General features: G+C 44.7%; 1 protein-coding gene across 2 annotated transcripts; it reads left to right on the top strand.

Annotated features, from left to right (window-relative positions):
* The first annotated feature begins 39386 nt into the window (after nt 1-39386).
* On the top strand, nt 39387-69765 carry LOC138245571 (dual specificity protein kinase CLK4-like). Of its 2 annotated transcripts, XM_069199280.1 has the most exons (13): nt 39387-39523; nt 40208-40371; nt 41945-42158; nt 42968-43058; nt 43413-43479; nt 48008-48124; nt 48213-48379; nt 48474-48568; nt 50994-51123; nt 51375-51457; nt 52090-52169; nt 54139-54229; nt 69449-69765. In XM_069199280.1, the coding sequence occupies exons 2-13, from the start codon at nt 40208-40210 to the stop codon at nt 69587-69589; spliced, it is 1440 nt and encodes a 479-aa protein (XP_069055381.1). In that variant the 5' UTR covers nt 39387-39523; the 3' UTR covers nt 69590-69765. The 2 variants fall into 2 exon arrangements, with proteins under 2 accessions (XP_069055381.1, XP_069055382.1); XM_069199281.1 differs by lacking the exon at nt 42968-43058 and having other exon boundaries at nt 39412-39523.
* Nucleotides 69766-72089: the final 2324 nt, after the last annotated feature.

Raw genomic sequence — 72089 nt, 5'->3', positions numbered from 1 at the left:
AAATATGCTACTGGTCGGTTTACACCTCCATGGACCCTTGTCAGGACAGACAAGGAACATGCATCACATTCCTGACAAAACAGAACAAAAGGCTTCATGTAATCAGGCATACCTAGAGATGGAGCCCTGCACATACTCTCCCTTAACTCAGTAAACGCCTTCATTTCCTTCTCTGTCAGCACTATGACATCTGGCCCTTCTTAACCGTCAGTCTCACAATTGGCTTGGAGATGACTGAGAAATTTGGGATCCACTGACGACAGTAGCCCACCGTTCCCAGAAACATTCTAACATCTCTCTGTGTCGTTGGGGGATTCATCTGCAACAGTGCAGTCACTCTTTCCCTGTATAACTTCCTCAACCCTTTCTCAATTTGATGACCCAAATACTTCACCTCTTTCTAGCAATATTGCAACTTCTTTGGGGACACCTTGTGCCCGTTGTTTCCCAGATGATTCAGTAAGGCAATCGAATCATACTTGCACTCATCCCTCGTTTTGGATGCGATAAACAGATCATCAATGTACTTCTCTAGAGTCGATTGAAAAGGCAATTCCAATGACTCCAAATCCTTCTTCAGTATTTGACTGAATATAGAAGGTGATTCCAAAAACCCTTGAGGAATTCGACACCAATTGTAAACCTTGTCCAGGAATTTGAAACTGAAGAGAAATTGGCTATCCTCATGAAGAGGCACAGAAAAGAACGCTTGGGACAGATCAATTACTGTGAACCACTCTGCATCACATGGAACCTGGAACATAATCACAGCTGGATTTGGTACCACTGGGCAACATTTCACCTCTATGTAATTAATCTTTCTCAAGTCTTGGACAATGCAAACTTTCCCACAAGGCTTTCTCAGCCCCATTATTGGTGAGTTACATGGACTGCTCATCACCTTCTTCAAGACCCCCTGTTTCACAAAGTCTGCAATTAATTGCGCCACCTTTAGAAGGACATCTTGCGCCATATGGTACTGCGGTACCTGGGGGAACACAGCATTTGGCTTTACATTGACTTTAACTGGTTCTACTCCTTTTATCAATTCTACTTCTTTCCCTGTCAAATCCCACACCTTCTCTTGGACTGTTCCCTGCAAGTCTGCCGGAAGATCAGCCACTGTGAACATTGGGAAGAAGTTAATCAGAGGATACTCCTCATCTGTGGTCTCCGTTTCAGGCTCTGAAATCTGCTCCTCATCTCCTTCATCGTCACTGTTTGTCTGAACCTCAATTCCCTCATTGGAACAGGTGATCGAACACCTCGTCTTGCCCAGTAAGTCTCTTCCCAGTAGGGACACAGGACTCGAATCGCAAACCACAAATCGATGCAATCTCTGAAAAGTGCCAAGCTCAACTTGCACCGGATCGGGTTTGTCAGGAGTTGATTTGCCACTCCTACCACCTTGACTGTACGTCCCGAAAGAGGCAGTTTCGGAACCTCTGCGCTTCTGACTGTAGAGCGTGTGGCTCCTGTGTCAACCAAGAATGAAACCTTGGGACCCATTACCTTCCCCTGAACATAGGGCCCTTTCTGATCTACTTCTAGGGACGCTGCAAGCCTACACTCCTCACTACCCGAACTCTCATCCGACCATTCATCGTTTATTCCATTCTCGCCACGCAATGGGAACTGTTGTACTGTGTTATTTTGACTCATTCTCTGACCTGTGACCTGTTGAGGAAGCATCACCTGTTGCTGTTCCATTGGCGCTAAGGGCAATTGCATTTGCTGTCTAGGTACCATGGGAACCTGCTGTTGCATTTGTTGCATCTGCATCTGTTGTATACGTGGCATTTGCACCTGCTGCATAGGAGGAAAACCCTGCATCTGATTCATGTTGTTTTGAAAGTTCAGATTAGGACCTCTCAGCCTCGGTCCTTTCACATTTTGAAATGCACTGACATCATTGTTTTGTTGAACAACACCCTCCTGCACCATCATCGAGCACTCCCGCTTCCAATGTCCAACAACACCGCAAGCATGGCAAGGTAACATCTTCTTCATCCCCTGTATGTCGTTTTGAACTAATATAGAGTTCAAGTCTGTGCTTCTGTTCACAAAACCTCCTCGACCTCTGCCTCTCACTTGCGCCTGAAACATCCCGTTTCCTTGCGGCTATTGCACCATCTGTTGTAAACAACCTCCCTGCATCTCTGACTGTGCTGCCTAAATTTGCATCACCATCGCCTTCTCCTTCAACTTACTCTGCTTCAACTCAATCTCGTCACTACAGTAGTTTGCATACTGCAACACCTCGTCAATCGGCTTTGCTTGCCAGCAAATCAAGTGTTTCTTAATCATCTGACTAATCTCAGGTCTCAACCCTTCAACAAATCTAAACACAAGGTGATTCATGTCCTTCATTTCAACAACCTGTGTACCGCTGTAGTGCTTGAACGCCTTCAACAACCTCTCATAATAGGCGCGTATCGACTCCTTGGCTTCTTGCGCTGTCCGATCAATCTTTTGCCAATCAATATTTTTCGGTGAAACTCTCTGTTTCAAGAACTCAATCACCTTATAGTAGTACTTCATCACCTCAGGAGATGGTGCTCCTGTGACCCTATCCCTTGCCGGTTCCGTGGCCGGCCAATCCACACTCCTCTTGCACTCAAGCCACAGATCAGCTGGAACTATGATCTCAGAGAGAGTATTCAGGTCTTCCCAGAGACATTTCGCAAGCTTCACAAACCTGTCCGTCTGCTGATACCACTCTATTGGCTTCTCCCTCAGCCTAGGAAAGTCATTTGTAAATGACAAAATATCACCTCTAGTCCACGGCACATGGACAAGAACCCCTCCGGCCGTCTCTCGCATTGGTAACACCTTTACCGTATCAGCATCCTGCGAGGCTTAGCTGGCTGCTCTAAGCAGTCACTCTTCCTCTTTACTCTCTTCTTCGCCCATCTACCTTCCCACTTCTCTAAGGCTCCCCAAACTTGTGCACTCTGCAGTATCTCTTTAAGGTGTGCCTTCATCCCAGTAGACCTCATGTGTTAAAAATCCTTAGGCTCAAAGTCTAACCTGTAACTCCTCTTCAGATGTTTGGTATTTTCAAAGTCTATTCCATATTTATCTGCCAAATTTGCCAACCTCTGATGCACCCTGCTCACTTCTTTAGTTATCTTGGGACACAAGTATCTCAATTCTGCTTCCGTGTATGATTCTAGCCTGTTCACTCCCATGCTCCCTTCAACAAGTTCATTTGCCTCCATGCCTAACCTCACAAAATTCAGGTACTCTTCTCCTTCGGTCCTCCCTGGTACTGCAGGAGCAGTTTGCGGTGAATTTAACTTGTCTAGCAAATCGTTCGGCTGTTGCGCAGTTAAACCTTGCAAGGAGATATTCCCAGCCTGCACTATCGGTGTTTGCGTTATGTTCGTACTTGAGATCTGCGGAGTCAGCAGTCCCAAACCTGATTGTCTCATGGCATCTGGAGGAGCCCCAATCGGACTGAAGTCTAACAGAGACCTAGATCTTTCGAATGTCGGTTCCACTGGAGTCATCCCTTGAGAGCTTCCTATGAACCCTCCTCTTGTCATCTCTTGAGTCATTATCCCTTGATCGCATACAGTAGGCTTCGCCTGCGCATACAATGGTACCGGTGGACCAACTGTAATGGGCAAAGATATTGTAGCTGGCGTCTGCCTGCTTCCCAAAACCTGTGGAGTATTAACTCCCATATTCTGGTTTATTACTGGTGCCATAGTTGACTGCCATCCTGTGACCGCCGAAGTGTAATTTGGAATAATTTGTTGCTGTACCTGGGGCAGTAAAGGTGGAGTTTGATCAGTCGGAATTAGCTTTGTTCTCGAATATGCCGGCCCCGACGGCACCATCAGATTCATGGTAGTCTCTAAGATAGGGACATCAGGGTAAAGTCTCTGAAACCTGTGGTGGCTGTAGCTGAGATTGCACCTCTGGAGCAGTGGACACACTAATACTACTCTGCACCGGAACTGGCGTCGAGACAGGAGTAACCTGTATAGGATTCGCTGTCCCCTTGTTTTGAGTCGAACTTGCAGGACATGTACTAGTACTCGGTCTATTGTCATCTATTGCATATGGCGGTGATCGGTCATTCAGTAACTGATTAAGGAACTCATCATCGTCTGAGTCATCCATCTCTGACCAGGGCTTCTTAGCCTCTTTATCTTTAGAAGAACTTTTGTCAGTCTTACAAGTAGCTTTCCCTCCTTTGTCTTCGCCTTCCTGAGCTATTGCTGGAAACATCCTGATTCCATGTATTGTTTCTCTCCTCCAAACTCTCTGTGCACTATCCCATCTAGCCTCCGCTAGTGTCTTTTCTGCTTTTCTCATTCGCCTCTCAAATTTCTGTTGCTGCTGTCGTATTGCCATCAGTTCCCTGATTGCTAATGCCTCAAACTGTGCTGGCCTCGGAGGTGGCTTTAGCTCATTTAGCGCCCTCCGCAAATTTTCCAAAACCCTTATATTGAACGTTCCGTGCTCCGGAAATGCCAAACACCCTTCTTTCTCTGTTGCTTTGCACCATTGCTTTAGCCAAAGGCATGGTGTGACACCCCTTTCCTCCATTACAGCATACGCTGGTGTATCTTCTGGCAGTGTAACCTCTCCTACACTTGCAGTAATATATGCATCTCCCCTCAAGGCGCTCTTTAAAGCCTTGAAAATTTTAATTTTTGCGTCTTTTATTTTGTTCACAATCGAATCAGGAAGTGACTTTAGTTCCCAGAACTCTCTTCGCCTACCTTCTCAGCCAATTGCCTATCACGGACGACTGCCAATCCGTGCGCGACCCTTCTCACTAACTGACCTATCCCAGCGCGGCTCCAATGATGTCACACTTACACACACTGCGGCTGACAAAGTCTTGCGGCCTGTCTTCCTCACTCTCGATTCACACAAAACTAATGCAATATATTGCGAGCACCAACAAAGCTCAAATTTGCCGGTTACCTACAGGAAAGGGTAACACAATCGCTTCAGAACTTTACAGAGATTTTGCTTAGCCTCGGCCGCTACTCTCTCCTTCTCAGATCCCGCACTCGCAAGCAAAATTGGACCCGCAAATTTTACTCTCGACTTGTCAATGGGTTGTTCTAGTGCACTTTAGAACTCACCAAATCTCCATCGAAGTTTTCATTCACTCACTTTGACTCAAACTCGACTCGTCGATTTCACCATCGACCTATTAAACCGCGCAAATTACAACATAAACCAAGTGTTTCATACACTTATCAATATATTCCGGAGTCTTAGACCACGCAGGGTCCGTACATCACCAACAACCACGTGGACAATTTTTTAGCACAAAGCGCCACACTCACATGAAGTTCCCCGACTTCCCTACTCTCATACTGCGAAGTACGCACACTCCTACTAAAAACATCATAATTTGGCCTAAACTCCTCACAGACTTCACAATTCACCTGCAGTATGCATAAGCTGTGCAAGCGCAAACCTTACTTTATTCACACTATCACTAGAACACCGAGAACATACTCAAACTCCCTTCAGCAGGCTCCGAGATTCCGGGAAAGTCATTTGGGACTTAGGGGCACATCATTTCTCCAATTTGCATCATCGAAAAAGAATAACTTTCCCAAAACCCAATTTTCTGATACACCTTGCTTACTTCCAAACCACGCCCCTCAATTTCTAGAAGACCTTTTGAACCATCAATCCTCTCTAACAGCTGTCCTTCGTCCTGGGGCCCCCACGAGCCAAACCGTTCGCACTACTACCAAAACTGTTCTCAACCCGTAATCTTCCGTACTGGGGCCCCAAAGGGCCAAACCATTACCTCAGCTTCCAAAAACTGTTAGCGCGTCAGAACCTTGATAAGTAAACTTACAAGGAGACACGCCTAGGCCGATAAACTTTTTGACCACGTTCGGGGACTTCCCAGTACGCGATATCTTTTTGGCATCACAATCAATATGACAATAACTCAATCAATATTCACAATAACTAATCATTGAGCTAATCAATAACATTCAATAAGAATCAATAAGTGAACACACCATGACCTTTCAGTCATGAATAACCACACCCATTTAGTTAAGATTTAAGATATTTATTTCCCTATTAGTTACAATCTAAAGTCATTTCCGTTAATCTCATTAGCAATTCATCTCATTAGTAACTCTTCAAACTTTGTAATTAGAACACAATTAATCAATGCATAGAGAATATTTATTACATTTTAATACGTCATTAATATGAAGCAGCTTAGAAAAGTCTCAGTAATGCATGATTCAACAAAGCAAGAACCCAGTCATTTGTCTATTTGTGTCAGATATTAGTGAACACCTTAACTAACCTCGAATTAGCATCAGCATGTTGGGCTTCATGCAAAACAATTTAGCAAACACAAATTTCGAAAACATCTAACTATGGCCTCTATCAAAAGAGCATTTGGTACCTAGAAAGAAAAGGCAAACAGACAATTACAATTTTCATCAGATAGTTACCCCTCCAACGAATCAGCAAACAGCGTCAGTCTTTGTCCTCAGGACATCAGTCGATTCACCATCAGCAAAGATAGGACAAGACAAAGTCTCAGTATGGCATAGCTAAAGAATAAGACACTTCCCTCATATGAAGGAGAAGTAAGTATCAGTAAGGACGTAGGTAGAGGGTGGTTAAAGTATCAGGAAAAATAAACAGCAAAGTCTCATAAGAATAATGGCAAAGTATAGCTTAAAGTAGAATGTCCGAATAATGGCTGATTTCTCCTCGGGTCATGCGGTTAAATCAAAACTGCCTGATTTACTCCTAATTCCTCATTGGATAATATTTGGTGCATCATTATCTCTGTCCAATAATTCTCCACGCACCTCACTAGAATTTTCCACAAAACACAGTTCTCATGTCATTGATTGGCTCACGTTATTGACTTCTTCACCGGTTGGAATGTCAGGTAAGAAAAGTTACACTTTACGCTCCAGTCAGTAGTCCTATTGTTTTCTCCTACTCCAGGCAGCCTTGCACCTGTTACGAATTACACTGTTGAATTCAGAAAGAATGTCTCCTTGAGCAAGTCAGTTCCCATGAGACACACATATCTAGCTTCGGGAAAAGTACAGATTCGTGTCCTTCAGGAAGACAGAACATTGCATGTTAGAAAAACACAGTTTAATATGAGACCAGGCAGCTAGGCCCAGACCCTTGCTAACTAAGGCCTAGTAATCAATTTAGCAAAAACCCAAATACATAACTCTAATTATGATATGCTAATACAAATTCAAACATTAGTACATAATTAGTTCATCATTAATGAGTTTCATTAGTATTCATATACATTGGTGGCCACTCCCCATGGGCACATTTCAAACGTGTGCATTATTTTCTACATTAACCCATTTTCTATGCAGTTTCATTACACAATATATTGCAAGCTTTTCATGTTAATATTGCTTTTAAAAGACACACTCCAACAGTTGCTATTGGTTGTTGGGTAGTAAACTAATTTTTGTTCAATTTCCCTTTACCACCTTTCCTCTCTTGATACACATCCTCCTGACCTCGGACACCATAGGCAAGCACACACTTAGGTAAGCCACGTTCCACCAGGAGTGTGGCATGGTTTGCGTGCCTCCTTGGTCGGCTCCAACATCTCCTGCACTGAGTCCACTGTAGTTGTCTGTCTCCATTCACGGAAGTCAAACCAGCTTCAGTTTTTCTCTCCTCTCTGCCTTAGTCCCATTGTGCTCTTCTTTATCGGTGTCTTGTTTCCCTTCTCTCTCCTCATTCTCCCTTCTAATTTCTGCCTTTCTTCTTCCGGGTCAAACTCCTGCAGAAGAAACGGAAGTATTTCTTTTCAGTCTGTCTTTTTATTTGTTTCATGCTGTGTTTGTCTTTCTATTGTTTTAATACTTCCTCTTTATTCCACAGGCCGCGTCCCCAGAGAGTACTTATAGTGACCCAGGTAAGTCTACATCCCCAGTCCCCTCACAACTCCTTAAACTAAGAGCACAACTTGCAAACTTTTAAAAGGCACCTTTTCTTCAAGTCTTTAGGTGGTGTTTATGATTCACAGTTGAGTAATAAACCAATCCCTGCTATGTTATAATATATCAAGCTAAATGTGTCCCCATTGCTTCTTACAGTGCTGGTATTTGGGGACAGATTAATGCTCTTACTTTGCAAACATAGAACAGATTTTTGGACTCCATCTTGCACTGACTCCAAGTAGTTCTTCATTTATTTGTCATGAAGAATTAGGGCAGGGCTATCGATAGCATGTTATCAACTTTGACCACTAATGTTCTGGATCTCTGTCAGGATTAAAAGAGGAACTGAGCTCATTTGTTCTATTATTAATGACTACCCACGGATTGGATAGGGCAATACAAATCTCCTGGTTAAATTAAATTAAAAAAACACATTTTCATATCTGTGTCGACATGATTTGTTTTTTAGTGGTACAGTTAGAGAAATAATTAAAAACAACGTTCAGATAATTTGCCTTGTGAAATCCGTTCCCACTATTGAACTTTACCTGTCTGTAACGTATGATCTAAGACACTGACTTGAACTGACTCTGTTTAGATCAAAAATAGTCAATTTTTTCTTGAGTTTCCTACAGGTTGGTCGTCCGACACTGAGAAGCCGCTTTATCCCTGTGATTTATCATCTGACCAAAATGCATTTTATTAAGTTATGTAAGTTTTTAAACATCTCCTTCAACTGTATATCAGTCCTTTGTTAAAAAATTTAATTTTAGACAAGTAAAACCCACAACCCACTCCAATTTATTTGCAAGTGTTACTTGCTTCACTGTTGCTAGCTTTCTTAATGGTGACATTCATGTTAGGAATTCCTCAGGTTTAGTTATACTAGCACTGTATACTGGTGCAATAATTTAATTATCTTTTATTTTAATTAATGGATTTTTAAATTTTGTTTTTACAGTTATCTGTAATTTTATGACCAATCATGTATTTAATTCTGAGAAGTTAGAAAAGAGATGAATTGCCGCAATCACAGTCTTTATTAACATGTATGTGCGCATGTATTTTGTAGTGTCTCTGTATCTGGTTAAACTAAAATGTTCCTGATGGGGGATGTTGGATCTAAGATTGATATTTATCGTCTCATTATTTAATTTGGTACTGTTTGAATATGGATCATTTTCTATGGTTTTGTGTGTTTACTGTTCTACCAATCGTTTTACAAAAAATAATAATGTCTGACTAATAGAAATACAATGGAATTTTAGGAAAGCTTCAAAATGAAAATTTCCATTGTTGTATATGTTTCTGTGTGTGAATTTAATAATTTGTTTCATAATGTGTTTATCTGACTGATGTATACATGTTTTTTAAGGCTTAGATGGAAAATAGTACTTAGGCATGGATCCACAGAACTCATAAGGTAAAAAATAAATGCTGTCTTAATACATTCTAGGTGTTGTAGTCTTTGCTTGCTTCCCTAAAAGTAGTTAGACTAATGCACCTGACAGCAATGATTTGTAGGATAGATGTCCAGACACAGTAGCAGTGTTTGTGATAACGTTGAATGGGTAGCCTGTTCCACGTCAGAAGAACAAAGTGAGGAACAACACCTGACATAGATATTGAGTCCTAAATATTGTTTAGAAAAGTATTGTCCTACTGAGTGTAGGTTTTCTATTACTAACCCCAATGGCATTATATTTTATAAACAATATTTAGGGAACAGTATTTATGTCAGACAATCTTCTGTGGCCATCCCAAGGATGACACACCTTCCTCGTCCACCAAACAACTGTTAATCCACTGACTTTAACTGAGTGTCTTCTTGAAAACTGAAAGACATCCTATCTCAGTCCCCCACTGAGCTTAGTCACGTCATGGAACAAGGGTGGACAACTCACCCAATGTCACAGTAGACAATGCTTCTAGTTCTTTCTTTTAATCTACATATGATTGTTTGTAGGTGTGTTACATAGCTATATACTAAAACACTAATCTGCACTCTTCACATGGCCACCCAGTGAATACATTTGTACATAAACACCCAGGTGACTTGGAATGTTTTACAGAAAATTGATTTACAACTCTCGAGTGGAAGTCCTGCAGACCTGCTGACCTTGGAATAATATTTCCCTTCCAGGAGATGGGCTGTTTCCTTCAACGTGGGGTGCATGCAAAGCCCACAGTAGCCTACAACAGTGCAGAACACCTACACATGAGGTGGAAACCTGTTCTGAGTAAGGGTTTCCAATTCACCTTACTGCTCACAGTGTGATATACAGTGTGCTATGTAATAATCTGTGCTGTGTGGACTCCCAGGTCTGGCTCTACATCCATGCTGATAAGTACATAGGGTTTTTTAAACCCCCAGGTTAGAAGTAGCCTCAGATGCACTTCTTTGTGCTATTAAGTAAGATAGGTGTTGCTGCACCCCAGCCCAGGCACTGCTGGGGCTACAAAGCCCTGCCTCCTATTCAGGGCTCTACTCTGTCTCCCTGCAGAATCAGACTCCGGACATTAAACCAAGGTTAGTGGTAGAGTGTTTTATTTATTTTTATTTATTATGAGTGAGAACTAACTACCATATCCGATGACATCATAGGAAGTGATAGCACGCAACACAATAAGTGACATTATTGAGATGATAAAATTAAAATAAATGTAAATCAAGGCCTTCAAAACATTTGTTAAAGTAGCCTTGTGACTTACAATATTAGTGAGACTGCACTTGGAGGTGTTTAAAGTGACTTCTTCCATGAATTGAAGAGGTTTATAGGAGAGCTCTATGTGGTGGCACAGACTGTGTATGCTTAGGCTCAATGGACATGCTGTGAAATGTTGAGTGTGGATGCAGTGATAATGTGATGATGCATGATATGTTGGGTTATCTGTGCTGAGCTAACATTGACAGAGCCCTGTACCAAACAGAAAATGCATTAAGAGGAACTGTAGTGACAGCAGTTCCTGACAATGTTTTATCAATGACCGCCAGTCTGGGCATACCCTTCCCACTTAGGGCAACACAAAAAAGTATACAAAAAGTGATGAATGGAATGGTTAAATTGATCTCAGCCAGTGGTAATTACTTGGAGACGCATCCCAATCCATCATTCTTTTATCCACCATGCTACCTCAGAAACTGGCTTAACTAGCGGACCAAAGACCTTAGATTTACTGTCCACCATGATAATCAGAAGTTAAATTTCCTAAAGGAGTCAGACGGCTATCTGACTGTAGGCCTGTACACTAAACCCATTGACCATAACACCCTTCCCCATTTTTCTAGTGCTCATCCTTGCTCACTTAAAGACCATTTCCCATACAGCTAACTTCTGCATATTCGAAGAAATTGTACAGAAATGGAAAATACCTTGAGAATGCAACATCCTATGTGGTAAATTGATACAATGAGGTTTTCCTAAGAAACTGGTATGAAAATACTTAACTGCACTGTTTAACCCTAAGAGGCTTTACTTACACTGCACAATAAAAAGCAATTAACACCACTTGCATGTGCCTTGACATACAGCCAATGTGCCAATAATCAATAGGCAAACTTAGAAACAGGTACATATACCACTTTTTGTGTTTAAAAACAGCAAAAATATCAAACAACATGTAGTGTATGCAGCTAGATGATCTGCCAAGAATAACACTGACCATCCTATCACTATCACCAGTAAAGGGACAATTCAAATGTAACAACTGCGGTGTGAGTATCCTTACAAATCACACCAAAGAAGTGTCTATCTATGTCAATGTCATTAGAAGACAATAAAGATTCTCTAACTGTAACACAAAAACATTTAATTATATTGAGTACCCCTGTGGTTTACACTATATTGGCCTCACAACACAAGGAATGAAAAAAAGAATAATACAACACAGATCGAGAATGAGATGCAGAACATAAGGCAACCATTGATTGACCATTATATAAAGAAACAGCATAACGAAAATGATGTAGTATGGGCTATACTATCAGTCATTTCCCCAGGGTGAGGGGGGTTCAACTGAATCTAGACTATCACAGTGTGAGGTCACATATATAGAAAAATATGGTACTGCAAAAAATGGGATCAATGACCATGAAGAAATGCTATGCCTCGTAATTAAGTAACCAACAAAGGTGCAAAGGCCCGCTGCCTTCACATACAATGGACTTAACAGATTGTGATTGTCTTATAGATAGCCAACAATGAGAGTGTATGTTAAAGAAATTGTCAATCACTTCTAAATGTAAGACTGAATATGTATGTTGCTTGTATAAGATAATAGACATGTTTTTGCATATCAATCGTATTTATGTTTGATAAAGATGATCAGTCATCATGAGATAATATTGTGCAGAGCCAATAAAGCATGAGATAATGAAGGGTGTCAGTTTTTCACAACAATTATGGTGTCAAATAGTCTTTTTTTACCACCTGCACCATAAGTAAATGAAGACTATGCTGTAAGAGGCACTATTTTGATACTCTGTATGGACATTGACTGGTAATAGCTCCCCATGCACATTCCCCTATATAAATTAAATTCCTTTGTGTTAAGCTTAATCATCTCTGCAAGACCCCCACTTTCATTGTCAGTCATCCAAACAAAGCCTGTCCAAGATGGTGGGCGTTTTCACACGGAAAGGCAGTCTTCTCTCTATGTCGATGCAGGCATACGTGTCACTTGTTTGCGAGGACTGCAATGTTTGACACCTCACCGGCTCAGAAACTCACGGAAGTCCAGCGCTCATCGATCCTGTGACACATGCGCAGTCAGGAGAGACACGCAATAGACCAGTGATACTTAAAGTACGGCCAGGGGGCCGCATGCGGCCCTCTCGACCTTGACAAGTGGCCCCCTGCTGCACAGCACTCTGCTGCTGTTCACACTAATAGGTGCTAACAATAAAAAAAGATGTTAAAGAAACAGGCAAGCATTTATTTAAAGCATTATTAGTGTTAAAAAAAAAGGTAACTGTTAAGTCCTGCAACATTTAACTTTAGGAGCACCTTCATTTTAAAGTAATCTTGCAGCAAAGTGCAAACATATGATAAAATCTCAAAATTCAAACAGTGTATTTAATTAACATGCAGAACCTTTTAACTTCAATACATCAGATTATATCAGCGGATTAAGAAGTATTATTTTATAAGTGATAGTTTTCAAATATGAAGTTAGAAACATCAATTCTTCCCCCTACCCTGACAATGCCAACAGTGAAATGTGGCAAGTTATGTGCACCCTTTGGGTGACCTGGCTTCCTATTATACAAGTAAAACATTATAGTTTTTTAAAATCAAACATAGGAGAAGTTTTTGTACAGCGGACATCATGAAGTCATGTATTTTTTACGTCCTGTTTATGTGATAATAAAGGGAAGAGAAATAAAACTATTGACTAGGATCACACAGTTTGGTAAAGTGGGGAAGCCGGGATTAATCCAAGGTTTTCTGGTTTCACATTGTGCAATTCAGCAACTATATGTATATGCTTTGTTTCATCTACACCCACCTTACACCCAATGCCGCCCCCAACACCCCCACCCCAACCACACCCCGCAGACATCAAAGCGGCCCTCGGACACATACCAGACCACATCTTTTGGCCCCTGGGAAAATGTTTGTGGGTATCCATGCAATAGACGTACAGTAAGTTTTAGCCACTATAGAAGTCCCCCTTCTTGATTAGTGCTCTACATGCTTTTTCTTACTGCAGATGCACCTATTTTTATTCTAAGTGACACTGGGTTGATTCCAGAGATTTGGTGATTTTTAAAGCCTCAAGTACTATGAGGGTCAGAACTATTTTGTTGGTATTTTCCCGGACGAGAGCAATCCGAGCTGAGTTAGATTTCTCAAACTAGTGTCCGTGTATCTACAGACTGATATGGACACTGCTCGATAGATGAAGGATCTCTTGCCCCCTTCCGTCTTTGGTAAGACATCCATACCATAATAGGATGCAGACACATGTTTTGATCTATTATCAGTGTTAACGCAAATGTCTTGATTAGAAATTATTAATGAATGTTTATGTATTTTGAATAATGAAAAATGTAGAAAATGACTAACGTGGAAAAATAATGTGCATGTATGAAATTGTGACCTTGGAGAGCTGTCACCAAGATTCAAGAAATATATTAAAAGAACACCTAACATATGTGAAATATTGAAAATGTGTTAAAATAACGTAGTAGTATGTCATATTGAGAGATATAAATAATGTTTTTCATTATATTGTAGAGCTTAACTTAGCCAAAGTCGTGGCCTAATTTTGCCAGGCCTCATGCAGAAGCTGTATTTCTTCGCATTTAGTGGAAAATACTGACAAACTGAACTAACGGTGAACTGCTCATTGTTTTTTAAAATTTGCTTAGCTGAAACCTTTGCATGAACCAAAGGACAGGACATGATGGAACTAGAATGTAACAAATAGTGTGTAAAGCGCTCTGAGTGTACTTTCCCAGGACTCAAACAATAGAGACACTGACTGGAGAAGAAGATACAACACTTTCGATACCTGACGAGCCAGATGATGATGACATCGCAAAGTGAACCAATCACCTCAATGAGAACTGTACAATATTAAAATTCAGAGATTTGAAGTAAAATTACTATTGGATAGAGTCATAACTGGTGATTAATTGACCAATTAGGATTTGGGGGATAATCTGGGTAACTTCAATATAATAACCTGACAGAGGGAGACAGAGACGGATGGAGAGAGATGTCAGATGCCATACACAGATGCTAGATGTTGCTAAGGCGATTCAAGATTTTATATTTCATACTTGTGAGTCTGATGTGACGCTGACCGACTGATGACCTGAGGACAAAGACTGACTCTGTTGCTGATCCGTACAGAGGATAAGTAGATATGATAATGTGACTCAATATAACGTTATGCCTTTTCTTTCTAGGTACCAACTGCGCTGTTTAAATAAATTTTCTCTTAGCTAGATGTTTTCCAAATTCATGTTCTAAACTGTTTTCGCATGTTCACCTATTTATCTTTGATACAATTGATGACTTATGCTAATGCTTTGGAGAATATTCTAATGCATGCTTTGATTATGTTATGCTTTTGGCTTCTTCTAATTAATTAATGAGAGAATTGCTTGAATTGAATAAAGTTTGAAATAATCTCATGACTTAGTATTGTAACTAATAAGGAATAAAATTACTAAAACGCATAACAAGTTGTGGTTATTCATGACTGGAGGGTCATGGGGTATTATGTTCCTGATTCATTGCTAATGATGACTAATGTTCAGTTGGGTATTAATTACTGGTGTACCAGCCATTAGCCTAGCTAGGATACTTAATGCGAATCAAAAGGTTCATCGACCTATACACGTCCCCTTGTAAGTTTACTTGCTAAGGACCAGGCGTGCTAGCATGGGGATGTGGTTACAGCACTGGCTGGGTGATTAATGACAACCTCTTTCTGACTTAGGTGCAGCTCTAGACTCCTTGTATGAGGCTTTTAGTGGAAGTGACAATCCCTGGGAATGACATAGGGGGTCATTTTGACCTCGGCGGTCTTTTTGAAAGACCGCCGAGGGACCGCCGTGCGGAAGACCGCCAGTGCTGGCGGTTTTCCGCTCGGCCTATTATGACCGTTGGCAGCTCTCCGTCCTTTTTCAGACGGAGGGCCGCCAACAGCCATACTGGCGGGAGGCGGGGAAGTGGAGGTTGCTCCACCTCCACCGCCACGCCAACAGAACACCGCCCAGCGAATCACGTCCTGTGATTCACTGTGGCGGTGTTTTGTTGGCGGTGTGGTGTCGGCAGAGCTGCCCCCATGGCTCCCGTCCCCTCCCGGAGGATCGTCGGACCAGTTAAGTCGATTGTCCGTGAGGGGATGGGGGTGGGGGAATGTTGGGTGTTGTGTGCGTGCATGGGGGTGTGCGTGTGTGTATGTGAAGGGGGGTGTGAGTGCGTGTATGTTGCAAGGGTGTTGTGTGTATGGGAATGAGTGCGTGTCTGTCTGTGGGTATGTCAGTATGGATGTGTGCGTGAATGTGTGAATGTGGGTGTGCGTGTCTGCCTGTGTGTGTGTATGTAGGCATGTATGTTGGGGTGTGTGAGTGTGTAGGTGGTGCCTGCGTGTGTGTCGTGTGGGAATGGGTGATGTGATGTTGGGGGTCGGGGTGGGGAGGGGGACCCTGCCACCTTTGGGGGGTGGCAGGGGTGGTGAGGGGTTAGGGGAGGGAGTCGGGTGGGGGCGGGGGGTGGGGGAGACCCCTATCAGTGCCAGGTAAGGAATTCCCTGGCACTGATAGTGCTTACCGCCATGGATTTCATGGCGGTTCAAACTGCAGGAAATCCAAGGTGGTAAGCCGGGTCAAAATACCGCCGGCGGTATAGTGACGGCCGCCGGGCTGGAGACCCAGGTCTCCAGCCCGGCTGTCGTCTCCGCCTTGGCGGGCGGAACGGAGAACCAGCGGATGACCATGGCAGTTACTCCATGAAGGGAGACCGCCAGCCTGTTGGCGGTCTTACCGCCGGTTCTCCGCCTTCCGCCAGGGTCGTAATGACCCCCCTGGTGCCTCTATATTCATTACCAGACTCTTGCAGGTGAGCACTGGCAGTTATGAGCATTAAGAGTTATATGTCCATCTGTTTTCTGGCATTTCGGGAATGCTACAAAAAATCCAGAGGGGTGTGGCTTTTCGACCATAACGAACGGTCATTTGTGGTAATTGGGTATATATTTTTGTAAAGTCCTGAGGAGGCCGAAATGGAGGCCTGAAATGTGTTGATTACTTCGATTTGTGGACTTTCTCAATTTATATGCAAGAATGTAACCAGTGGATTTTTTCAACCACACACCACTTGGATAAGATTCCATTTCTCAGAGAAGTTGAGATTGGTAGACTGTAGAAACTACAATCAGTAATAGTAAAGAGGTAAATAGTAACATTCCCCAAAGGGTGCATCCTCAATGTTTCTGTAAATTGTGATTGGGAGCATGTAGAAATGTCATGTGTGGTCTCAAAGGAATTGTAATTTGAAATCTATTTTAACTGTAAAGTCGGATTTTAAGTCATAATTCTGAAGATGCCATTTTTTTTTTTTAAACTGGCATTTTCTTCTCCTTGCCATTTGGTACCTGCAGCCTGTGTCCTGGGTCAAACACCATTGAATAGTTGGTAGTTGGCTTTTGCGTATTCCCCCCAAACAGTGAGAAAAACGGGAATTAGGTGTTGACAGGATGGGCCATCCCTGCCAGGATGGGTGGGGTAGAGCTATTCTGTGTCTCACTTACATTTAAAGGGTTGCCTCCAGCACACTTACAAAGGAACACTAACCCATTGTTACCCTAAATCATGTGGAGCCTGGGAAGGAGAAGGAAGGACATTTTCAAAATCAGATGAGGGAGAGCCTAGAGGTTTCTCCCACTTCAAAGATTGCACCGTATAAATATTGGTTCCTCAGACCAACTCTTAATTTCACTCCTGGGCCTGCAGAGGACCCGCAAAAGGAATGCCCTGTGCTTTAGAGTACTGATTGCTGCTTAAGGTCTACTTTATACCTCCGAGGACTGCCCTGCTGCTTGAAGCCTACCTTGTGCCCTTGGATGACTGCCCTACTTTTTGAGGCTTACATTGTTGCTTTATCCTAGGACCTCAGAAACACCAGTAATGTTGTTGTCCTGTTGTCCCATGGTACCAAATCCTTCCCTGATACGTTTTGAATTCCCTGCAATGATGAGTGGTTCACATTGATCAACCTGTGCCAAGCATTCGTTTCTATTACTTTGCATGAGGTTAGTCAGGTCCTCTTGCACTTTGATGTCAAAATAAAGTTCTGGTGTGGTGCAGAGTCCCACAGTGCTGTACAGAAAGCCCCTCGGCCTTCAATTAGATACCGAAAAATAATCTGGAGACCTAGCAGTTACCATGCAATTCAATCCTAGTACAATATATCAACGACATACTGGTAGTGTCAACAACACATGATGCACAGCAGATAAGACACCATTGCCTTGTTGAACCATTTGGCCAAGAATAGGTATAAAGTGTCCCACACCATATTGCAATATCGTCAGAAGGAAGTCCTGTTCCTGGGCCACCATAGTGAGAAAGGAGCTAGGAAGGTGACCAAAGAGAGAATCTTTACCATTTTGATAATGAACCATCCCACAATGCAAAGATAAGTCCGGATATCCCTGGGAATAGTGGCCTACTGTTATCAGTGGATTCCCACCTTTTCTATAGTGGCAAAATCTCTACTGATGCTAATACACAAAGATATGTCTGAGGTGCTACCATGTGGCGATGAATGAATGAGTGCCTTACTTTAGCTGAGAGAAAGTCTCTGTCCCACTCCAGTTCTAAGAATGGCTGACTATAAAAAATAAAAACAATTGTATTGTAGTGAACGTGATGAGTGCTCTCTATCTGTGTTTACACAGACTCATGGAAATTCTAAACATGATGTTGCCTACTTTTCCGCTACTCTTCACCTATTAGCCACAGCATTGCCAGGTTGCCCAAAGCAGTAGCTGCAGTCGGTGTCAGCATTCAGCAGCGTGAAGGCTTATTTATGGGCTATCTCCGTTATACGATTCTTATTAAGATAATAGGACTATGTATTAGGACGACATAATTTCAAAATGCGGGGGACTACATTCGTCCACACCATCAAGAGCTACTGGCACAATTTCTGGCTATCTCACAGTGCCTCACCCAAACCTCTAACCATACCGGGGTGGAAGGTGATTATGGCAACCTGAACATGACACTCTGACTCCCAAAGAAGTAGTGGAAACAGATCTCACCCTCTTGTTGTATTACTCATGCATGCCCAGGTGAAAACATGAGAGATACAAGAGAAGATTTCAATACATTAACTGCAACAATCGTAGTAGTCTTGCATAAAGAGTGCGCTGTGATAATTAGGCCGATGACACAAGGCAAAGTAACCAGCATTACCAAAATGTTAATGGAAATTAACAAACCAACCATGGTAAATGTTTTCTAGTTGTGTCTACATAACCCTAAGTCTATACTGAGAGCATAGTGGGTGTACCCTTTGCCTTTGCTCTATCTAAGGGGTTAGCCTTAGCCCCCATATCTGTAGAACAGCATCAGGAGGTCTGTTGTATGATCGCAATTCTTTCAGGAAGCTGATAGATTAGCCACACTGTGTTAGAGGCACAGCTCTGAAGCAATGATATGTCTAAGTATTAGAAGCTATCTCCGAATGCAAGCAAAGTGTGTAAAATGTCACCGCTAAAAAGCATTGCAGCCAAAAAGTCTAAAATATGAAAAATAAAATTACTCTAAAAATGTGGAACCAAGAGAGCCTCACTACATACCCTTATGGTTATGGCTCCCCATTCTATTGAGATTTTGCTCACCTGCATGCAAATGCAATATATGACCCACAGTAGGTTCACCAATTATGAACTCATTCTTACTGCAGAATGATATTACTCTGCGAAGGTGTAACTGCCTCAACCCTTTCATATTATTGCTTTTGCCTGTTAAGGCTAAAAATGATGATCGAGTTGACCATGATTAGACGTTACGAAATTGTGTACCAAGCCAAGATCCAATTTTCAAGACGTCCCTCTGAAACAGCCCGATTGCATGCCGGTAGTAGATGGCCCGTGTGTAGAAGATAAACAAGGGATTTTGTTTATGCTGTCTGCACCTTAGAAGACGTAGTTAAAGCCTCCTGTTTTAGCCATGTAACTACTGTGCAGGTGGCCCAACTGATTTCTCTGAGTAGAGCCTATTGTATCTGTAAAATCAACACCTACACAGACAGCCAAAAGGGGGTTTAGCATGGCCCATACCTTTGAACAGTTGTAGTCCAAGAGGGGTGTCATGACCTTCTTTTGCTCCACCATCCAAAAAAGGAATTGTAGACCTTTTGAATGCTTTAGATTTACCTTTAGAAATAATGGTTGTGAAATGTGCAGCACGGAAAGTGGATGCTATTCCATGGAAGAGATAGTCAGATACTGGGCTTTTAAAAAAAAAAAAAAAGCCCATTCAAATTATGCTGAAAATGATGTAGCTTCAAGCTTCTTGTCGGCTGTTGCTGATACATAAGAAGAGATCAAGAGTTTGCAGGATAAAATCTCAGAAGGTGAACAGGAGGGGTGGGCCACAGCAGCGTGCACAGAATGTGGATGAGGTCTCGGTTTCGACAGACGACAGTCCTGTCTTGCTGATGTATGTTGTCTGTTATGGCTAGACATTTTCATGGCCTGACCCATATAGGGAGAGATGAGATTGTGTGCCTGTTTAAAACTCACTAGTTCAATTCTTGTTTCTGTGTCACAGCTGGGAATCTGTGTCATCGATCTTTCACCAGCCAGCAGGTAAAGTAGAAGTGGTAACCATGAGTCATATAGCAAGATCAGGTGGTCCCTTGTTTAGTATGCAACTGGATTTTGTTCAGATGCTCGTGTGCAATGGTGTATATCTTTTCCTGTTGAGTAGAAGCGTAGCCCAGTAGGAGGAAAGACAGTCTCACTGTGGCCAAACTGTTGTTGCAGGGATTGATTTCCAGGTTCAGCCTACCAGTTTCATATTATGGAACTCAATTTAAAAATGAAGTGATGAGAATACTCTGTGCAGGTCTGCAGGTGAATCAGAGGTTCCACTGTAGGTACAGGCCCGAATTGTGAGGTATCATCAAACAGATCAATGTGACGCTGAAGCCTTTGCCATGCGCAGTTTTCTCGTCAATAGTTTTACTGCAAATATTGCAGTGATATTATGATGATGTTATGAGTGATGTAATATATGGGGTAGTTAGCAGTGGGTGGAGAAGGCGTAAATTATACTTACATCAGGGCACGAGTTATAGTTACTTGAAATAACTCTAAATATAACTGCTGAATTTCAATGGTTTTGTGCGGATAAATTCAGAACCTAACGATAACGTCCCTGTAACCTTTGTTTTTTTATGTAAACCTCTAAGTTTTTTTAATTATATTTCCTAACTATAATGTCCCTGTAACCTTTGATTTTTTCAGTGAATTTCTATGGTTTTTAATGTTAGGTAATTTTAATTACTTTAACTACTTTACGTTAATCCAACCACCGCCGTTCACGGTCGCCTGTATCCTGACCCCTTATATGTTTTTACATTGTTTTTTCCCACCCCCAAAGCCAATGCGAGAAACAAAATTGTGGCCTCAAATTTTCGGACAGGTTGTGGCCAGCCAATCAGGTATTTGCTTTTTCCCTGGATTCACGAAGAATCCCAGAAGGATCCACTCCTCTACGGATACAATTTATTTTTCCTTTAATATCTCAAAAACGACTGTATGGATTTACACCAAATAACAGTGTTATCTCTTGACCAAAAGCTATCTTTCTGCCAAATTTGGTATAATTCTGTCCAGAGGTTCAGGCTGCAGGCGTGTCTAAAGACTTTATGGGAATTAACATGGGAAGCACACTTTTTTTGACCACCCCCAACTTTTTCTCAGCTCCAGCTTGTCAGATCACCCCAAACCATTCCATGCACAACAGGGCCCTACAGGGCACTTTTTATGGTAACATTTTGTGTAGATTTGTCAAACTGTGCCAAAGAGATAGGCAATTAAAAAAACGCTTTTTCTGTGGAAACTAGATCCTAACTTTAACTACCTACTGGTGACCGCCAGTAGGCTATATATCTGTATATCTATACAAATATATATAAATATATATATATATATATATATGTATACATATATATATATATATATATGTATACATATATATATATATATATATATATATATATATATACACATATATATTAGATATAGATACAGATATACTTGCTTACTGGCAACAACCAGTAGGTAGTTATAGTTAGGACCTAGTTTCCATAGGAAAAAGCATTTTTTGTTTTGCCTATACCTTTAGCATCGTTTGACGTTGCTTCAAAAAAAATTCAAAACTAGTTTCTCACTCACTTTTGCTGCTTGGAAAGTTTTGGGGTGATTGGTTAAGCGGGGGCCGAGAAAAAGGCGGGCCCAAAACACGTTTTCCCCATGCAATTTCCCATAGGGATTTTAGACATGACTACAGCCCAAACCGCTGGAAGGAATTACACCAAATTTGGGAGAAAGCTAGATCTTGGTCCAGAAAGAGTACTTTTTGTAATCTGGTGTAAATCTGTTCAGTACTTTTGGAGTTATTAAAGGAAAAAGAAATATAGCTATAGAGAGACGTGGATCCTTCACGAATCCATTCATGGAGGATCCAAAGATCTGGGGGTAAAGCAAGGGCCTGACTTGCTGGCCGCTTTCTGAGAGAAACATTGTGGCTGCCATTTTCTTTCTCGCATCGGGCTGGGGAGATGGAGGAAGAGACACAATGAAAAAGCGACATAAGAAGTCAGGATAAAGGTATCCTGACTCCACAGGGCAGGTGGAGGGCTCCCTCTTGGTAAAAAAATCCCCCCCTCCCCTTGTTTTTGGCCAATCTGCAGATCCACCAAGGTTCTCAGCGCAACCCCCAGTGTAAATATGCAGATCCAAAAGTCCAATGAAAAAGAACACACCCACTTACACACCAAAACCCACTCTGCACAGCTTTTGTGGGGTTGGGTGGATACAGGGGGGTTGGCAGTAGACTGTTATAGTTAGGTTGACGTTTTACCCATACAAAACCATAGAAATTCAGCAGTTATAGTTATACTCATAGACAGTGCTTGAAATGGAAAAATAAAAGTGCAGGTACTCTGTGTTAGAGTATGTGCTTCTTTCTGAGAAGTGCCAGTTCTCTCCAATTAAAAGTATTACGTTTTTCTTGAGAAAAGTAGGTACTCTCCCTCTCAAAATAAAAAAATGCTGGTACTCAGTACCGGATAGTACTGGCCCATTTAAGGCACTGCTTATAATTATACTTATGTTAAAAAATGATAACTCGGGTAGTGGCTAGAGTGGGCATAGAATGGAACGTGAATCGGAGGAGCTCCGGCCCTCCAGCAACTATCCCGACGCAATCTACCGCACTGGTGCCATGGCAAACCTTAGAATGGCCCCGTGGCTAATCACATGACAACATAGCTGTGTCCCTCCTGGTGCCCAGCTATGGCTAAGGCTATTTAGCGGCAACTAGTCACTGCGACCTTAAGCACACAGCGCCACCATTTTGAACGCTCCGCTCCCCCACTGCGGCCTGCCTCCAGCAAAGAACAGAGCGGGCTGCAGGAACCGGCGCTGCTTCTGGACACCTGCACTGGGGAGCGCGATCCTGATGTTGCATACCACCTTCACCTGCGCTGCCTCTGGATGACAGAGAGACGCTGTTTGGGTCCGTTGTGGTCTGATTGATGACGCTGGCCGCGAGGACGGAGAACTACCAGGGCTTCAGAAGCAGCCAGCAAAGGAGGAGAGCGGGCAGATCCCTGGGCCAGCAGCACCGCGGTCCCCGTGCTCAAGATGCTGAATGGCGGCCCACTGCCTGTGAAGTCATGCTGAGTAGACTTGGGGACCCTGCAAACACACGATTGGCCCCTGGAGGCCCGTGGATGCGAGCGGGGCCCTGGGGACCCACCTTTTCGAAAACAGAGCCTGGAGAGCTGGAGTGATCTGCAGGAGGACTGACTCCAGAATAGCGGTGCATCATTCCTGCACAATACCAGGTGTCAGAATTTTAAAGGCTTAGCACCTGGAAGGACACGCCCTATAAGAGGATCACAACGCACCCCGCTGGTGATTTCTAGGCACTGTAGAGCACCCCATGTGACCTGGCCCACCAACTGCTGCCACTGGGGTCCCGAGTTCAGAGGAGTGTCCCCTAGTTGTTGGTGGCCTTGAGGCACAGCTACTTCCCCTAGAGTGGACTGCACTGGCCCTCACTCCCCGCTTTGCTACATGAATCCGTGCTAACAATTGCTGTAACCATTGAGGGACTTACCTACAGCCCCCTGTGCTGCTGGCAACGGGTTGGCTTGTGCATAGGGTGGGGAACTGTCCTCTAGCTCCCACCTATAGGGCAAGGGGGGGGGCTTTTAATGCTCTGAGGAGATGTGTGACTGACCTATGCACCTTAGAGATGGGCTCCCAGTTACTATGCTATGCTCTAGGGCGGGGAGGAGTGTCAAGCACTAGAGGAACGACTGCTGAATATGTACGACAGAGCGTCACCCATACACCCCAGATGCTGGTGACAGGCCCCAGCTGGCCACCACTTGGGGACTAACCAGGAATAGCAGGGCCGGAGAAACTCTGTTCCCAACACAAGAGCTCTGGGTGGCCTCCTGACGTTCTCTTAGATTATGCCACACACTAAATCTTCTAAGGAGACACCGGTGACCTCCTTGTGGGACAAATCACCCGGAAAGCCAATAGAGCAGAAAGATCAACCCCAAGCGGCAGGCAGAGGCTACTTCGCCCTTCACTCCTATCATGCAGGATTCCATAAATCAATTTCTCCAACAAATTTGCACTGAACATGCCCCACTCAAAACAGATCTCAAGACTTCTATCCGGGACGTCCAGAGAGAAGTGAATGAAATCGGCAAACAAGTCGATGATCTTGGGCACACAATAGACACCAGGTCAGAGGATCAAGAAATGTTAGGATGAAGGGTGGCAGCCCTGGAAGAACAGCATATCGATCTCCCTGCAGAAATAACATTCACATCCAGGGGTGTCCACAAACAGGCAGAAACATTATGACCTTCATGGCCACACTCCTACACTCTGTCAGAGGTGATACCGACAAACCTCCCCAGTCCTTGATAGGGCGCATCGAGTGGCAGCAGCTCGTGGCTGCCCCAGACTTCCTGATGTGTTTCCATTTCTTCACAGAGAAAGCGGCTATCCTCTGGGCGGCGAGAACGAAAACGGACCTGGTCTTCCAAGGGCGCACGATCCAGATGTACCATGACTTCTAAGCTACCACCATAAGACGAAGGAGGGAATGCTAGTCAATCACAGACAAGTTGCATGCAAAGGACATCAAATATCAATAGGGACATCTATTGCGCTACTCTTTGACTGAGAGGGGAGGCGGGCTCTCTGCATTCCCTGACTGAGCTGAAACGGCTGCTGTGCCTCCCCACCTTGGACAAAAATTAGACTTCCCCCACACCCGAAGGCCCCTCTAGAGACACTCTGAAGCCTACCTGGGCCATGGTCTGACACACCCGGCTAGATAAAAGCCTAGCTACAGCACTGATCCAAAAGACAAAGCAGGACATTGTCCAGCACCTCCGCAACATGGATAGACGCACCTCCACGGCGCCATCTAACACTGATTCCATTTGAAAAGGACGACCTATCTTTGAACAATTGCCTATTTTTGTTATGAAACTGTGTATCAACATCGCGCTACCCCCACTGGCAATGGCACCAGTGCCTGAGCGCCAAGTAGAGCACCCTTTGGAACTGTTCAAAAGTGCAGCTACATTCCTGCCTGTAGGAAAGTACCCTCTTTTTGGCATGGTTACCCCACTTTTTGTCCGCTATCAGCATGCTTGGACTGTTTTCACTGGGATCCGTCTAACCAGGACCCCAGTGATTGTGCTCTCTCCCTCAAAATTTGGTTGCCTAGGACTTTGCACACCCCACAATTGGCATACTGGTTCCCCTTTATAAGTCCCAGGGATATGGTACTTAGGTACTCAGGGCACTGGGGCACCAGGGGTTCCCCACGGGGCTGCAGCATTTATTGTGCCAACAATAGGAGCCCATGCAAAATGTGTCTGCAGGCCTACTGTTAGAAATGGGGTCTCTAGTTGGCAGTCAGTCCAATCAGGATAAGGGAGATACCCGCTCAGATAACCCCTGCTCACCCCCTTGATAGCTTGGCACGAGAAGTCAGGCTTATCTCGGAAGCAATGAGTAAAGCATTTGCACGTAACACACAGTAATAAGTGAAAACACTACAAAAGGACACCACACCAGTTTTAGAAAAATAGCCAATATTTATCTATATAAAACAAGACCAAATACAATAAAAATCCAACATACAGTAAGAAAAATATGAATTCTGCAAGATTTACTCAAAACTACAGTTCCTTGAAGTCGATAGCTCCACCTGGGACTATCACGGCATCCTGATCAACAAAACCAATAGTTCAGGCCGGCCACTGCGTTGCGGGCCAGCTACGGTGTCGGGAAGACCAGCAAACAGTACCTTTGATTTGCAGGGCGTCGTGATCCACACGGTGAACTCTGGAGAGCGCCGTCACTGACGTCGTGGTGTTGGTTCCAGAGTCGGTGCAGAAGTCGTCGGGCCCTTGAGGTCACACGCGTTGCAGATCGAACTCCAGGATGATGAAGTAAGGTGCGCCGGCGTGGATGGCGTCGGGGTTGTGGTGCGAAGCGGGACGATGCAATGTGTGGTGTCCACAGGTCACGGTGCAGGCAGCGGCTCGGTGACGGCGTCCAGCGGCGTCGGTGAGACCAGGGCTGCGGTGTGAAGCGGGCAGTGCGACGTGCGGTGTCCACAGGTCACGGCGCAGGCAACGTCGTCGTCGTTGCTGAAGCGCTGTCGTCGGTAGACCCAAGCCAGCAGTGCGGGACGGGGGGACGGTGCTTCGTGACCCTCACAAGCGGTGTCAACAGGCCACAGTGCAAGCAGGATACCTGGTGACAGCACAGGAGTCGATGGTGCTGGCGTCGGTGGGCTGGAGCTGCGGTGCGGGATGGGACGGTGCTTTGTGTACCTCACGAGCGGTGTCCTCAGGCCAAGGTGCAGGCAGCGGCGCCAGTGTCAGCAGGAGCGCCGTCGTCGTGGATGCCCAGGCTGCGGTGTGAGCAGGCGATGCCGAAGTGCAGGGCCCACAGGTCGCGGTGCGAGCAGCGGCTCGGTGAAATAGTCCGATGACGGCGTCGGTGAGACCAGGGTCGCGGTGCGAAGGGGTGCAATGCGACTCCGTGTGGCGTCGGCAGGTCACGGTGCAGGCCAGCGGCGTCGTTGGCGGCGTCGCAGTGGTTTCTCCTCTTAAACAGCACAAAAAACACACAGTTCCCAGTGCTGCAGGTCAAGGAAACTACTGAAGCCTTTGGTGTCCCTGAGCCCTTGGAGAACTTTCTCAAGCAGGACACACAGCAAAGTTCACCCTTTGCACTCTTTTCAGGCAGAAGCAGCAACTGCAAGCCAGTCCAGCAAAGCAACACAGCAAAGGTACAGTACTCCTCCTCCAGCTCTTCAGCTCTTCTCCTGGGCAGAGGTTCATCTTGATTCCAGAAAGATTCTAAAAGTCTGGGGTTTTGGGTCTTCTTCTTATACCCAGTTCTGCCTTTGAAGTTGGCAAACTTCAAAGCAAAGTCTAAAGTGTTTGCAAGATCCTTCCTTGTCCAGGCCAGGCCCCAGACACTCACCAGGGGGTTGGAGACGGCATTGTGTGAGGGCACAGTCCTTTCAGGTGTGAGTGACCACTCCTCCCCTCCCCTCCAGCACAGATGGCTAATCAAGATATGCAGGCTACACCCCAGGTCCCTTTGTGTCACTGTCTAGAGGAGAGGTGTGAACAGCCCAACTGTCAAACTGCCCCATATAGGGAATCCACAAACAGGCAGACTCACAGAATGGATTGAGCAAGAAAATGCCTACTTTCTAAAAGTGGCATTTTCAAACTAACAATCTAAAAAACAACTTCACTAAAAGATGTATTTTTAAATTGTGAGCTAAGAGACCCTTCACTCCAGATTTTTATCTGCTCTCAAAGAGTATCTGCGCTTTAAGGACATTTAAAGGCAGCCCCCGTGTTAACCTATGAGAGAGATAGGCATTGCACAGTGAAAACCAAATTTGGCAGTATTCCACTGTTAGGACATATAAAACGCACTAGTATATGTCCTATCTTAAACATACACTGCACCCTGCCCATGGGGCTACCTAGGGCCTACCTTAGGGGTGCCTTACATGTAGTAAAAGGGAAGGTTGACTTGCCAAGTCGAATTGGCAGTTTAAAACTGCACTCACAGACACTGCAGTGGCAGGTCTGAGTCATGTTTACAGGGCTACTAATGTGGGTGGAACAACCAGTCTGCAGGCCCACTAGTAGCATTTGATTGACAGGCAATGGGCACCTCTAGTGCACTTTACTAGTAAATCAAATATGCCAATCATGGATAAACCAATCAACAGTACAATTTCTATAGGGAGCACTGATTAGCAGTGGTAAAGTGCGCAGAGACAATAAACCAGCAAAAGCAGATCTAAAAAAATAGGAGGAGGAAGGCAAAAGGTTTGGGGATAACCCTGCAAAAAGGGCCATTTCCAACACCTACCATTGCAGCCTGCGTGAAAACGTGCATGCACCCTTTCACCACAGGTCACTGCACAAGGTCATTGTAAGTCACCCCTATGGTAGGCCCCCTAGCCCAGAGGGCAAGGTGCAGGTCTCTGTGTGAGAGGGCACCCTTGCATGACTAGGGGTGCTCCTATGAACTCCAGTTCCATTGCACTGTACTTCGTAAGTTCGGTACACCATTTTACCCATGTTACTACCTGAGTCCAGCTACATAATGGTAACTCCGAACCTGGGCATGTTTGGTATCAAACATGTCGGAATCATACCCCAATATTGTTGCCAGTATTGCTTGTATGATTCCTTGCACTCTGGGGGCTCCTTAGAGGACCCCCAGTATTGCTCCTACCAGTCTTCTGGGGATTTCCGGGCAGCCCGTGCTGCTGCGCCTATCAAGACAGGTTTCTGCCCTCCTGCTGCTTGACCACGGGGAGGCAGAGCAAAGGATTTCCTGTGGGAGAGGAAGGAATCACCCTCTCCCTTGGAAACAGGTGTCACAAGGCTTGGGAGGAGTAGCCTCCCCAAGCCACAAGTTTGCTTTGAATGGTATATTTGGGGCTCTCCCTGCATAAACCAGGTTGCACCATTCCAGGGACCCCTGGTCCCTGCTGTGGCACAAAACTGGACAAAAGAAAGGGGAATGACTTCTCCCCTGTCCATCGCCACCCCAGTGGTGGTGCCCAGAGCTTCTCCTATCTTGAATCCAAGATGTGCAGATGCCCCTGGGAGCATCTGAGTAGCCAGTTCAGGTAAGTGATGTCACAGCCACCTCCTGATAGGTGGTCAACCTGCTGAAAGACCAATTCCCCTTCCTGGGCAATCTAGGGTCTCCCTCTTGGGTGGGTTCTCAGATCTGACCTGCAAGATTAGAGCAGGACTCCTCTGCAGTGTCTCTCCTGCTCCTTCCAGGAACTGCAACATTTCCCCGGCTGTGCATCCTCTGAGGTTGACCAGACTCCATCCTGCACCAAGAAGTAAGAAAGAAACTGCCTTGGAATGAAGGAGTCCCTCCCGTACATCTGCAGGCACCAACTGCAACAACGGCCAGCTGAGTGGATCTTCTCTCCTCCAAACCTGCGTGGATCCTGCATCACAAGTGGTGGTCTGCCAGTTGGCCACTTGGGAGACGGTAAGCCCTTGCCTCTCCTTGCAGGACAGTACCCCTGTGCACCACGACTCTTGCAGCTACCAAAGCTTGATTGCTCTTCCTCCTAGGGATATTCAGGCTTTGTGTAGCCCCAGCCCCCAGTACTTCTACCTGCTAAGCACAGTCTGCTCCAGTGACGTGGGACTCCTCTTCAGGTGTTCTGACTGTGGGTTGCCTGTGGGGGCGCCTCCTCTACTTGTGACTCTCCCAACTGCTGAGGGACACCTTGGACTCTACTCCTTGAGTCGCGTCCCCAGGGCCTTGCTGGTCCTCTTCAGCCTTGCAAATCGTCTTCTTCCTCTCTGCCACTTGCCAAGGCTTGTTGGTGGTTCTTCAGCACCATTGACCCACTGCAACCTGACAGCCAATGTGGGACACCACCTGCAACACCTCAGGGACTCCTTTTCAGCTCCTGTGCTGCACAGCTGGTCTTCTTCGACCACCGTCGACCTGGTCCTGCATTCACAGAAGGTGAGTAGTGGCTCTTGCCACCACGGGATACTCATCACAAACTGGACATGGTCCCCTTCCTTTGCAGGTCCTATTCTGCCAGAATCCACCTTTGGGTTCTTCCAGTCTTGTTTGAGTCTTGCACAATCCTTTTCCTAAGTCCTCCTGTTGGGTTTGGGGAAAACCAGGTATTTATCTCTGCTCTCCTGGTTGCTGGGGGTCACTCTGGTACTCACCTCTTGGGGTTTCTAGTTCCTCCATCTCCCCTTTAACGATTCCACATCCTTGGTGGGGAGCTGTATCTCTCATTACACTTGTTTAGTATATGGTTTGGCCCTGCCCTAGGGCCTACACTCTTTTCTTTTGCTTTTGCCAATGCCTATAGCTTTCTATGCTCTTTACTGATTGCTAACGTGTATATGATGATGTGTTTACTTACCTCCAGTTGGGGGGATTGCCTATTAGTGTTCTAGCATTTGTGTTACTGTAGGAAGCTGACTCTGTATATACTATATCAAAATGATATATGATGTGCACAGAGTCCAGGGGTTCCCCGGAGGCTTAACAGAGGCTAAAGTAGATAATACTAATGCTCTTTTTTGTGGTAGTGTGGTCGAGCAGTTAGTCTTATCAGACGGTAGTATGAAGTGCTTGTTGTACACACACAGACAATAGAAGAAGCATACACTCAATTACTTAATGGTTTTTATATTGCAAAAATATCTTCTTAATTTATTTTTAGACCTACACGATTCAAGTTGCAGGTAAGTACTTAAATAGTTTCGTATTTCACACATATATCAATAGCACTTTGTATGAAATCGATAAGTTATACAGTTTTTGAAATATTGGTAATTATCTGTTTTAAAAGTTGACTGCAATTTTCCGAAACAGTTCCTGGGAGGAAGAAAAGTTTGTTTTGGGGACAAGAAATGTCCTTGGCGTGGTGCCCTGTCTGTCTACAGTTGTGGCACCATGCCTTAGTTGCATCCCAGTTCTTACCCTGGTACCCACTTTTGTTTTGGGGTATGTTTTGAGGTATGTTTTGGGGTATGTCTTGGGGTCCACCCACCTGGACAGGTTTTTGGGGGCCTACTGAGGAATCTTTTTCTTTATTTCCAGGAGTGTCACCCACTTTCTCCTGGGGAGGCTTTGTAACCCCTTTCTTTTGGTCACCCCCAGTGGAAGTCTTGGTTACCCTAGTCTTGACCCAGTGTTCTGCCTTCTTTCCCAATTCTTGGGAAGAAATTGGACCTAGGTCTACCAGATATTGATGCAACTTTTCATTGAAGCAGTTACTTAAAATGTGTTCTTTCATAAACAAATTATAAATTCCATCATAGCAATGCACTTCATTTCCAGTTACCCAACCATCCAGTGTTTTCGCTGAGTAGTCCATAAATTCAACCCAGGCCTGGCTCGAGGTTCTGTGAGCCCCCCAGAACCTAATTCTATACTCCTCAGTGGTGAATCCAAAGCCCTCAATCAGCGTAGCCTTCATGTGGTCATAGGATTCAGCATCTGCACCAGTGAGTGTGAGGAGCCTATCCTTACACTTAAAAGTAAACAGTTCCCAAAGGAGAGCTCCCCACTGAGACTTTTTTAATCTTCTGGTCCCACAGGCCCTCTCAAAGGCTGTGAACCACTTGGTGATGTCATCACCATCCTCATATTTGGGGACAATCCCTTTGGGTATTTTAGGGGTGTCAGAATACTCTCTGTCTCTAGTTCTTATGTTGCTGCCACCGTTAATGGGTGCTAAACCCATTTCTGTTCTCACCCTTTCTTTAGCCAGGAGCTGTTTCTCCAACGCTAATCTTTTGTCCATTGTTGCTAAAAAGGATGTCCTCTTCGTTGAGGCGGCCCTCAAGGTTCACAGAGGAACTGGACTCCCCTGTGGTGATCCAGATCCTGTGAGTACTATCTTTGGAGACGGGGACCTTGGAACCCTGGTCTCCTTATTTAGGTTAGGGGTGGGGAATTCATTCTCCTGATCCCTAACTTCGTCCCCATCTGAGTGGAGGTCTTCTTCCTCAGCAGGTTGGTCCCTTGTATACTCTGCCAAGAGCTCCTGGAGGTTGACCTTAGTAGGGTGGGAACCTGTTTTGATTTTTTTGAGGCTGCAGAGATTCCTCAATTCTCTCATCCCAAGATGGAGGTAAGGTGTGAGGTTGAGTTCCATCACCATGTCCACTGAGCTACTCATTTTGTTACTAAAGTTGGGGATTACTTTTAGAACTAAAACTAATTCTAGTTACTAAAACCCTAACTTACAATAACTTTTAAATCTAAAAAGAAATGCTAAGGGGACTTAACCAAGGCCCTAGCAGGACTTTAAGAATTTAGAAAATGTTGCCAAATTTAAAAATCAGCATCTAAAGGCAATTTTGGAATTTAGTCGTGTGATTATCTATTGGCTGAGTAGTCCAGCAAATGCAAAGTCGTAGACCCCAGTACTGATCCACCAATGTAGGAAGCTGGCTCTGTATATACTATATCAAAGTGAGATATACTATGCACAGAGTTCTGGGGTTCCCCAGAGGCTTAACAGAGGCTAAAGTAGATAATACTAATGCTCTCTTTTGTGGTAGTGTGGGCGAGCAGTTAGGCTTATCAAAGGTGAGTGCAAAGCCTTTGTTGTACACAAACACAGACAATAGAAGAAGCATACACTCAATGACTTAACTCTAGACCCATGTTTTTATACGGCAAAAAAATATTTTTCTAATTTATTTTTAGAACCTCTATGTTCAAGTTGCAGGTAAGTACCTTTAAAGTTTTGTATTTCACTCAGGCATCAACAGTATTTTGTTTGAAATAGGCAAGTAATATAGTTTTTAAAATATTGGCAATAATCTGTTTTAAAAATGGATACTTAGTGCAATTTTCAGAAACAGTTCCTGGGAGGAAAAAATGTTAGACAGTTTAACAGATAAGTACAACACTTAGGGCCTCATTACGACTTTGGCGATCTTACTAAAAGACTGCCGAAGCCGCGGGCGGTACTATACCGCCAGTGCTGGCGCTATATGTGGCTCCCTATTATGACTTTTCCGCTGGGCCAGCATACAGAAACAGTGTTTCCGTCCGCTGGCCCACCGGAAAATTCACATCAACATTTCAGCCGGCTCATAATAGAGCCGGCGGCAATGTTGATGTGCAGCGGGTGCAGCAGCACCTGTCGTGCATTACACTGCCTGAAATTCAGGCAGTGAAATGCGCGATGGGGCTGTGCCTTGGGGCCCCTGCACTGCCCATGCCAAGTGCAGGGGCCCCCAGGGGCACCCCGAGTCCACCTTACCGCCAGTCTTTCCATGGCGGTGTTTACCGCCATGGACAGGCTAGCGGTTGGGGACCCATTCCCTGGGGATTATGACCGCCTGGCGGTCAGTTGGAGGGGCCGGCGGTATGGCCGTGGCTAATGCGCCACGGTCATAATACACTGCCGGTACACCGCCAGCCTGTTGGTGGTGTTAGCGCCTGTGTACCGCCGGCCGCCAGAGCCGTAATGAGGACCTTAGTTTCAGTCTCTGGGTTTTAGGAAGTCCACCAGTTGGGGTTCAAGTTATCCCCAAACACCCACTACCAGTAACATGGGTCCGGCCGGGTGCAGATGTCAAAGTTGAGCAATTTTAACGTGGGCTTCTATGGAGACAGGTGGTACTCGGAATTAGGTCGGCCAGCAGGTAAGTACCCGCGACTCGGAGGGCACTCCGGGGGGATTAGAAGAGCACTGGAGGGGCCACAAGTAGGCTCCAAACACACACCCTCAGCGGCACAGGGGCGGGCAGCCGTATGCAGGGTGCAAACAGGATGTCGGATTTCCAATGCTGGTCTATGAGGAGACCCCGGGGGTTACTCAGAGGCTGCAGACGAGGTCCAGGGGTGTGTCTCGGGCACACCAGGGGTCGGACGACCTCCAGCTAAATGTAGAGGCAGCGGGGTCGTTTTCTCCAAGGCCTGGAGGCTGCGGGTGCAGTATGTCTTTAGGCATTGGATATCTTCATCCGGAGCCTCGCGGTCAGGAGGGTCCTCGGGATTCCCTCTGCAGGCGTCGTCATGGAGGGGTGGAGAGGTCAACCTAAGGTAGGCAGTTGCTCCCAATCGCCTGGGGACCCGCTCTTGCTCCATGGACCACCTGGACACAGGCTGTGGGCATCGGGTACACAGGGGTCAAGACTCACACATCTGGAGTGAGGTGGGAGTCCTTGGTTGTAGGTTTCTTAGGACAGAGCCGCTGTCCTCTGGAGTTCTTGATCCTTTTGGGTGCAGGGCAGTCCTCTGAAGTTCGGCAGAGGCCACTGGTCCTGCTGGACGTGTCGCCGGTCTTTCGCAGGTTCTTTGAAGCAGGAGACAGGCTGGTAGGGCTGGGGCCAAAGCGGTTTTCATATTCCTTCTTCTCTGCTGGGGGTTTCAGCTTATCAGTCCTTCTTCTTCTTGTAGGTCACCAGGAATCTGGTGCATTGGGTTCAGGGAAGCCCTTAAATACAGGATTTAGGGGTGTTACAGGGGTAAGAGGGAAGTAGCCAATGGCTACTGTCCCTGAGGGTGGCTACACCCTCCTTGTATCCACTCCCTTTGGGAAAGGGGCACATTCCTATCTCTATTGGTCCCTGTCCTCCAAACCAAGGTGGAGGATTATGCATGGAGGGGGTCACTTCTGCTCTGGACACCTTAGGGGTGGTCCCAGCTAAAGTGGTCACTCCTCCTTGTTTTTCTTAAGTTTCCCACCAAACTGGCTGCCAAAGGTGTGGGCCTGTCCGGGGGGGGGGGGGGTGGTGGACAGGCATCTCTACTAGCTGGAGTGCCCTGGGGAACTGTAACACGAGGCCTGAGCCTTTGAGGTTCACCACCAGGAGTTACAATTCCTGCTGGAGTGAAGCACCTCCACCCAGAGCAGGCTTTGTTTCTGACCTCAGACAGCACAAAGTCCCTCACCTCAGTGGGTCAGAAACTCGTCTGCTAGTGGCAGGCTGACACAGACCAGTGAGACCTACACTAGAGGATTGGGTAAAAAAACAAGGGGCATCTCTAAGATGCCCTCTGTGTGCATTTTTTAATAAAACCAACACTGGCATTAGTGGGGGTTTATTGTGCTGAGAAGTTTGATATCAAACTTCCCAGTATTCAGTGAAGCCATTATGGAACTGTGGAGTTGGTAATGACAAACTCCCAGACCATATACTTAGTGTGGCCACACTGCACTTACAATGTCTAAGAATGGACTTTGACACTGTAGGGGCATATTGCTCATGCAGCTATGCCCTCACCTGTGGTATAGTGCACCCTGCCTTGGGCTGGAAGGCCTGCTAGAGGGGTGACTTACCTATGCCACATGCAGTGTTTTGTGGGCATGGCACCCTGAGGGGGATGCCAAGTCGACTTTGCCTATTTCTCCCCACCAACAACCAATCTGCAATGGCAGTGTGCATGTGTTAGGTGAGAGGTCCCTTAGGGTGGCACAACATATACTGCAGCCCTTAGGGACCCTCTCTGGTCACAGGCCCTTGGTAAACCAGGTACCTTTCACAAGGAACTTATCTGTGGGCCAGAGGTGTGTCAATTGTGGAAACAATGGTACATTTTTAGGGAAAGAACACTGGTGCTTGGGCCTGGTTAGCAGGATCCCAGCACATTCTCAGTCAAGTCAGCATCAATACCAGCCAAAAAGTAGGGGGTAGCTGCCAGTTTCCTACGGCGGTCTTGAGGAAACTAGACGTAAACAGCAAAACTCAACCACTGGCTTTTTAAAAACAGTCAAAAGGAGATTTATGAATGTACTGTGTGATGACACAGAGGGGGCATTGGTGACACTATGTCACCATTTTTTCGTTAGACATATAGGGGGTCATTCTGACCTCGGCGGTAAAAGGCCCTTACCGCCGGTCAGAAGTCCGCCATACTACCGCCGCGGCCGCGGTAGACCGCCACGGTCATTCTGACCACCAACTGTGAAACCGCCAAAAATCCGACATCCAAGGAAGGCCGCCACATCCACGGGCCGCGGAAAACTGGAGATGACCAAACCTCCACCGTCACGCCAACACAAACACGCCCATGCCATTCTGACCCACGAATCCACGCGGCGGTCTTTCAACCGCGGTATCCCATTGGCGGTACACACCGCCGCGGTCAGAATACGCACACATCTACAAAACACTGCCACATTGGACATTTTGAAATACGCACACCTGAGACACATACAAACAACGCTCCCACACATCCAATCAACTATAAAACACACACCCACATCACCCACAAACCCCCACTAGTTGGAAATCGGAGCGAAGGCGAGAGCGAGAGAGATAGCGAGCACAGCATTAGAAAACCCCAACACACACAGGAACACAACTTCATCACCCACACCACATCTACGCACACCTCACCACATATCACCACGCACATCACCACAAACACCACCCCACACCTCATCCACACCACCCCATGGCACCCCAAAGACACCCACGGTTTTCGGACCAAGAACTCCGGGTCATGGTGGAGGAAATCATGAGGGTTGAGCCCCAGCTCTTCGGCACACAGGTGCAGCACACCACCATAGCAAGGAAGGCTGAGCTATGGCAAAGGATCGTAGACAGGGTCAACGCTGTGGGACAGCATCCCAGAAATCGGGAAGATATCAGAAAGCGATGGAACGACCTACGGGGGAAGGTGCGCTCGATGATCTCCAGGCACAACATCGCTGTGCAGAAGACTGGCGGCGGACCCCCACCCACCCCACCCCAATTCACAGCATGGGAGCAAGAGGTGGTAAACATCCTGCATCCTGATGGCCTCGCTGGAGTACACGGAGGAATGGACTCTGGTAAGTCGAATCTCAACTACTTCACCCCCCCCAACCACCAGCATGCCAACCCCCCCCCCAACATCACCCCCCAGCACATAACCTCCCTGCCAATGTCTCACCAGCACAACCCACCCTAAACAACACCAACCCCTGAATGCCAACACAAACCATAGACAGCCACCACCAAAGCATGCCCATTGCACATACCCATACACCCCCCCCCAAACCCTCACAACACCTCCCACAAGGGAATGCCAGCACTGGGGGACAAGGGCACCCAAAATGCACGCCATGGCACACACCGAAACAATAACCATACTCCTTCACCCCTGCAGGGCCCGAACTACTCAAAGAACTTATCAAGCTACACACAGGGAACTATGCAAAAATTAGATGGGGAAAAGAAGGTGAAACCTCAAGAGCCATACCTGTAGACCGTGGTGTGCGCCAAGGTTGCGTGTTAGCACCTACACTCTTCTCATTATATGTTAATGATATTCCGAGCGATTTAAGGAATTGTGTACATGACTCCCCGAAGCTAGGTGGTGAGCCGGTTACGGCATTATTATTTGCCGATGATACCATCCTTATTTCTCAAACTCCGAGAGGTTTGCAAAATTTGGTGGATTCTTTCCAGAAGTATTGTGTGGGGAAGGGGTTAGAAATAAATCCTACCAAAACTAAGTATATGTCCATAAACCCCAAGAAATCCCTCAGGAATAATCTGTCCTTGGAGAATCAAAAACTGGAACAGGTAGGGAGTTTTAATTATTTGGGGTTAATGCTGGATAGTAACCTGTCCTGGAAAGGACAGATGGATAAAAGCATCTTATCCCTTAAACAAAACTCAATGCCTATTTTAAAAGTACACGGAGCTAGTTACTCTAAAGCAATCTCACCGGCACTTGAAGTATATAAAGCGAAGGCCCAATCGGCCGCCCTTTATGGTGCTGAACTCTGGGGCTACTATTGTAACAATAACTTTGGAAAAACGGAAAACCACTTTGTACGAAGGCTACTCAAAATACCGACAAGAACTCCTCTAGTCCCTGTTTTCCTTGATATTAACCTTAAAAGAGCAGACTATCAAGCATTATTAAGACCACTGCTGTATTGGGTTAGGTTATGGGTAACCCCGGAGTTGAGTGATTACAAGAGTGGATTGACTGAATTAACTCAGATAGATGGTCATATGAATACCCCTTGGTTAAAATATGTATCTAAGTGGTATGAGAGATTAGGTTTATCACACCTATGGGAAGTTCCTCAGAATATGACAACATGTACTAGGAAATATGTAAAGGACACCTTTTGGTCTTATGTCAACGGAGAGCTACTGCATAGTTCATCGATGGTACTTTGACTTTGAATTTTTTTAACATAAAAGATACACCTTATTTCGAACAATATTTGGATGAGATCGGTCCTCCACTGGCAAAAACACTATACTTACAGTTTAGGTATGGGGTCTTACAGACTAATGCATACACATGCAATTGGGGAGGGGTAAAAGGTTGTGAATTGTGCACTCTCTGTACTTTAGGGGCTAAAGAAGATGTTGCTCATCTACTCTTCTTTTGCCCAGTATACAAGAAACCAAGGGATTGTTGGATCAAACCCGTTTGTAAATATGTGGGGGTTAGATCCTACAAAGAAGCAGAGCGCATATTCCAGTCTAATACTTCACAATTAGTGGTGTTTGGCACGAGTAGATTCTTATTCAATGTGTACCTTATTAGAAAACGACTTGGTCACAAACTGTAATATTTTGTTAGGTGGCCCGATCTTTCCCTTCCTTGTATAGGTATATGATGCACTGTTTCTTCGATCCAAGTTAATTAAAAAAAAAATTTAGTTATGGCTTTTAATTAATTTATAAACTGTTACTTATATTTTTATATGCGGTACTGCTTAATCATGGAGACATCCATATATTTCTTGCTAATTGTATGTATTGTATCTTATATTTAATTGTGAAATGTATATGTGTATGTTGTATTTATCTCATGTCTTGACTTTTATGGCAATATTTGCCGAAATAAAGTAACGAACGAACGAAGTAAACTAATGTAGATGCTAAGTAGGACGCTCAGTGCTGGCATGACTGGATAAAGAAAGGAACACCACCGCGAACTATGTCACCGCTCGGCGTCTAACAGAAACAGGTTAAAACGAGTTTAGTATACTAATTTGGGTGCGACGTGTTTTCCTCAAATTCCGAGGTATCGCCCCATGGCCCGAGGGCGCACGGCAAATAGTTCCATGTTAGTGCATGATATAAAGGCGGCTACACCAGAGTTAAAGGCAAGTGGTTAATTTATTTTCCAATGTCTCTTTATACCGAGGAAATAATTCCACACGCACAACATTCTAGAATGTTCATTGTGGAATAAACCAGGAAGGGGTGAGAATGGAGGAAGAATGTACCACTAGTCTTAAAAGGAAGAAGGTTGAACGAAAGGAGGGAGCTTAGTATTATAAATGTGTAATTCAATAATATAACTATCATATAACACAATCAAACTTATATTCCACGTCTTGGCGAGAACCTCTGAAAGAGACCCGCCATGCCCTTCTTTTCAGAAAAGATTCGCTACTGTTTATGTCGCTAACCAGTCACTGGATATTTAAGCAGCGCCAGCGATTTCCTTTTCTCCGCCGCTGCTGGGGTTGTACGTCTTCGATATATGTGAAGCTGCAGTGGCTATGCCCCCGCCCCCTCCTTGTATGGGCAAGACAAACATGACGCGCATGACGTCTACCAGTGAAAGACAATGAGCGCCGTACGCAATCACGTGACACTATCGTCGCCGTCTTCTCGAAGACCGCTTGAGAGACGCCATTTGATGGTTGTCGTTTGACTACGGAGGTTGGTGGTTTAGGAGCTGGTAGAGCAGACCTTATTGTTTAACGTTTTTCGGAGTAGAGGTGGCATTTGTTGATACGCGAGGTAAGGGTTATATTTTGCTGTTAGTTTAGATTTATTGTCTGTTATCATATTTGGTAGAGGAAAATTGTCAAAGAGCAATTTTTTTTCTTCATTGCGCTTAATGAGCAGTCAGCGGAGGACTCGGAAACGATTTTTTTCATATGTACAGGGTCCTTCGATATCCGCCATTTAAGTTATTTATTTCTTTATATCCCAGGACGGGAGCGGTCGACTACCTGTATCGATAGTCACAAGATGGCCGCCTGGCACTTGTTTTGTATAACGAAACGCCCGCCATGTTAGGCATCGCTGACTTAGCACTGACAAAATGGCGTTCTGTTGGTTTGACCTCGAACCTGCGAAACGAAATGGTCTTGTTATATAGCTTAAATGTAATATTTTTGTAAATTAGTGTAGCACAGTTACCGTTCAGGTGGACTATGCTTTTTAAAACGCCTTTTAATGTCAATATAGACGCTTCGCGCTGGTGTTCTTGCAGCTGGCAAAGGAAGCCAGTACCATGCAACCTTTTTTTCAAGGTTGTTGCGTTATTGTCGATGCGTGTTTCTCAGTTCATATGCCTCAGATTATTCATAGTGTAAATTCCTTATACTTTGTATAAATTGAGCGATACGCTCTGTAATGTTTTTAGTTTGCGCGACGTGATGGTCTTTTTACTAACTTGCTTTTCTCATCTTCACGAAGATGCGGCATTCAAAACGAGTTTATTGTCCGGACCTGGATGACCGTGATAGTCTAGACTACAGAAGACACGGCAGTAGCCATAAACGAAAGAGGAGGTCCCACAGTAGTACACGAGAAAACAAGCTTTGCAAGCGCAGTGTTGATGACTACAAGTCTTCTGACAGGTAAACGGTAACATCATTCAACGTCACCCATGCTTCTATTCTCCCCACCCCACCCACACACAGTAGCTACTGGGGTGTTTTGCCTGTATAATTTACAGCAATTGGAAACGAGTGGAACTGTATTAGCTTTTGTTGTTCCCATTGTGCGATATGTAATGTATGCTGATTGGCTTTAAAAGGGGCCTTTTCTGTAGTCCTCGGTTAGTCGCGTCATTGAAACAAAGTTGTTCATGTTGTGGAAGGAACTTATATGGCTGGCACCAGTCCCTCTGCCTATCCCTTAGAGACTTTTAAGTTGCTATAAGATCTGCAGGCAGTTTATAGAATCGTCGGATGTCTGCCTTTGATCATCTTGCTTTAAAGACCAGTTAAGTAGAAGAAATGGGTATGCGCCCTAAGGAGCACGGAAGGTATATCGGTCAGGCTTTTGGTCATAAAGACCTCCACTTTGCCACAGTATATTTTGTGTTGCGTATTGTTGCCTTTCAGCGTTACGAACGTCTTTTGTGGCCGCCTTTGGTGCACTTATAGGTCTCTCCTGCTAGATGGCGCGCGCGTTGTTCAGTTTAGTGATCACATACTTGTCCATATTTGTCGCCTGTGTGCAGGGCCGGTTTTAGCACTGTTGTCGCCCGGTGCTTCAATCTTATACATTTAATTTGTTTTAAAGTCCTTGTAAAAACTTACTATATACTAATGTACTCGGCTAACAACATGCAATACAGATCAGTTCTTTGAAACTGGCATATTAATCCTCTTAACTGCCACTGGACAAGAGGCCGTTCTCTCAAACAGGAACATTAACAGCACCTGTTGGCGTAACGTTTTAATTGCCCCTGGAGGCTGGTCACACAATGAACTTATAAGCAGATGCTTTTAAATGGCAAGTTTCGAAAGTTTTTGCACGGCGCACTCCCATCCTCGGCACCCCCAGTGCGTCCGCACTGCTCTAAAGCCGGCCCTGCCTGTGTGCTTTGACAGTTCGGTATTTCTCTTGTCACTCGTTTGCTCTTCAAACCCCCCCCCCCCCCCCCCCCCCCCCCAAACTGTACTTTTGTTTCCCCTTCTGTCCATCGCTGATTATGCATGTTGTAAGAAACGGGTCTGTCATTTTGTAAACTCATTTGCAAGACATTACGGGCCATGGTCATATATATTTTTTTCATTCGTAGGCCTTGCGGATGAGACATGGTTACATTTGTAACTTTGAAAAATGGGCGGTCCTTAATTAGCCAACTGGTATTGATTTACTTACCCCCACCCTACTGAATGATAAGATTAACACCCATTTCCCTAAACTGGGTACATGTCACCCGATACTAGTCTCCAGGGGAGGACACATTCAGATATGTAACACAAACACCTCCTTCGCTTTTCCCAGCTGTGCTAGTTGAGGCTGGTAAATAAAAACCATCTTCATTTCCTCTGGCCCTCCTAGGAAAGGGTCTCCTTAAAACTGCAGAGGCCCTGCTAAAATATATATCTCCCGCCTCTGTTGCAAATATGCAGGTAATGTGGCTGCGACTAGCCCTGACTATTTTAGGTATACAGATCTATATTTATTTGCTTGTAGTCACTATTTGTGCATCAGATCCATGAATGAGCGGGATTACCACGACCGGCGGTATGTTGAGTATCGAAAGAACAACTACAAAGACAAATTGGAAGATGATCACCATGATGGATATCACACACATGGCAGCAAATCGTCTGGCCGAAGTGGGAGAAGTAGTCGTCATAAAAGAAAACATCGAAAGGATGATAGCACCAGCCGTCCTCTGCACACGGTATGGCGATGTTTTTGTGCCTAGCTATATATTTGGTGTCAAATTGTTGGCATTAGACCGTTTCTTCATTTCCCGGTGTGGCTTGGGTATTCGTGGTGAGCACAACACAAATTTAGCATTTTCTTCGGGCTAATGAATGGAGTACAAAAATGTATTATACAAAACGTCAGATAAGAAGCAATTGGCTTTCCCCCCCGTGGTTTAAGTTTGTTATAGAATTGATTATTTTTAAAGTTCTTGTGTTGGTTGTTTTCTTAGTGTGGGAAGCAGGGCGTTCTGTATTCGGCTAAGAGCACCATATGCCGAATTAATCATGTTAGTATAATTCAATGTATGCTAATAGCCGGGCCAAAAATAGTTTAAGTTCAGTTTTTAACCTTAAAATTTAAATACTGTCGATTTTTTTTAACTTAGTTATGACTGCCGTGGCAGTTACAGCAAAATTGAATATTTTATGTGGGTTATTTTTTAAACTTCCTTAAACGGGAAAACACTGCAGTTAAAATTCAGTGCTTCAAATTGACTGTTTTTTAAAATGTTGTTGCTTTGAAAAAACTCTTTTGAAGAACCTTATCTGAAAATTTGTTCCTTGCCATGTTTTTCTTCTGTAACATAAACTGTGTGCCCTGTGAATTTCTGGGGACTGAATTTGAAATGGCTCCTGCCAACTGTTCGTGGCCTGGTGCGTTATCTGAATGCCCGAATATCTCCCCGCTGAATGATTGAATTACGTGTTCTGCCCTGAATTCACACTGGTATATTGATTGGCTGGCTGGACGATCTTGGTGGCGCCCACTTGCCGTTTCCAGAAGAGGCACCGCAGGAAAAGATCCAGGAGTGTAGAGGATGATGAGGAGGGTCATCTGGTCTGTCAAAGTGGAGACGTGCTAAAAGCAAGATGTATAGAATATTTTTTCAACACTTTCTATCTATTTGGACAGAATAGAATGTTTAGATTAGAATGTTAGGGTGTCTTGGGGAATTTTTTTTATTTTGTTACCTTAAAAGCATTTGTGCTGAGTAAAATTAATTATCTATTGTACTATAGATAGACTAAGCAAAGGGTCAGTTAGTTTTTATACCTTTTTAATAAATAACGTAAAGTTAAACTGATTCTAGCGCTGAAATTTAAAATTAAACTTTCGATTATTCCAGCCTAGAATACATACATTGATAGCATGTTTATTTTTTTAAGTATCGTGCATTATTGTGTTAGATATAAATCTGAATCACTGAATGTTCTTTCTGTTATAGATGAAATTGTTGCCACGCTGGGAGAAGGTGCTTTTGGGAAAGTAGTGGAATGCATTGATCGCATGGGGTAAGTGTGTAGCATCTCAAGTGAAGACCTCCGTTTATTACTGTTATATTATCTACACCATAAGCAGTATTCTGTAATGCCTCTTTACAACCCTTAAACAGTAGTTGTCTTTGTGCTCGAAATGTCTTAAATAGCAAGATAATTGATTGTCTATCTCTGGCAGCAGAACATATGGGACCTAGACTTTGTCATCACACTACTATACAACATTTCTCTAAGGCCAGACCTATTGGTATTGCCAATGCCCTTTTTTTTTTTTAGATGGGCGCATGATGAGGTAGTGGAGGTTCTTCTCCACCCTGGGAGCCTTGAAGTTGCAACTTGCTGCATGTGTTGTCACCTCCTCTGCTGTGACCAATCAGGTTCCCCATTCTAGAAGTGATATGAAGCAGTGCAAGACAAAACTACAGCTGCTAGAAAGCTTGAATTACAGTGTAATCTTTTGTTTTCTGGCCTGCTGGTCAGGTCTAAGGACTCTAGATTGTACTGGGTGTTTAAATATCACCCGAACCAAGCCCTGTCTGCTTATTAATACACGCCGTAATAAAATCCGGTTGCGTGAACAGAAATAAACCTGCATTGAAGTGACAAACTGCAATAGTAAACCTCTCGTCGTGTGGAACCTATGTCTATTGCTATGCATAATAATGGGGGCGTTGTAGCACTTGTATAAATGAATCCTATAGCTGACCAGACAGGTTTTTTTAATTATTTTTTAATACTGGTGCATAAGATTTATGAAAGATGCACACTTCTATCCCTCTTAAATTTGTTTCTGACTATAGGCAGGTTGAATAGTTTCTGTCCGTCGTCCACCCTCTTAAAAGTTGAGAACAAAGCATAACACTTTACCAGAAAGAGCTACTTAAGTGAATAAATTGCACTGTGAAACTCATATTGGATCAGTCGAGGTTTTCCTGCTTGACTAAAGTGTGCAGACACTTGCTTCTCCTGGCCTTTTGTTAATGCAAACTAGCTTCTTCAAAGGTGAGGTACATAAACTTAGACATATAGGCTGTTACAATACTGTCTAGTAAGCATCTGTGCCACATGAGGTACACATGACAACTGATTTGGTCTTATCCCATGCATCTCGTTCATGAGATTGTTCTGTACAGTAAAATGCTTCAAAGCTACCTGTTGCGAACTGTAGTAAGTTGGCTCTGTATATACTATTTCAAAGTAAGAAGTAGTGTGCACAGTCCACGGGTTCCCCTTAGAGGTAAGATAGCGGCAAAAGTAGATAATTCTAGTGCTTTTTTTGTTATTTTTTTGTTAGTGTGGTCGAGCAGTAGGCTTATCCGAGGGTACTGTTAATGCCTTTGTTGTACACACAGGCAATAAATGAGGAACACACACCGACAAACTCCAGGCCAATAGGTTTTTATGTTGAAAAATATCTTTACTTTATTTGAAGAACCACAGGTTCAAGATTTACATTAAACACTTGAAATGTAAGGTACTTAATTAGATACTTTAGGAACTTTGACTGAAAACAATATCATGTACAGTCATTGTAAAAATAGCAATAAGCTATTTTCAAAGTTGACACTTAGTGCAAAAATCAACAGTTCCTGGGGATGTAAGTAAAGTTTAGGAGGTAAGTAAAACACTTATAAGTCTCAGTCCTTGTGGCATAGGCAGCCCACTGTTTGGGGTTCAAGGCAACCCCAAAGTTACCACACCAGCAGCTCTGGGCCAGTCAGGTGCAGAGGTCAAAGGTGCCCAAAACACAGGTGCCTAGGGAGAACAGGGGTGCTCTGGTTCTGCTTCTCGGGACAGCCACTACCTGGGCAAGGCAGAGGGTCGCATGGGGGTCACTCCTGCGTCAAAGTTAAGTTCCTTCAGGCCCTGGGGGCTGCGGGTGCAGTGTCAGTTGCAGGCGTCAGGTCCCTTGTTATAGGCGGTCAGGGGAAGCCTTTCGATTCTCTCTGAAGGCCTCCCTCTGGGGGTTCAGGGCTGTCGTCTCTGGTTACTCACGGACTCGCAGTCGCTGGGGAGTCCTCCCTGGAGTGTTGGTTTTCTGCAGGTTGAGCTGGGGGTGTCTGGTACAGAGTGTAGAGTCTCACACTTCCTTGTTGCAAAGAAGTAGCTGGTTTTGAACAGGGCTGCTGTTCACGGGAGTTTCTTGGTCCTGTAGTCCAGGGCAGTCCTCTGAAGCTTCAGAGGTCGCTTGTCCCTGTCGGATGCGACGCTGGAGCTGGTTTTCGAAGTTGGAGACACGCTGGTAGGGCTGGGGCCAAATCGGTTGTCGTCTTCCTCCTTCTCTGCAGGCTTGTAGGTCAGCAGTCCTTCTTTCTTCAGGTTGCAGGAATCCGATTTCCTGGGATCTGGGGAGCCCCTAAATACTGAATTTAGGAGGTTTTTTTAGGTCTGGGAGGGCAGTAGCCAATGGCTACTGTCCTTGGGGGTGGCTACACCCTCTTTTTGCCTCCTCCCTGTGGGGAGGGGGTCACATCCCTAATCCTATGGGGGGGGGGGATCCTCCAAACTTAAGATGGAGGATATCTCAAGGCAGGGGTCACCTCAGCTCAGGACACCTGAGTTTTTTTTCTCATCTCCTCCAGCCTTGCTGCCAAAAGTGGGGGCAGTGGCCAGATGGGGGGGGCATCTCCACTAGCTGGGGTGCTGTAACAAAAGGGCCTTTGAGGCTCACCGCCAGGTGTTACAGTTCCTGCCGGGGGAGGTGAGAAGCACCTCAGTCAGTACAGGCTTTATTCCTGGCCACAGTGTGACAAAGGCACTCTCCCCATGTGGCCAGCAACGTCTGGTGTGTGGCAGGCTGGCAAACTGGTAAGCCTACACAAGAAGTCAGGTAGGTATTCAGGGGGCATCTCTAAGATGCCCTCTGTATTTTACAATAAATGGCACACTGACAGTGCATTTATTGTGCTGAGAAGTTTGATGCCAAACTTCCCAGTTTTCAGTGTAGCCGTTCTGGAACTGTGGAGTTAGTGTTTGACAAACTCCCAGAGCATATACTCTTATGGCTACCCTGCACTTAAAGTGTCTAAGGTTTTGTTTAGGCACTGTAGGGGCCTAGTGCGATGCACATATACCCTCACCTGTGGTATAGTGCACCCTGTCTCAGGGCTGTAAGGCCTGCTATAGGGTGACTTATGCCACAGGCAATGTGAGGTTGGCACGGCATTCTGAGGGGAGTGCCATGTCGACTTAGTCGTTTTCTCCCCACTAGCACACACAAGCTGTAAGGCAGTGTGTGCTGAGTGAGGGGTCCCCAGGGTGGCTTAAGACATGCTGCAACCCCTAGAGACCTTCCCTGGTATCAGGGCCCTTGGTATCAGTTACAAAGGACTTACCTGAGTGCCAGGATTGTGCCAATTGTGGAGGCAAAGGTACAGTTTAGGGAAAACACTGGTGCTGGGGCCTTGTTAGCAGGATCCCATCACACTTTCAAATCACAACTTGGCATCAGCAGAGGCAAAAAGTTAGGAGGTAGAATGCCAAGGAGGCATTTCTTCACACAAACCATCACACAAACTGGTTTGCATGGCCCTCTTAACGACCTCGTACTTAAATCATTCCTAGCATTTCTGGTGTTCCTCTTGTGTGGGCACAGGGCCAAGCACGGATTTATCCATCTGCTGCTCCCGACGTGATCGTGGTAGTCATTTGTTCATTTTATAATTTAGCGCCCTGCAAACAGTTATTTTGTGACTAGCATAAACTTGCCCAGCAAGATGAAGCTAACTTTTCTTTCACCATGCTGTCTTTTGTCCCTTTCCACTAATGATTTATTTTTGCTTGTGGGCCCTCTTCTCAAATGTTGATTATTGTGTGAAATATTGCAAAGCAACATTGATGCTTTAACACATAGCTTTGCAGTACACTCCAACCCACCGAGTCAAATTTGCCCCAATCCAAAACATTCTGCCCCACTTCATCCATCTTTACCAATCTACAGTCCAGCCCACTCCAACCCATTCCCCCTCCAGTCAAGTCCACCACTACCTAGTCCACCTCCATTACAATCCACTTTCACCATCCTTTTTCAGTTCACCCCACTCCAAACAACCTAAATTGGCCCAGTATACTCTCTCCAATCTACCCCACTGAATCCAATCAAGCCCACCCCATTCTGCTCCAATCCACTCTACCCTAATCCCACAACACTGTGCCCCTGAATCACTGAACTCTACTTGACTCTGGATGTGCTTCTCCTACCCCACAACAGTCAAATTCAACTCTACAACACTACTCCCCCACTCTACGCCACTAACTTTTAGCCATGCTGTACAGGAGCCACACTGGTGTACAGCATGGCAAAACACATTGCCAAAGCCTTTAGATCGTGCTTAGACCTATTGGCATTTTCAATGCCTTTTTTTCTATTATGTAATGTTCTGTTAATTATTTTTGGCGGTACATATCAAGTAGTGAATTGTGCAGGGAAAGATTCTGGACTTAATGTGTTTACTTTGTATGCACAGCTGCATTAAATGTACTTCAAAAACGGTTTGTCTTGTTGATTACCTTGGACATAAGTATTTATTGTTTTCATTCTAAGGGGTGGTGTACATGTTGCAGTGAAAATTGTTAAAAACGTTGACCGATACCGTGAGGCGGCCCGTTCCGAAATCCGAGTTTTGGAGCATTTGAACGGCCGGGATCCTAAGAACAAGTAGTAAGTATTTAGCTACTGTGCGTGAAATAGTTATTTTGCCTAAAATGTTTCTACTGGATTATATATATTTATATATTTTCCTTTCCAGTTTCTGCGTCCAGATGTTAGAATGGTTCGACCATCATGGTCATATTTGCATTGTCTTCGAGTTGCTGGGATTAAGCACTTACGATTTCATTAAAGAGAATAGTTTTTTGCCGTTCAGCATTGACCAGATTCGGAACATGGCATATCAGATTTGCAAATCTGTTAATTGTAAGTAACCTTTATTCGTTTGGTGGTCTGCTTTATTTTTTGTTTTTGTTTCTAAACAATAGATTTGAGCAAATTTGCCTTTTTCCACTTTTAGTTCTTCACCACAATAAGCTGACGCACACAGATCTGAAACCTGAAAATATCTTATTTATCCAGTCGGATTATGTTGTGCATTACAATTCAAAAATGGTGAGTATGTTGGGGTTGGTAAGCGAAACACTTTTTTTTGTGTGTATATGTATGATATATATATATATAGTTTTTGTCAGTGCAGCTTTAATATTTAACATATGAGTGAGTTGATAGAGACCTTGTCAGTCCCATTTCTCCGCTCTAATGCTTCCAAGGATATAGGACTTCCTTACAGCCAAATACACCATCCCCTTTTGCTTGCTCCTTCCTGTGTTATGCTCTGTAGGCTGATGTGGTGAGTACCTTAAGTACTTGTACATTATTCCAGGTTAATTAAGTGTAGGCAGTGTCTAGGCAGCCTGGGCTCTCTGAAGGTAGCTGTGGATGGGCAGCCAAGGCTTACCTAGGAGACACGCAGAGCTCATGCAAAACCACCATACTCACACAGACACTTGAACACATGGAAGAAAACAGTTGTACAAAACTTAAAGATTTTTGGTCATACGATACCACAAAATATTAGATGGGCAACCCTCCAAGGGGAGGTAAGTAATACACTAATTACTTACACTAGTAAGTGGTAATAGGCATAGGAAAGGTTAGAAAACAGTGCAGTTGCAAATCCCCAATAGTGACCTTAGGGGGAGCCCAAGCCATATACTTGGGTAAATGGAGTGCGACACAGGACCCCCCCTCCAACCTAGGTAAATGGAATGTGTGGTGGGGAGCTGAGAGTACTAGAAAACCAGAGGTAAGTAGGACGGTGCATTCTTCCCCCCCCCCCCCAAAAAAAACAGGAGTAAATCCTAGAGAAGACCTGTGGGGAGAGGGGACCAAGTCCAGGGGGAGTAGGAGCTACTACCCATCTAGCTGTTCTTCAGGGAGTTGGTCGGTGAGGAATTTCTGCCCTGGAGCTGGAGAAGAGTTCCTGATGGATGCAGAAGATGATGGAAGAATGATTGCATGTGGGTGTCCGTGCAGAAAGTCCACCCACCTATAAGCTTTGGCAAAGGCAAATATTGCGGTTGGCAGAAAGCGATGGTGCCGGGGACCAACAAGACCCAGGGTGAAACAACCCAGGAGGGGTGAGTCCGAGGGGACCCTCTGTAACACACAGCCCACGCAGCACACAGAAGGGTCTCAATGTCTCAGGAGAACCACACAGGGCTGTGCGTCAAAGGAAGGAGTGCTGGGGGCTGAAGCTACTCGTAGCCTGAAGATTCGTTGGAGGAGATGCAAACAAGCTAATTGATGGAATATCATTGGCTGTGGAAGGGGAAAGGCCAAGGAATGACCAATTTCTCAAGATTTGTTTTTTTTTTTAACCAAGTCACTTGTAAGGCTTAATAAATAGCCTTGCCTTATTTATGCGTGAGTCGCTAAATTAACCGTGGCCCTTGCAGTTTATTCGCAATTCTTTGTCACCATGTGACTTGCTTGTTAATAAACCTACGATATCCGAACAATTACTTCAATACCTCCAACAAAAAAACCTCCTACTAAGGCTTAGAGTACCCTGGAATAAAAGCATAAATATAATTATTATAATAGTCATGGCATATTTTCTCCATTCGGTGGAAGCCCTGTCCCACCAACCCTGTATTGTTAAATTCATACAATTTATTTATACGACTCAACAGTGCGCAGCTTCAATCATTGCTTTAGCTCTCAGCAATATTGTCTCTACGTCACTGCTTCTAGAAGTTACATGTTACAGAACCATAAACATGGTTCTCCGAATGATCTTGCCTAATTTGTTGTATTAAATACTTTCTTATGAATCCTGCATATATGCCGGTTGTGTTTTCTTGTGTAATCTTCCCAATGTGACTTATTACATGGGAATTTAATAATGTAGTTCGCAGAAAGCTTTTTTGCTTATTGTAAACCATTTCTGTTCCTTCTGACTGAGCACACACAGCAATTGTCACATTAGTTGTACGCCTTGACAGGTGGCAAACCAAGCTTATTATACAGCGAGGTTGGTTTCGTTTTCTGTGTTGGAGTGTACAATCAAGTCCCGGATATCTCTATTGCGCTTAAGAGTAAATAAAGCATCTCCTACTGTGGGACATTTATTTAGTATCCAATGCCAGTTCCTATTGATTTGAAAGTTACAATCCAAGGAAATCAGACTTCGAATCCTCTTCCTAAATACTTGGCTTCACTGCTCGGTATACCCCAGCTTCTTTTTGGGTGCAAGTACTTTGGTATTTTTCAGCCGTCAATCGCTGCTTTTATTTTTACGACCCTCGAGTTTAACAGGGCTCTTTAGGGACCCCACTATTGTTATACCTTTTTATCATTGAGTGTCAAGGTGTGTTTTTTTTTTTTTTTTTTTCTGTTTTCAGCACCTCGTCAAGGTAGTGTGCGCTATATAAATGTTGTTCGGTCCCTGATAACCCAGTAAATAGTTCACTATAAACCAGAAATTAAATTGATTTGCTTTTAACTCTTTTATTAACCTTTATTTCCCCTCCAGAAACGTGATGAGCGAACATTGAAAAATAGCGACATTAAAGTTGTCGACTTCGGAAGTGCTACGTATGATGATGAGCACCACAGTACTTTGGTATCCACAAGACATTACAGAGCGCCAGAAGTTATTTTAGGTTGGTATAAAAGCAACTTCAGTTGTGGGCTAATTAGAAGCTTACGTCTGTGTAGAGGAGCTTTATTCATTTCTCTACTTTGTATTGTAAAGAATTGTACATTTAAGTGTCGTCTTGTCGCAACTACTTGAGGTTTTGATTAACAATGCACAACCAGTAGACAGACTAACTTGTCCACTTTTAAATTGATGTACGTATAAATAAAAGTAAATAACTTATTTTTTTTTCTCTCCTTTCTTTCCTGCCCTTAGAACTTGGTTGGACGCAATCGTGTGATGTGTGGAGTATTGGTTGTATTCTTGTTGAATACTATATTGGCTTGACCATTTTTCAGGTAGTATTTTTCAATTTAAAAGTTGTATTTTCTGCCTTTCTGGAGTAGAGTAGTTTTCCTATGCCACTGCAAGTCCTTGGAACTCTTGTGCAGGGTAGTCGACCAACTAGATGGCAGGATACCCCGCTGCTGCTAGCATCTTAAAGCTTGCACTGAAATTGTAGTAGCATTGCTGCGTGAAACATTGCCAAAAGGCAATAAAAAGGTTATTTGAACTATGCCAAAAGGCAATAAAAAGGTTATTTTAACAATGCTCACTTAAAAAAAAAAAAATTAAGATAAATTGCTCCGCTAAGACTGCCACTTGCTGTCTGGTGTGCTGCACATCAACCCTCCTTGTCTTGAAATTTTTTTGTAGTTAAATTCCTGTCCTATTTATTCCCCTTCATTATCCTAGTCGGTGTCTACTTTTGCTTTGCAAGTTCTTAAGTTGTAAAAAAAAATCTATGGAAACCAAGGAAAGGTGGTGTCTCCATCGGGCAAATGGTTTAGCTCTACATGGGTGGAAATACTAGTTTTGGTTGGTGCGGCAAGCATAATTTACGCACATGTGGCGCGATGAATATAACATGTTTTAAAAATTGCTTTGTTACCTGCTTGTTAATATTGCATTTTATGATGGGTTTTTCCAGACACACGATAGTAAGGAGCACCTTGCAATGATGGAGAGAATATTAGGGCCAATACCGACTCATATGGTGAAGAAAACACGGTAAGCAACATCTTTGTACCTGGAATAAAAAAAGCTTGGGATTGGTTTATTTATATTATATGGAGTATGTTCAGTTCTTGCTCCGCTTTATTGCTTAGGAAAGAAAAGAATGCCCTCCATAATAGTGCATGTTCAGTTAGCAGTTCACACTAGTTGCTCCAGGCTCCTCTGTCTTTGCAACAGGCAGTTTCAAAGGTTCCTGCACATTAATAGTAAAACATAAAGATTGTGATAAATTTAATCAGATGTCTTGAACCGTGCACAACTTTGTCCTGCCTTTTCTGTTAGGTATAGTCTTTTGACGGTTTGAAAGGGTTTCAGAGTAGTGATTGTAGGAAGCTGGCTCTCTTCATAGTGCACTAAAATGAAGTAGTGTGCAGCGTCCAGTAGATCCCCCCCCCTTATTGGCATTGCAGAAGCAAAAAGTAGATGGGACTAATGCTCTGTGGTAGTGTGGGTGAGCAGTTAAGCTAATCAGTGGGTGAACAGGTAAGTAGACATTTACAGACTTTGCGATTTTAGAAATATTTCATACAATTTTCTGAGTTCTCTCATTGCCCTCACATGTTTGGAAAACAATGTTCACCAAACATAGGGTTAAAAACAATCTTGGGGAGTTGAGGTTTGTACAGGGCACTGATCAGAACCACACCAGCAGGTGACGCTGGGCAGCACTGGGGCAGCTAGATGAAAGGGTGCTGTAAGGCGTTGGGTACCTAAGAGTTTAGTCGTTGTGATGGCAGGCTCTGGCTAGGAAGCCAGTCTGGGTTAACCAGCATGTAGGTAGTAGACTTGGGGCTCTCTGAGGATGTAGGTGTACCTTTTGGAGGATATGGGGGTGGGGGGGGAGGTAGTAGTGACCGATGCCCAGCTCATGCATATAAAATAGCTTCCCTGTACACTTATGCCGAGGAATCAATAGACCTAGTTGGGACATTTTGCTCATGAATGTATGTCCTGACATAATATAAAGCACCCTGCCTTGGGGCCGAGGGCATGCTAGAGGGGTGGTTTACATATATTGCATGCAGTGTTGGGGGTCGTGGCACACATGCTGTGTGCAGTGTAGTGTTCAATTTTGGTGAGCAGTTTGTCTCACGGCCTGGGATGGCAGTCTGCATAAGGTTGGTGCTGGGTCCAGAGTGGCACACGTTGTGCTTCAGTTGTCCGTTCTGAGGTGCTTGGTGGCCGAGATTACTCCACACTTGAACTTAAAATTGATAGAATGATGCTAGTACCAGCACCTTGTAATATTGTGAGGGAACATATAACCTTACTGTACCAGAAGAAAAAACTTAATTTTCTTTTAAATGTTCTGAAATGACTGCCCTTTGAGCATTAGTCAGCTACTTTAGCTCCCTTTGCTCGTCTCCCACTTTAATTTAAGGTGGGAGGCACTTCTAATCTTTCTCCTCTCCACTGCAAATATTAAACTGTCAACTAGCATGAAACCCAGTGGAAAGCAATGGGCAGTGTTGCTTTCCGTGTCAGCTATTGCCATGTTCTCCAATAAGTCTTTACAACCAGATAGCTCTTCTCTGGCAGGTTTCGGCCCAAAACCTGTTCCTTCCTGCAACACGGTGTTAAGCTTTGGTTTGAAGCTTCCGGCACCTCCAGGCAGAAGTGAAAACGCACCTACTTGAACATAGTTTCTACATTTGTAATTTAATGTAGCTAGCAGTTTTCTTAATACAGCTGTGTGAACTAGTCAAAAATTATCTTTTACTTAAATAGACCGAACATCCTGTCCAACACGGCAAATATTTTGTAGTGAAAAGCTTAAGTCTTTAGTTTTATCAAGGTTAGAAAATATTCTCATGCTGATGTTGGACTGGTTCCCATCAAGCAGGTAGAGAAGCATGACGTAATTAAGTGGATTGGCTGCTAAATACTAAACTATGATTTATTGTTTCTTGGCTCCCAGGCAGTGTACAAGTCATGTTTGTAATAAATATCAAACTTGTTGCAGGAAACGAAAATACTTTCATCATGAACGACTAGACTGGGATGAGCATACGTCAGCTGGTCGATATGTCAAGAGGCGTTGCAAGCCATTGAAGGTATGTATGCCTTGTCATAGGTGATAAGTTTGCTTTTTTTTTTAAACAAAACATTTTTATAGATATAATCTTTTAGTAAATTGTAGGAAGCATGCTTCAGTGAACCTGCTGGTCAAGTCACTGAACATCAGTCAGGGATGTGGAATTCTTATCGCCCGACGCCCGGGACATCTTGTTTGGGGTCAAGGGCAACAAGTTTTTATGTTTACTTTGTCCTTGGGACAAGTAGGCCCAACCCTCTGCAGCAGAAACCCTTTGGCTGCCTGTTTACAGAGAGTGGAACTCTGCAGTTGAGGTAATGTGTCTCCAAAAGATAATGCTGTTCGAACTTGTATTTATGGTTCATTATTTGAAAGCCTTCATTATTAGGGTGAGTGCTGTAAATAAATGTTTTAAGGTCACACTTCACTACTGACGTTGGTTCCAGTAAAAAATAAAAAAATAAACGTGTATACACATGTTTGAAAAGTTTAGGCTATGAGGCTAAGTATAATGCTCCCAGAATGCTCTCTGATTAGATGCAAATGAAGTGTCATTTAGTAAAATGTGTTGGTGCATGCTAGTATTTCCCAAAAATATTTCTAATGGAAAATCAGTGTAACCATTTTCAACATGATTATGGGAAGCATGAAAATTAACAAACACTGACAAAGCCAACTGATCTGACATATTTTTATAAGTCTTTTAGTTTCATCAATGCGTGTCTTGTTTTGACATGGCTTTTGTAACACTTTATTGTTGTGGGAGCCATCAGGCCCTCAGCACTGTAACAAACACTGGCAAAAAAAAAAAAGTTTTTGAACTCTAAAAGCACAAGTTGCCACCAGTGGCATAACAAAGGCCCCGCAGCCACCCTCCAGGGGGCCCCTTCAGCACAGCACCTGGCCTGTGTGAGTCTGGAGAGGGGGCTCCTCCATGTTCTTTGCAAAGGGGCACCCTCCAGTTTCGTTACGTCACTGATTGCCACTGTAGTTCCTGACACTGAACAAAACTACTTTGTGTGCCAATATGCTCCTTGTGGAAGAGCAGAATGCGATCGCTCACAGTAAAGCCAGCCGAAAGAGAGAAATAGAAGTTTAATAAAAACAAAATGTCTTTGTTAACACCAGACCTAATTAGGGACCAAGACCCACATGTAGGTAGCTTTTTGCATGTCGCAAACAGCAACTTCCGCTGTTTGCGGCGTGCAAAAAGCACACTGTGGTGCACAAACCCAGTTTTGCGATTCTGTAACCTGGTTACCGAATCGCGAAACGGGTTTGCGACTTGCAATTAGGAAGAGGTGTTCCCTTCCTAATTGCGACTCGCAGTGCAATGTAGGATTGTTTTGTGAACGCGGGCGCAAACCAATCGCAGTTTGCACCCATTTCAAATGGGTGCTAACACTTTCGCTAAAGGGAAGGGGTCCCCATGGGACCCCCTTCCCCATTGTGAATGTCACTGTAAACATGCGGACCACTGCCTGCTCTGAAAAAATGAAACAAACGTTTCATTTTTTGTTTTTGTAATGCATCTCGTTTTCCTTTAAGGAAAACTGCATTACAAAAACAAAAAAAAACTGCTTTATTGAAAAGCAGTCAGACATGGTGGTCTGCTGTCTCCAGCAGGCAACCATCCCTGTGAGGGCCGCCATTCGCAAGGGGGTTGCAAATTGCGACCCACCGCATGATTATTCATGAGGTGGGCATTTGCGAAGCCCTTGCGAATCACAGATGGTGTCAGGGACACCATCCTACATTCGGATTTGTGAATCGAACCTACCGACATGTGGCCCCAAATTCTTAAAGAAAGTCACAAAAGTGCACCCATGGTATATGTCGTACCCCTATAAAATATTTGTGAGCTGTATTTTAGCATGGGTAAATACGATGTGTAGATTTGCTCATGTGAATCTATTGAGCATTTGCAAGTTCATTTTCCCTCCAGCCACTTTCTTCCCAACCCTGGAACAAGTTCTAATTCTGCCATTGTCAGGAGTAAATGTCCAACCTTTCTTATTATGGGAAAATATTAGAGAGAAGCTGGTGAAAATCTTTAAAACCTGCAGGTTTGCAGACTCGAAGGCATTCCAGCCCTGGAACTATTGCTTACTGCTTCCTCCAGCCCTAGTATGCAGATCTGCAGAAAGGTGGCAAAATAAGGAAATTGCTACAGTAGGGATTGAAACTGCAAGTATTCAAGCCCTACTAAGGTAGTAGCCCTGGCATAATCAGAGAGGCTATTATCAGAGCTCTTACATAATGAGATCGCTGCCATGATTTGTCGCCACACTACATGGCACCAAAGGGACAAGTAGATCTTTTTACAGAACAAGTAGATTTGAGAAGCAAGTAGATATTTTAATAAATTCCACACCCCTGATCAGTGCTTTAAAAAAAAAAGTCAAACATTGTAGGTATGTTTTATCAGTCATTTAAAAAAAAAAGAACTTTTAGTCAATCATGTGACACCTCCCTTTAGAATTTTTCTAAGAAAAGCTTCCTTCCCTCAGATTATGTTCCACTGCACATTGTACTAAGGAGTCTCCTGAACCCTGCTCAGTTTCCTTCTATTTTATAATAAGCCATTTTCTACAACTTGGTGACCCAACCTGATATTGTCAGATACCAAAAAGGGGGCTGTTTAGATCTTATGGCACATGCCAGAAGAATCTGCACATAGATGATCCTCACAAGGACTGCATATGTTGTCTCTACCCAGAACATAAGACTAAAGACTGCAAGATGCACATTTTCTACAAAAACTTTAAAAGACCACGAGGGTAGACTTTAGCTTCAAAAGCTCAAAGCCAGATAAAAACCCTGTCTAAGGAAGAAAGCGAGCCCTCATTCACTTCATCTTCTAGAACACCTAGTGAGGTGTGCTAAAGGTTCCAGTCACTCCTACCGTTTACAGAAATCTACTTCAGCCACCTCAACTAAGGTAAAACATACCTTCAGAAAACAAGCTTCAGCAAAGTTAATGATATCTCAGTCAACGAGGATATCTGCAAACGTGGTCTACAGCCTCTCCTATGACTTCTACTGACCCCACCATCTGTGTCGAAAGCAGCGTCTTGCGTGTTGAGTAATTGTTGGCAACATCCTTTATTACTATAGATGACCATTGCATCACTGTCGACAGTCATCCAGTCAATGCCTCCTGCATTGATGACCGGGCTGCCTACAACTGATTTAACGATAATGGATTCCACTAAATTGTCGACAATTGAAACGCAGACAAAGACCCACTATACTGTCAATTCTCAGACATTGACAGACCGAATAACACTGAAATCTATGAAACCTACTTAACTAACAGTATAACATCACCACACAAGGTGGCAACACTCCTGCCTTTCCACCTGCTGAATGACAATGAATCGATGACCATGGCACCTGCTGAATGACACTGAATCCGATGACCATGGCCTTGATAAAATTGCAAGGAGTCCATCTGAGCTGCATGTCATATCAAAACTCTGGAAGAAGAGTAGTATGATCAGCAACATTGCTCAGAAGAATGTCATCAACCTCAGCTGTACCAGCAAGACATGGTAAGGGTTCCGTCAGCCCTTGTATCTGATCTGCAATCAGTTAGCAGATCATAGAACAAGTTTCCCTCCAGTAGCTACTTCTGTGCCGCAACCTTCAGCCTCTGCAGGCAATACCAACCCTCTTCTTCACCCACCACCCGCTCCAGAAGATGCTTCTGCCTGCCTAACAGTTCACCCCAAGGCTGATTTTGTTATCTTGCAGGCAGGACAATACAGGTCAAGAAGTCGCTCTACATTTGACAGCACCACCTGATAAAGATGGCAGACATCTTGATAACATAGGCAAGCGTTTTTGGCAAAGTCAGCCCTGACTGTCAACTGCAAATTTCTTTTGTTCCTCAGCAGATATGAGACAGTTATGGTAAGATATCCCAATATCTGGATGAGCTTCTCAAACTTCAGAGGGGAAGCAAAGAAGGTGTTCCTCTGAAATTGACTGCCTTAGACATTCTCTAACGTATTGAGACAGCTGGCAGGAGCGGCAGTACTATGGAGGCCACTAACTACAGACCAGAAGTTCAAACAAAGATATTGAACTTGCCATATGATGGAGAGGCGTTGCTTGGTAAGCATGTGGATGAGGCTCTCCACTATCCAGTCAGACACTGCATGGTCGCTAGGTACATTGCAGTACAGAACAGTGTCTTGTGGTTCTAGAGGAAAAGGCCAACCCTCCTTTTGTGGAGGATATCACCAATCTACCTCCTCCCAGAGGAAAGTCTGCAAGACCAGTTAAGGACAGTGACTGCATCCAGGAGCCCTACCTCAATTTCACTAAAATCCAGGGTATCGGGGAGAATTCGATGGAGGCACATGACAGGCTAGTGGGTCCTAGACCTAGTACAAATTCTAGAAGTTGTCCAAATTGAACTACGACCTATCTTCCACCAAACTGGGGATACACAAACATACACTTGCAAAAAGGGGCAATAGAGTTCCCTCTTCAAAGGGAAAAGGTATTCCAGTTTCTTTCCAATATAAAAGGTCACGACAATGGAGACCAGTTCTCGACTAATAAAAGATTACATGCCCTCCCTAGACCTCCAAGATGCCTATTTTCACACATCTATCCACAGAGGCACATAACTTACGTAGCTTGCTTTCAACTCTCCTAGGCATGGTGCCCACTTGTATCCATCTGGTACTGTACTGTCTTCTACATACGCTTCCTCTTCAGGAAGCACAGGATATCATTCAGTAACTCCCTTCATAGTCTAGTCTTTTGACTGGGGTTAAGAATGGAAGGTCCACTGAGATATTTGCACTTCGTCCACCAAACTGCCACAATAGTGGGGGGAGCCCTTTTCAATTTCATAGTCTGGCATATTTGCTGTGCCTTTCCTCAGATTCTTCTTCTACGGGTGATCAACAAGATAAAAGTTGAGCCCTGTCAGATCATACAAATATCCCCCTGCATGGCTGTGGCAGCACTGGTACACAGACTGTAGGAAGTTGGCTCTGTATGCACTATTTCAAAGTAGGGAATAGTATGCACAGAGTCCAAGGGTTCCCCTTAGAGGTAAGATAGTGGCAAAAAGAGAATACTAATGTTGTAGTGTGGTCGAGCAGTAGGCTTACCAAAGGAGTAGTGTTAAGCATTTGTTGTACACACAGGCAATAAATGAGGAACACACACTCAAAGACCATTCCAGGCCAATAGGTTTTTGTATAGAAAAATCTCTTTTCTTTGTTTATTTTAAGAACCACAGGTTCAAATTCTACATGTAATACTTTGCATGAAAGGTATTGCAGGTAAGTACTTTAGGAACTTTGAATAATCACAATAGCATATATACTTTTCAGATAAAACACATAGCTATTTTAAAACTAGACACTTGGTGCAATTTTCACAGTTCCTAGGGGAGGTAAGTTATTGTTAGTTCGTGCAAGTAAATAAACCACCTACGGGGTTCAGATTTGGGTCCAAGGTAGCCCACCGTTCGGGGTTCAGAGCAACCCCAAAGTTACCACACCCGCAGCTCGGGGCCGGTCGGGTGCAGAGTTCAAAGTGGTGCCCAAAACACCTAGGCTTCAATGGAGAAGGGGGTGCCCCGGTTCCAGTCTGCCAGCAGGTTAGTACCCGCGTCTTTGGAGGGTAGACCAGGGGGGTTTTGTAGGGCAGCGGGGGGGGGGGGGAGAAGACAAGCCCGCACAGAAAGTACACCCTCCGCAGCGTGGGGGCGGCCGGGTGCAGTGTAAACAAGCGTCAGGTTTGTAATAGGAATCAATGGGAGACCAAGGGGTCTCTTCAGCGAGGCAGGCAAGGGGGGGGGGGGGCTCCTGGGGGTCACTCCTGCACTGGAGTTCTGATCCTTCAGGCCCTGGGGGCTGCAGGGTCTTTTCCAGGCGTCGGGATCTGGGAGTCAGGTGGTCAGGGGGAGCCTCGGGATTCCCTCTGCAGGAGTCTGTGGGGGCTCAGGGGGGACAACTTTGGTTACTCAGTCTTGGAGTCGCCGGGGAGTCCTCCCTGAAGTGTTGGTTCTCCACAAGTCGAGCCGGGGGCGTCGGGTGCAGAGTTGCAAGTCTCACACTTCTGGCGGGAAATGCTGTTGTCTTTAAGTTGCTTCTTTGGAAACAAAGTTGCAGTCTTGGGTGAACAGGGCCGCTGTTCTCAGGAGTTTCTTGGTCCTTTTAGAGCAGGGCAGTCCTCTGAGGATTCAGAGGTCGCTGGTCCTGGGGGAAAGTGTCGCTGGAGCAGTTTTCTTCCGAAGGGGGGAGACAGGCCGCTAGGGCTGGGGCCAAAGCAGTTGGTGTCTCTGTCTTCTCTGCAGGGTTTTTCAGCTCAGCAGTCCTCTTCTTAGGTTGCAGGAATTTAAGTTCCTAGGTTCAGGGGAGCCCCTAAATACAGAATTTAGGGGTGTGTTTAGGTCAGGGAGGGCAATAGCCAATGGCTACTAGCCCTGAGGGGTGGCTACACCCTCTTTGTGCCTCCTCCCAAGGGGAGGGCGGTCACATTCCTAGCCACAGAGTGACAAAGGCACTCTCCCCATGTGGCCAGCAACATGTCTCGAGTGTGGCAGGCTGCTGGAACCAGTCAGCCTACACAGGTAGTTGGTTAAGGTTTCAGGGGGCACCTCTAAGGTGCCCTCTGGGGTGTATTTTACAATAAAATGTACACTGGCATCAGTGTGCATTTATTGTGCTGAGAAGTTTGATATCAAACTTACCAGTTTTCGGTGTAGCCATTATGGTGCCGTGGAGTTTGTGTTTGACAGACTCCCAGACCATATACTCTTATGGCTACCCTGCACTTACAATGTCTAAGGTTTGGCTTAGACACTGTGGGGCACAGTGCTCATGCACTGGTGCACTCACCCATGGTATAGTGCACCCTGCCTTAGGGCTGTAAGGCCTGCTAGAGGGGTGGCTTATCTATACTGCATAGGCAGTGTGAGGTTGGCATGGCACCCTAAGGGGAGTGCCATGTCCACTTACTCGTTTTGTCCTCACCAGCACACACAAGCTGACAAGCAGTGTGTCTGTGCTGAGTGAGGGGTCCCCAGGGTGGCATAAGATATGCTGCAGCCCTTCGACCTTCCCTGGCATCAGGGCCCTTGGTACCAGGGGTACCAGTTACAAGGGACTTACCTGGATGCCAGGGTGTGCCAATTGTGTAAACAAAAGTACAGGTTAGGGAAAGAACACTGGTGCTGGGGCCTGGTTAGCAGGTCTCAGCACACTTTCAATTCAAAACATAGCATCAGCAAAGGCAAAAAAGTCAGCGGGGAACCATGCCAAGGAGGCATTTCCTTACACAGACCTTCTCCTAATGTCAATGCATCCTCTCATGAGACTCAAGCCAATTCTCATCTTTACTGATGAGCCGGGTACAAGTTCGGCATCTGGATCCCAGCTCCCTCCGTCTATTGCCCTGGTTCCTGAATTTAAAAATGTGGTCATCTGATTCCAAGGCGTGGGTGGTTAGAACAAAAAACATACCTGAAGTTGAAGAGGTGGGTGTTCAACTGCATCCCATCTTCTAGTCTAAATCGGGCTAGGCACTGTTCCATTAAGGTGCACCTTCGTATATTTCCTGTTTTAGAAGATCAGATAGACCATCTTTTGTAGTCTGTCGGGCTCCATTAAGCAATTTCTAAGAGTATTGTTCTGAGCTCCTCCAACATAGCAACTTAATACTGTATTGGGACAATTGATAAAAGCCCTGTTTGAGTCCATCCATAGAGCGGACTTGAAGTATCTTTCCTGGAAAGCAACTACTCATGCTCACCTCAGCACATAGGGTTAAAGAGATTCAGGCTTTTAGCATCCAACAACCATTCCTCCAATTCAGGGAAGACAGTCATTTTACTTACTAATCCAAAATGAATTCCTTAAGTCCCCTCTGACTCCTCAATAAGCTTGTAATCCTTCGATCATTCTTTCCAAGCCCTTGGACTGCAGCAGAGCGAGCTAGATCTCAAAAGATGCATCAGGTAACAACCTCATATCCAGATGGATTGCGAGTGCTGTTTGTCATCAAAAGGCGGGCCGGCCTTTAAACTGCAGTGCATTAACATTCCATGAGAGCCATCTCTGTCCATGGCATTGTTTGCAGGAGTATCGTTGCCTGACATTTGTTGTGCAGCACCATGGAAAAATGCACATACATTTGTTCATCACATTAGTTAGGATATGGAGCCCTGAGAGATCCAGCAGTGGGACAGGCCATGCTGAGGCATCTTTCAATAAAGGGTGAACCTTTTGTCTTCCCACAGCCAAATAGTCTGTTATGCACCATTTTCTCTATAGCCTCTGCATCTCTCATGATGCTTTGTTAATCTCCTATTTAAGAAAGAAGGGAAACGTGTGCTTCTACCTACGTGCTATTCTGATTCAATCATGTGAATTCATGAACATTCCAATACTGAAGTCAAAAACTAGTTAACTTTAGTTCTCCAGTATTGTAATCTTTCATAGTTTCACATGCAACCCGCCCACATTGAATTACCTCAATGATACACCATATATAAGCGCTAGTTCTTAAGAAAAATCTGAGGGAAGGCAGCTTCTCTCAGGAGGGTTCTAACTGGTGGTTTCACCTGATTAACTCTAAAGATTGGTGTTAAAATAAATAAAAAAATAAAAAAGCAGCCTGATTCTAAACTAAGAGCCTTTAATGCATGTGTCTAGTAAGGCAAGTAGCGGGTACTCCTGTCTCAACGATGGCGAAGGCTTAAAGCATGTAACCATATGAAAGATTCCAGTACTGGAGGACTACAGTTACAGGTAAGTAACTATATGTTCGATGGCATGTGTAGCTGCAGATACACATGTTGTGCATAGCCCGCCATCTGGTGTTGGGTCGGAGTGTTACAAGTTGTTTTTCTTCGAAGAAGTCTTTCGAGTCACGGGACCGAGTGACTCCTCCTTTTGTCTCCATTGCGCATGGGCGTCGACTCCATCTTCGATTGTTTTTTTTTCCGCCATCGGGTTCGGACGTGTTCCTGTCGCTCCGAGTTTCGGAACGGAAAGATAGCTAATTTCGGAAGATTTTCGTCGGTATTGTTGCGTTCGGGATCGGCGTAGTTAGATTCAACACCACGTCTAAGATCGAAGAGCTCCGGTGCCCTTCGGGGTAATTTTTTCGATCCCCCATCGGGGCCTGGTCGGCCCGACCGCGTGCAGAACGCCGCCGATGGAACGGACCCCGTTCCGTTTCTGTCCCAAATGCCACAATAAATACCCCTATACAGACCAACACTTGGTCTGCAACCTGTGCCTGTCACCTGAGCACAGTGAAGACACCTGCAAGGCCTGTCGTGCGTTCCGGTCCCGAAAAACACTCCGAGACCGTCGAGCCAGAAGACTTCAGATGGCGTCCGTGCCGACAGCCCACCGGGAGTTCGAGGAACAAGAAGAGGAGGTAACCTTTTCGATCAAAGAATCGGACTCCGAAGGATTCGACGATACACAAACCGTGAGTAAGACGTCAAACCACTCAAGATGATTTACAAGGCCCAGGGGACGCCACTGCCACCAGGCCATGGCTCGACCCATAAATTCGGTGACCGACCGTCGGCACCGAAAAAGGCCCAAACAGTGCCGAGATCGTCCGACTCCGGTGTAGACACGGCTCGACGCTGAGACAGCGGCACCGAAGAAGATCGACGCCGAGAGGTTTCGGCCCCGAAAAAGAAAAAAGTCACCTCGGAGCCGAAAAAAGATGCAGACAGGGTTTCGGTGCCAAAACAAACTGCAACCGACCCAGTTTCAGGCTCTTATACAGAAGAGCACTCGCTAACCTCCCAAATGCAAAAGCATAGGTTTGAGGAAGAGCTACACTCAACTGATGTAAACCATACGCAAAAGCGTATTTTCATACAGCAGGGGACAGGAAAAATAAGCACCCTTCCCCCTATTAGAAGAAAGAGAAGATTGGAGTTCCAAACTGAACAAACACCACAAACAAAAGTGGTGAAAAGTTACCCCACCACCCTCTCCTCCACCTGTGATTAACGTCTCACCAGCACAAACTCCATCACATTCCCCAGCTCACACCACCATGAGCCAGGGTGACCAAGATCAAGACGCATGGGACTTATACGACGCCCCAGTGTCAGATAACAGTACGGAGGCATACCCTACGAAGCCATCTCCACCAGAGGACAGCACTGCGTATTCTCAAGTGGTGGCTAGAACAGCACAATTTCACAATGTAAGCCTCCACTCAGAACAGGTCGAGGATTACTTTTTATTCAACACTCTCCTCCACCCACAGCTCCTACCAAAGCCTGCCTATGCTCCGGCACGCAAAAGAAATCTTTAAGGAGCCGGTCAAAAGTAGGGCAATCACACCAAGAGTGGAAAAGTGTAAGGCGCCTCCTACAGACCCGGCTTTCATCACTACACAGCTGCCACCAGACTGTCGTTGTAGGAGCAGCTAGGAAAAGGGCCAACTCCCACACATCTGGAGATGCACCACCCCCAGATAAAGAAAGCCGCAAGTTCGATGCAGCTGGTAAGAGTCGCAGCACAAGCTGCAAACCAGTGGCGCATCGCTAACTCCCAGGCACTACTTGCGCGCTATGACAGAGCCCATTGGGATGAGATGCAACATCTCATTGACCATCTGCCCAAGGACCTACAAAATAGGGCAAAACAAGTGGTTGAGGAGGGACAGACCATTTCCAACAACCAAATCCGCTCCTCCATGGACGCTGCAGATACAGCTGCACGGACAATTAATACATCTGTAACTATCAGAAGGCATGCATGGCTCTGAACGTCTGGATTTAAACCAGAGATTCAGCAAGCAGTTCTCAGTATGCCTTTTAACGAAAAAGAACTGTTCGGTCCAGAAGTGGACACAGCGATTGAGCAACTCAAAAAAGACACGGACACTGCTAAAGCCATGGGCGCACTCTACTCCCCGCAGAGCAGAGGGAATTACAGCACATTCCGTAAAACACCCTTTAGAGGGGGGTTTCGGGGTCAGAGCACACAAGCCAGCACCTCACAGGCAACACTGTCCAGTTACCAGGGACAGTACAGAGGAGGTTTTCGGGGACAATATATAGGAGGGCAATTCCCTAGGAATAGAGGAAAATTTCAAAGCCCCAAAACCCCTACTGCTAAGCAGTGACTCACATGTCACTCATCCCCTCCACACAACACCAGTGGGGGGGGGAAGAATAAGTCATTATTACAAAGCATGGGAGGAAATCACTACAGACATTTGGGTTCTAGCAATTATCCAACATGGTTATTGCATAGAATTTCTACAATTCCCTCCAAACATGCCACCAAAAGCACAAAATTTGACAAAACATAATTCCAATCTCCTGGAGATAGTGCCTGCACTTCTATTGCAAAAGAATGCAATCGAATTAGTGCCAAACACACAAATAAACACAGGAGTTAACTCACTGTACTTTCTGATACCAAAGAAGGACAAAACGCTGAGACCAATCCTAGACCTCAGAATAGTGAACACATTCATCAAATCAGACCATTTTCACATGGTCACACTACAAGAAGTATTACCATTGCTAAAACTACACGACTACATGTCAACTTTAGACCTCAAGGACGCGTATTTCCATATACCAATACACCCATCGCACAGGAAATACCTAAGGTTTGTATTCAAAGGAATACATTTCCAATTCAAGGTACTGCCTTTCGGATTAACAACCGCACCAAGAGTCTTTACCAAATGTCTAGCGGTAGTCGCTGCACACATCAGAAGGCAGCAAATACATGTGTTCCCATATCTAGACGACTGGCTAATCAAGGCCCATTCGTTAATAGAGTGCTCAAATCACACACATCAGATCATACAAACCCTCTTCAAACCTAGGGTTCACCGTCAACTTCACAAAATCCAACATTCTGCCGTGCAAGGTACAACAATACCTAGGAGCCATAATAGACACAACAAAAGGAGTAGCCACTCCAAGTCCCCAAAGAATTCAAAATTTCAACACCATCATACAACGCATGTATCCAACACAAAAGATACAAGCAAAGATGGTATTACAACTCCTAGGCATGATGTCTTCATGCATAGCCATTGTCCCAAACGCAAGACTGCACATGAGGCCCTTACAACAGTGCCTAGCATCACAGTGGTCTCAAGCACAGGGTCATCTTCTAGATCTGGTGTTAATAGACCGCCAAACTTACCTCTCGCTTCTGTGGTGGAACAACATAAATTTAAACAAAGGGCGGCCTTTCCAAGACCCAGTGCCACAATATGTAATAACAGATGCTTCCATGACAGGGTGGGGAGCACACCTCGATCAACACAGCATACAAGGACAATAGAACGTAAATCAAACAAAACTGCATATAAATCACCTAGAACTTCTAGCAGTTTTTCAAGCACTAAAAGCTTTCCAACCAATAATAGTTCACAAATACATTCTCGTCAAGACAGACAACATGACAACAATGTATTATCTAAACAAGCAAGGGGGGAACGCACTCCACGCAGTTAAGCCTGCTAGCACAAAATATTTGGCGTTGGGCAATTCACAACCAAATTCGCCTAATAGCACAATTTATACCAGGGATCCAAAATCAACTCGCAGACAATCTCTCTCGATCACCAACAGGTCCACGAATGGGAAATTCACCCCCAAATTCTGAACACCTATTTCAAACTCTGGGAAACACCTCAGATAGACTTGTTTGCGACGGAGAACGCAACATGCCAAAACTTCTCATCCAGATACCCACACAAACAGTCCCAAGGCAATGCCCTATGGATGAACTGGTCAGGGATATTTGCTTACGCTTTTCCTCCTCTCCCTCTCCTTCCTTACCTGGTAAACAAACTCAGTCAAAACAAACTCAAACTCATATTAATAGCACCAACTTGGGCAAGGCAACCCTGGTACACAACGCTGCTAGACCTATCCGTAGTACCCTGCATCAAATTGCCCAACAGGCCAGATCTGTTGACACAACACAACCAAAAGATCAGACACCCAGATCCAGCATCGCTGAATCTAGCAATCTGGCTCCTGAAATCCTAGAATTCGGGCACTTACAACTTACCCAAGAATGCATGGAAGTCATAAAGCAAGCCAGAAGGCCATCCACCAGGCACTGCTATGCAAGTAAATGGAAGAGGTTTGTTTGCTACTGCCATATTAATCAAATACAACCATTACACACAACTCCAGAACATGTAGTGGGTTACTTGCTTCACTTACAAAAATCTAACCTGGCTTTCTCTTCCATGAAAATACACCTTGCAGCAATATCTGCATACCTGCAGACTACCTATTCAACTTCCCTATATAAGATACCAGTCATTAAAGCATTCATGGAGGGCCTTAGGAGAATTATACCACCAAGAACACCACCTGTTCCTTCATGGAACCTAAATGTTGTCCTAACTAGACTTATGGGTCCACCTTTTGAACCCATGCACTCCTGCGAAATACAGTTCCTAACCTGGAAGGTTGCATTTCTCATCGCCATTACTTCCCTAAGAAGAGTAAGCGAGATTCAGGCGTTTACAATACAAGAACCTTTTATACAACTACACAAGAATAAGGTCGTCCTAAGGACTAATCCTAAATTTTTGCCAAAGGTTATTGCACCGTTCCATCTAAATCAAACAGTGGAACTTCCAGTGTTCTTTCCACAGCCAGATACCGTAGCTGAAAGGGCACTACATACATTAGATGTCAAAAGAGCATTAATGTATTACATTGACAGAACAAAGAACATCAGAAAGACTAAACAACTATTTATTGCATTTCAAAAACCTCATGCAGGAAACCCAATATCAAAACAAGGTATAGCCAGATGGATAGTTAAATGCATCCAAATCTGCTACCTTAAAGCTAAACGACAGCTGCCCATTACACCAAGGGCACACTCAACCAGAAAGAAAGGTGCTACCATGGCCTTTCTAGGAAACATCCCAATGCAAGAAATATGTAAGGCAGCCACATGGTCTACGCCTCACCCATTCACCAAGCACTACTGTGTGGACGTGTTATCCGCACAACAAGCCACAGTAGGTCAAGCCGTATTAAGAACATTATTTCAAACTACTTCAACAGGCTGAGCCACTGCTTTTGGGGAGATAACTGCTTACTAGTCTATGCAAAACATGCGTATCTACAGCGACAGATGCCATCGAACTGAAAATGTCACTTACCCAGTGTACATCTGTTCGTGGCAACAGTTGCTGTAGATTCGCATGTGCCCACCCGCCTCCCCGGGAGCCTGTAGCAGTTTGGAAGTTACCTTCAACTATTTGTATATGTATCATCTCAACCTTAAATAGGTACATACTTAGTCACTCCATTGCATGGGCACTATTACTACAATTCAACTCCTACCTCACCCTCTGCGGGGAAAAACAATTGAAGATGGAGTCGACGCCCATGCGCAATGGAGACAAAAGGAGGAGTCACTCGGTCCTGTGACTCGAAAGACTTCTTTGAAGAAAAACAACTTGTAACACTCCGGCCCAACACCAGATGGTGAGCTATGCAAAACATGCGAATCTACAGCGACTGATGCCACAAACAGATGTACACTGGGTAAGTGACATTTTCATTTCGAGTCACGAGACCGAGGGACTCCTCCTCTTTTGCTTCCATTGCGCATGGGCGTCGACTCCATCTTCGATTGTTTTGGTATTATTTTGAGCTTCAGCACAAACTCTCCCTGTTTAGGAACTTGACAAACGCTAGACTCTTCCATCCAATTATTTCTTTGGAGGCTCACTCAAATGCTGAAGTAAATGGCCTGTATGCACAATTTTCCTTTTTGTAACAAGGAAGTTCCATTGCCAGTCTCGCAGCTCTTAAAGCTGTGCCATAGGACTGTTGCGTGCCACTGCATACTACTGGTTATTTTCTGGTGGATTAGGCTGAATGACTTTATGTTGTCCTAGGAGTGAACACATTTTAGAATGTAGGTAATATCACTGGTACTAAAGTGCAAGAGTTTGTGTTTTTTTTTTTTGTTTTTTTTTTGTTTGTTTTTTTATGCATCAGCTTTAGGAAACTGAAGATTAGACTGATACTTATATCTTAGATCTTTGGATGTTCTCTAGGGGATGGCTCTAACTGAATCCTACCTTATAATAATTCAGAAAGGAGGTACTATTTTCAGTAGTTTGTAGCCAGTATAGGTTGTGCAGGTCTAAAGAAATGTCAATGGTCTCATCAAGTTTAAAACCGTTCCCTTTATGTATTTTTTTTTTTTTTAAACAGGAGTTCATGCAGTCTGAGGAACCAGAACATGAAAAGCTATTTGACCTGGTTAGCCGAATGCTTGAGTATGATCCAACAAAGAGGATTACATTGGATGAAGCCTTAAAGCATCCGTTCTTTGACTTATTAAAAAAGGAATAACCAGTGTCCTTTTGTTATATTTATATTTCTCCAGGGAAGTTTTCATTGGCTGTGTCAGCCAGATATATTTTAAACTATTTGTACATTTATTGTAAATATTAAGATTTTCTATTGCTGACGTGTAAATGTAAAGTTCTCTCATCCTGGCAATAAATCCAACCTCAATCTGAACTTTATTTTCAAGGCCTGATATGGTTCTGTTCATTTACACCTGCAAGGCAAGGAAGCAGACTGATACATGCTGTCAAAACTGAATAAATAACTTTTCACAGAATACAAAGGAAAAAAAACATACGTTGCTTTCAGACATCCCTTCAAGAACATTTGGACCCTTCTGGATGTCCAAACAGAAGATGAAATGGACTGCAGCCCACTCCCTTCTGTGGCACCTCATTGAAGGCACAATAGCAGGACATCCCATCTTCCCCTAGGTTTTTCTGAGTTCCGTAATCATACCTTTTTAGGGTTTTATTGAATCTCTCAACTAACCAATTTACTAGTGGATGATAGGGAGTGGTAAAATTAAGGTTACACCACATTAATCCACATGGCTTTCAGGTATCAAGACATGTTTGTACCTGTCTGATGCACCCTTTTTTGGAAAGCCACCCTGGAAAAGGTTCCCAGGAGGGCCTTGGCCACTGCAGGAGCTGTAGTGGAGCTAAGGGGGAATGGCCTCTTATTCTGGTGGCGGAGAACCATGCCACCATATATCCAATCTGTTCTCAAGGGGGTCAACAGTGTCAACCCATAGCCTTTGAAAGGGAACCCCCCAACCACTGGAAATGTAGTTAAGAGGGCCTTTGTAGTGCCAACTGGCTTGGTAGGTGACACAGGAGTGACATGTTTGTGTCTTCAGACATGTGGTGCCAGTGAAGGTGAGGGACAAGTCTGGCCCAAGTTTTACTTTGCCAGAGTCTTACTTTGCAAGGGGAATGTTGTGGGCTAAGGTCAAAATGAACTTCTCAAACTTCTGAGGTTTGACCAACCTCCTGGTGACACCAGGTTTGGGGTCTCTACCCTCAAAGTAAAGGAACTCATTTTCCCAATAAACCCTGTTGGGGGGGGGGGGGGGGGGGGGGGGGTCCAATGCCATACTCTGTCTCCTGTCCTGCGGCTTGCTATCTGAGCCCCTCGAGAGGGGCAGGACATCTGCTCCAAGCTCAGTTCTTCCCTGGAGGCCCCCCCATCCCCACAGAACTCTGCTGTGAGATCCTATGATGCAGGTTTCTCGTAGGGTGAGATCATATCAGAGGAGACTGATCCTCAAGTCTTGGGGAGGGGGTAATTCAGGCTTCAGTGCTCATGTGTGACCAGAAAACAGGCCAAGAAAGACATTGGTAGGAATACCAGCATTGCTGCATGAATATGCAGCTCCACTTTAGCCCAGACCTCCAAAAATCAACAGGAACAACTTTTTTATTTATTTTTTATTTTAGGACCAGTAAACACTCCAGCTAAAATTAACTACCATGGTGGGGCGGGAGCACTTGATGTCTGCGTTGGTAACTGACCAAGTAGGATTTGCTCAGGGGACACGTGTTTTTCAGTCACCATAGTGACCCTGGCACCCGTGCCCCTGTGAGTCTCTGCTTAATACCATTAATCGGGGAGTTCTGCCTGTATTTCCTCACATTACGAGACCAGGCATCTAGGGTGGTAAGTCAGTGCAACCCTCAAGACGGCCTCAGTGGTTTCTCTGACTAGGCCATAGTCTACTGCATTCCCCAAGGTGAACTCTGCTACACCCTTAGTTAAAGTATTACCTTTGCTATTGCGGGGGCACTGTGTGGTAGGACTCTAAATGATTTTCTTATGACAGGTGCTCGTATGACCGCTCTTTCCAAAGGAAGCACCAAGGTTTCTTTTTAGTGGAGGAAGAGGATTTAGACCTGCAGGAAGCTGGCCTTGTGTGTTGAGCACCTACGGGTTCATAACCTTGTTCCAGGTATACCCTTATAAGTGAGGTGTAGACAGTGTCTAGGAAGCCAGGGCTCTCTAGAGGTAGTTGTGGATGAGGAGCCAAGACTTAAGAGATCTGCGAAACTTGTGCAATACCACTACATGCACAGCACTTGCGCACTTTTACAAAATAAAGGTACTTTAGTATGGAACACAGGTACTAAAATACTGAATAGGCAATACACTACTAGCAGGTGAGTTAACACCCTATTAGCTACACGAGTCAGGAATTTGGCATAGAAAACAGTAAATTGTTTTGTTCCCGCCCCCATTTGTTATTTCACTAAGTGGAATGCAAAAGTCTGCCCCCAAGGAACTGGAATCTGTAGAGGGGAGCTGGAGGAACTAGGAACCCCGAAAGGGTAAGTATTCGGGTGCCCCCAGCGACGAAGAGGTTTATGGTTTGGTTCGCCTTCGAACTCCTAGGTAAACCTTGTAAGAGGACTGGAAGGAACAGAAGGTGGATCCTGAAGATGGGGATCTGCAAATTAAGGGGACCAAGTCCAGTTGGAGTGTCTGGTTGGGGCAGGAGCCACTA

Source organism: Pleurodeles waltl, chromosome 7, assembly GCF_031143425.1.
Source record: "Pleurodeles waltl isolate 20211129_DDA chromosome 7, aPleWal1.hap1.20221129, whole genome shotgun sequence".
In the NCBI taxonomy this organism is placed as follows: Eukaryota; Metazoa; Chordata; class Amphibia; order Caudata; family Salamandridae; genus Pleurodeles; species Pleurodeles waltl.
The sequence above is the reverse complement of the archived record's forward strand: the minus strand, read 5'-3'. Positions and strand labels throughout refer to the sequence as shown.

Coding starts and splice junctions, on each gene's coding strand:
- LOC138245571 (XM_069199280.1), top strand. CDS start 40,208: ATGCGGCATTCAAAACGAGTTTATTGTCCGGACCTGGATGACCGTGAT. Junction 43,059..43,412: donor AGACGTGCTAAAAGCAAGAT/GTATAGAATATT, acceptor TTTCTGTTATAG/ATGAAATTGTTGCCACGCTG. Junction 43,480..48,007: donor GAATGCATTGATCGCATGGG/GTAAGTGTGTAG, acceptor TTTCATTCTAAG/GGGTGGTGTACATGTTGCAG.